The sequence below is a fragment of the Pelodiscus sinensis genome, chromosome 32 (assembly GCF_052426305.1).
Source record: "Pelodiscus sinensis isolate ZL-2025 chromosome 32, ASM5242630v1, whole genome shotgun sequence".
Classification (NCBI taxonomy): Eukaryota; Metazoa; Chordata; order Testudines; family Trionychidae; genus Pelodiscus; species Pelodiscus sinensis.
The window spans coordinates 10,373,675-10,427,924 of NC_143083.1; the positions used below are offsets into that span (position 1 = coordinate 10,373,675).

Below are 54,250 nucleotides of genomic sequence, written 5' to 3' on the forward strand. Positions count from 1 at the left end.
GCAGTTCAGTGGCTGCCCAAGGCATTTGCCTACAGCTGCAATAGCTGCTGCACCGGCTGTTCTCAGGCCTGCTCCAACCCTGTTCCTGCCTTGCCTCACTCCAAGCAACCTGTCCTGACCCTTGGTTCTAGTTCCTAATGTGTCACTTCAGCTCTGATCCGTGCTCTGGCATCTGGCTTCTGCCTCCGGCTCTGACCCTGGACTGTAAGTGCTGACTACTGATTCCTGTCCTAACCACTAGACTTGAATCCTGCTCCATCCACTAGGCACGACTGCCACATCCCAGTTGCTCACACCCACCAGGGCTAATGCCCACCAGGCTAGTTGCAGAAGCATCCACTGTGCTTGCCTCAAAGTTGCAATTCTCCTGACATGTCATTGGCTCCCTAGGGGCTTGGTGAACTGGACAGTTGATAGAATTATCGTAGCTACAAATGCAGTGGCTGGAAAACTTTAGGACAAATAACCGGTCATCCTTCTTTCAAACAAACAAACCTATTTTTCAAGTTCAGGACAAAGATCCCCTTTCCCCCACAACTGAAAAACTATTTTTTTAAATATGTGACTTTAAGATGTGTAAAAGCCCAGACTGACATTCCCAACGCATGTAATCACGTAGACTCCTCTTAATCCGATTTAGTCCCCGCTGAACCAGGGGCTAACTCCAGGTCAGCTTCCCCCTCCCCTCACAGACACTTGAGGCAAGGGCTCCCCAGTGTCTGTATGGGGGGGAACATGCCCTTGGGTGGGGGTGCTCTACACCCAGGGCTGCAAGCTGGACAAGTTTTCTGCTGTCACTTTGTTCTCCTGTAATAACCAGCATTCTTCGGGGAAAACCATCATAGATTGCCTCTGTAATTCATTTTTGCTGAGTCAATACCCCAACTTCCCTCCCACCACCAATTTCCTGAGCTCCTGCGTTTTACCTTTGTCAGTCTGTTCTTCAGTAATAATCCACTGAAAAGTTCAAAGAAATCTTGGATGATCTTTAATTCTAACCCTCCAGGGCCAGGATGCTACTGGGCAAAATGGCTGCTTCTACGGATGGTCAAATCTCAATGGGTTACAAAGTTTCCTTCACTTCCGATAAAGCATCCAGCAGTTTAGCACCTGAGCCCTTCTGAACCCTTTCAGTCTGCAACCAATGAAAATCTAAGAAGAACAAGCTCTCTCAGAACTGCAAAACAACTCCCAGATTTTTGATGCGTCGGGACTGCGGCTGGAATAGCTTCTCTCTCGCTTCTCCCATTTCAAGTTTCAACTAGTGAAGACGGGCATGAAAAATTCCTCAATATTTGGCAAAGCTCAGTGAAGGGGAAAGCGTGTGGAGGGCGGGGGGAGTCTGAAACGAAGGCTCCAATCAGTTCTTTGTCTGTGCTCGTGCGCCCCCCTCTAGCAGCTTCTCACATGAATAGAAGTCATTGGATCCCTTTCCAGGTTCTGCCCATATTTGCAGTGCCATGTGATGCTATTTTTGTTCCCAACTAAAGAATAAAAGAGAAGCCAGGCTGTCCATATTCTCCCCAGTCTCCCAGCCCCTGTAATCCCAAGAACCGCCTGTTACAGCGAGACAGACCCTCAGGAACCAGGGGCTGTGATGATGTCACAGTGGCTATTAGAATATAAACATAATTGCCACTTGAGAACTCAGGGAGTTCTTCTGGGGGCTCCCCGCTGATTCCTTATGTGCCCCTTGCGAACATAAACCAGCTCCCCAGTAGTGATCCTCTGACCTGTAAAGCCTGGACCACGTTTGGCTCTGCATCTCTGCAGGAGGACAGGCCATTACAAGTATTGTTACAAGGTTTCTATGTAGCCACAGTGAGAATCAAATCACTGATCTAGCCCCAGTTATTGGTTTCGCATTAGCTAAGAATCAGGGGAGTTTCTAGGCCCTCTCTGCCTTTCAATGGAACATACTCAGGCCTGATTCCTGGATCCCAATAAACACTGGAAAGCCAGCCCTTCACAAGAAACAGGGACATATCACGGAAACAACCAGCACCTGCAAAATACCAATTCTAGGAAGCTGCCTATCGTCTCAGTCCTTAACCCTTCACATGCCAAGCATACAACAAAGGCAGATACAAATCTGAAGACAGATGCTAATGAAACACACAGTGTCTCGGGCAATGTTTAGAAACGTGAGACAGGTGCGGCGCCAGCTTTCTGCCTCAAAGTGTGGAGGAGGAACAGTTACTAATCTAAACGTGATCCTCTGCCCGCTCCTATGCTAGTCCAGGGTGGGGCAGTGGGCCACAAAGCCAGGATCTCTCAGTCTTGTTTCTCTAATGGGGGTGAAAGGGGGTCACAAAGAATATCCAACTCTCTAGGCAAGGAAAGGGTTAAGTCATTTTCTCTTTAGCTTGGGTTTAAAGGGACAGGGCAGGAAGGCTGCATGGGGAGGGAGGGAAGGAGAGTTTGCTTCTGTGTTGCTCTTCCTCCATCCCCCACTTCTGAGAGGTTTGATTTCCAGCCTTGACCTTTTCAGAGGCTCAGTCTGAACCCTGCTCCTTGGCGTCACATGATTGTCTCGCTGCGGTGCTTGTGAGCCTCGTTTGCCTGGTAGATAAGGTGGTAGGGCTTCTCGTTCTCCTCAATCACCGAATTCCCAAGCTCGCAGTCTTGTGCCTCCAGCTCATGCCGGGACAGGTGCTCCACTATCCCAGCTCCCAGGGAGTCCCCCAGCACGTTGGTGGTGGTTCTCAGACGATCCCTGGAAAAAGGCAGAGGAGAGTGACCATGAAACTTGGAGGGAAATGCCTTTTGGGGACCAAGGCAGGCTGAAAAACATCAGGGGGCAGGCCTAGTGCTTTGCACCAAGGACAAACATGTCTCTGACTTGGGACACCTGAAGTTCAGTTTGGCTCAGAGACGTGATTTTTAAATAGTTTCTTCAGAGGCGTAGCGAGAGTGTTATGCACCTGGGGACAAAGGCCCAATTTGTGCCCCCCCTCCGCCACTGCTGCACAGCTGAGCCCGACCTTGGGAGGAGGGCGGGGGAGCTTGTACCGCATCTTCCCCCACCCCCTCCAGTTTGGGGCCGGGCCCCCACACGCACTAACCTGCCGGCGGAGATGGTTGAAGGTCGGGCTGGGGGCATAGAGGTGGGGAGGAGGATCCAGCCAGCGGCAGCAGGCAGAGGAGCAGGCAAGCCGAGGGATGACAGGGGGAATGGAGAGGGCTAAATTGGCGCCCCCCTAGCGTAGCGCCCAGGAGCAACTCCCCCCTCTTCCCCGCTACGCCACTGGGTTTCTTTTCACTCAATTACCCTGCTCCTTCCTTTGACTTACATCGGTAGAACTCCCCTCACTTCAAAAGAGGCACTCTCAGTTTACGACTGGCGTGAGAGGGAAATCAGGCTCTCTGTTGTAACCAGTCGGACACGACCCCCCCCCCCCCCTCTACTGGCGTCCAGCTGACTGGACATACTCCTCTGCTTTCCCCTTTCCCCTTGACCCTACCTCTCTTAGGGTATGTCTACACTACCCTCCTAATTCGAAATAGGAGGGTAATGTAGTCATACCGCAATTGCAAATGAAGCCCGGGATTTGAATTTCCCGGGCTTCATTTGCATAAAGCCGGCCGGCACCATTTTTAAATGCCGGCAGTTCGAACCCCGTGCCGCGCGGCTACACGCGGCACGGAGTAGCTAGTTCGGATTAGGCTTCTAATCCGAACTAGCTGTACTCCTCGTGGAAGTACAATCCGAACTAGCTACTCCGTGCCGCGTGTAGCCGCGCGGCACGGGGTTCGAACTGCCGGCATTTAAAAATGGCGCCGGCCGGCTTTATGCAAATGAAGCCCGGGAAATTCAAATCCCGGGCTTCATTTTCAATTGCGGTATGACTACATTATCCTCCTATTTCGAATTAGGAGGGTAGTGTAGACATATCCTTAGTTACAATTTATGTTAAGCTCTGTATCATGCCTTTGATATGTTAACCCATATTATTTACATTAGGTCCTTTTAGTATGTCATGTAATCCAATTTATGGTAGGTTTCTGGTTACTTAAGGCCTCTGTCGACAAAGAGCGTCTAGACTACATCCAGTTCTGTCGACAAAGCAAGCCGCTTTGTCGACATGACAGTGTAGATGCAATAACGCCTTCTGTTGACAGAACTCTGTCCACAAAAGGCGTTATTCCTCGTAGAATGAGGTTTACTGCCGTCGACAAAACTGCCGAGTTCTGTCGACATTACGTCGACAGAACTTGGCGGTAGTGTAGATGCAGGTATAGTTTTGTCGACAAAAGTCCACTTTTGTCGACAAAACCCTGTAGTCTAGACACACCCTAGGAAGGGGTGCAGGGTCTGGGAGGGAGCTGTGACCTGGGGTGGGAGGGTGCAAAGGGTTTGGGTGATGACCTGGGGCAGGAGGGGGTGGTGAACTGAGGAAGGGAGCTGGGGGGTGGGAGGGGCCAGAGGCAGGCTATGGCCAGAAGGCTCTTACCTAGGCGGCTTCCAGCCAACAGTCTTGCAGGAACCTGAAGCAGGCTCCCTACTTGCTGCAGCCCCACGCTGCTCAAAATTCCTGGCTTCTTTCTGCGGCTCTCTGCTCTGGGGGGAAGGCGAGGCTCCACATGCTGCCCCTGCCTCCCATCTAGCCAATGGGAACTGAGAGATTTTTCTGGAGGGCGGGTACAGCCCATGAAGCCTCCTCCTTTCCTAGGAGCCTGGAGCAGAGAGCCACAGGGAGCAGCCAGCTGCTTAAAGCAGCATGGGGCTGCTCTGTGTCTAACGGTCACAGTAGGGAGGCCCGCGGGCTGGATCAGGTGGCCTGCAGGCTGGATCCAATGGCTTGGTGGCCAACCTGTGAGCCTTATCTTGCCCACTCCTGCTCTAGAGCCTTCACTGAGCTTCCTAGAATGGAAGCTGAGTACAGAAGACACTGGCACACCCTTGAATGGGGAACTTACAGAAACCAGTCCACCGCGATGATGAGCGTGATATCCTCGGTCGGCAGCCCCACTGACGTCAGCACGATCATCATGGTCACCAGGCCCGCCTGGGGGATGCCCGCCGCGCCAATGCTGGCTGCAGTGGCAGTGATGCTGGGAAGGAAGGGGGGCAGGAAAGCAGAGTTAGCAGTAGGAAAAAGAAAGGCGTGGGCCATGCCCTGACTCAGTGGCAGGTCTGCATTGAATCAGTACCCCTGCCTGCCGCCCTCAGCCCAGCAAGCTCACAGCCTTTGGTGTCAACGGAGCAGGCTCAAGCCCCAAACTTGGTTCCACGGTTACTTTTATTTTCTGTTTGAATTGCATAAAAAAAACCCCTACATTCAGACATTAAGGTTGGAAAGGGATACGCTGAAAAGGCAGGAAATGCCAGATCTTGGGCGGCCCATTCAACCTTAGCTCTGCCCCTTTGTGTCTAGGCATCATGAGGCATTCTTCAATTACATAGCCCAGGGATGTTAAATATCGGTTAACTGAATAGTCAAGTAACCTCATGAATTCTTATCGGTTGCTCAACTATTCTATAGTCCCCGGGGGTGGGGCCGGCAGCCAGTGCACTCCGACCCCACTCCCAAAGAGCCCCTTGCCACTCTGCACTGCTGCCTCCGATACAAAGGCAGCAGTGCAGGGGGCCAGGTGGGAGCTGGTCTGCGAGGGGAGATGATTTAAAAGCCAGCTCCCTTCATAGACTAGCTGCCTGTTGCCCCGCACTGCTGCCTCTAATACAGAGGCAGCAGTGCGGGGTGGCAGCAGCACGTATCCAGGCGTGGTCTGAGTTCCCAGACTCGGCACGAGCCAGGACTGAGCCAGGCTGCCTGCCTGTCTAGCTCCTAATACATTTTAAATGCAGAGCCGCAGCAGGACTGAGCCAAGCCTGCTAAAAAAAAATGTACTGGGAGGGGGAATATGTGTAGTCTATAGCATTAACCAATAAGCTTTTGCTTTTTTTTTTTTTTTTTTTAAGGAAAAAAAAAAAAGAGTGCGACCCCTTTAAATGTTGCTCCCCACCCCCGGAAGACAGCCTTGGGGGATTGTGCACCGCTGGACTACACTATTACATCCCTAACAGCCATATGCGAGGTCTTCCCCAGGACCGCACCTCATCCAGTGCCAGAGATGGATGATGCCTCAGGGACGGAGGCACCTGGGTCACTATTCCTCACACAGCATGTAGCCTCTGCCTCATTTACTGCCGCCATCCAAGCCCTGCACTGTCTGTCTGCTGAGGACAGAATGGGGAAAAGGGCAAGGTGGGTGTGATCTCTGTGGTGGAGATTCTCTGTCACTTGAGTTAGCAGGTGTCCAGCTTAACTGGAGTATCATGTCCAGTTCTGGGTATCACCTTTCAGGAAAGATGTGGACAAATTGGAGAGGGTCCAGAGAAGAATAACAAAAATGATGAAAGGTCTAGGAAACATGAGCTATGAGGGAAGACTGGAGGAACTGGGCTTGTTTAGTTTAGAAAACAGAAGACCGAGGGGGGACATGACAGCAGCTTTCAAGTACCTAAAAGGGTGTTTGTTACAAGGAGGAGGGAGAAAAACTGTTCTCCTTGACCTCTGGTGATAGAACAAGAAGCAAGGGGCTTAAATTGCAGCAAGGGAGGTTTAGGCTGAACATTAGGAAAAGCTTTCTGCCTGTCAGGGTGCTTAAACATTGAAATAAATTGCCTGGGGAGGTTGTGGAATCTCCATCACTGGAGACATTTAAGAGCAGGTTAGATAGACATCTCTCAGGGATGATCTAGATGGTGCCTGGTCCTGCTGTGAGGACAGGGGACTGGACTTGACCTCTTGAGGTCCCTTCCAGTTCTATGATTCTCCAACAGTAGTTGGTTCAGGGAAAGATCTTCCCACCCTACTTTGTCCATCAACTAGCCAGGGACCAGTATGGCTCCACCACCGCTCAAACATTCTTTCTGCAGGTCACTGTCAGGGAGCCCTGGAAATCAGTCCCACCCCCCCAGCCGCTGCCACTTGGCTCTCAGAAGGACTCATTCTGCTCACCCCAAGGAGAACCTTCCTGTACCCCAGTCTGAGAAGCCCAGCCTGACCTCCGGCCTGGAGCAGAACTCCCCGCCAGCACATGGCTGGCACAAATGGGGCCCCCTCTGGACTGAATTTGTCATTTCCCCGCTTTTCTCAATCCCTTTCCCAAGCAAAACAGGCACCAGATCCCTTTGGAGCCAGGCCTTCAAGCCCTCCCAGTCCCCTCAAGGCCGGACTCCCTCTCCATAGCACAGGTTTTCGGGCCCACCTACCTGATTGTGATGATTTGCCCGAAATCGAGCTCATAGTTGTTGACTTGTGCGATGAAGATGGCCGCCAGGGCCTCGTACAGAGCCGTGCCGTCCATGTTAATGGTTGCACCCACGGGCAGAACGAACCGGGTGATGCGCCGGTCCACCCCGATGTTCCCTTCCAAGCACCGGAATGTAATGGGGAGCGTGGCTGAGCTGGAAGGAAACCCCAAACACTATGAAAGAGGCCAGCCTCTGTACAAGAGCATTTCTCCTCAGCACAAGGCCCAGAGGGCTCTGAGACTAGACAGGTGAGTGGGGCAGAGATGAGCGCCATGAGCATCGGGGTGAGCACAACAGAGTGTGTATGAGTGTGAGCTCGCGCCAGTGGGTGTGTCTAGACTACAGGGTTTTGTCGACAAAAGTGGACTTTTGTCAACAAAACTATACCTGCGTCTACACTGCTGCTGAGTTCTGTTGACATAACATGGACAGAACTCAGCAGTTTTGTCGACGGCTGTAAACCTCATCCTAGGAGGAATAACGCCTTTTGTGGACAGAGTTCTGTCGACAGAAGGTGTTATTGCATCTACACTGTCCTTTATGTCTACACTGCCATGTCGACAAAGCGGCTTGCTTTGTCGACAGAACTGGATGTAGTTTGGACGCTCTTTGTCGACAGCTTTGTCCACAGTATCTGTCGACAAAACTTCTGTTGACAAAAGCCTGTAGTCTAGACCTACCCAGGGTGTTCATACGTGACTGTGTGAGGAGGTATGAAAGAGTGCATGAGCACAGCGTGGGAAGGCATAGAATCATAGAATCATAGAATAATAGGACTGGAAGGGACCTCGAGAGGTCATCGAGTCCAGCCCCCCGCCCTCAAGGCAGGATCAAGCTCCGTCTACACCATCCCTGACAGATGTCTATCTAACCTGTTCTTAAATATCTCCAGAGAGGGAGATTCCACCACCTCCCTTGGCAATTTATTCCAATATTTGACCACCCTGACAGTTAGGAATTTTTTCCTAATGTCCAATCTAAACCTCCCCTGCTGCACTTTAAGCCTATTACTCCTTGTCCTGTCCTCAGAAACCAAGAGGAACAAATTTTCTCCTTCCTCCTTGTGACACCCTTTTAGATATTTGAAAACCGCTATCATGTCCCCCCTTAATCTTCTTTTTTCCAAACTAAACAAGCCCAGTTCATGAAGCCTGGCTTCATAGGTCATGTTCTCTAAACCTTTAATCATTCTTGTCGCTCTTCTCTGTACCCTTTCCAATTTCTCCACATCTTTCTTGAAATGTGGCACCCAGAACTGGACACAGTACTCCAGCTGAGGCCTAACTAGTGCAGAGTAGAGTGGCAGAATGACTTCACGAGTTTTGCTTACAACACACCTGTTGATACAACCTAGAATCATATTTGCTTTTTTTGCAACAGCATCACACTGTTGGCTCATATTCAACTTGTGGTCCACTATGACCCCTAGATCCCTTTCCGCCATGCTCCTTCCTAGACAGTCGCTTCCCATCTTGTATGTATGGAACTGATTGTTCCTTCCTAAGTGGAGCACTTTGCATTTCTCTTTATTAAACCTCATCCTGTTTACCTCTGACCATTTCTCTAACTTGCTAAGGTCATTTTGAATTATGTCCCTATCCTCCAAAGAAGTTGCAACCCCACCCAGTTTGGTATCATCTGCAAACTTAATAAGCGTACTCTCTATCCCAATATCTACATCATTGATGAAGATATTGAACAGTACGGGTCCCAAAACAGACCCTTGAGGAACTCCACTTGTTATCCCTTTCCAGCAGGATTTAGAACCATTAACAACAACTCTCTGACTACGGTTATCCAGCCAATTATGCACCCACCTTATCGTGGCCCTATCTAAGTTATATTTGCCTAGTTTATCAATAAGAATATCATGCGAGACCGTATCAAATGCCTTACTAAAGTCTAGGTATATGACATCCACCGCTTCTCCCTTATCCACAAGGCTCGTTATCTTATCAAAGAAAGCTATCAGATTAGTTTGGCATGACTTGTTCTTCACAAACCCATGCTGGCTATTCCCTATCACTTTCTTACCTTCCAAGTGTTTGCATATGATTTCCTTAATTACCTGCTCCATTATCTTCCCTGGGACAGACGTTAAACTGACCGGTCTGTAGTTTCCTGGGTTGTTCTTATTCCCCTTTTTATAGATGGGCACAATATTTGCCCTTTTCCAGTCTTCTGGAATCTCCCCTGTCTGCCATGATTTTTCAAAGATCATAGCTAAAGGCTCAGATACCTCCTCTATCAGCTCCTTGAGTATCCTGGGATGCATTTCATCAGGACCTGGTGACTTGCTGACATCTAACTTTCCTACGTGATTTTTAACTTGTTCTTTGTGTATCCTATCTTCTAAACTTACCCTCTCTCTGCTTGTATTCACTACGTTAGGCACACCTCCAGACTTCTCGGTGAAGACCGAAACAAAGAAGTCATTGAGCATCTCCGCCATTTCCAAGTTCCCTGTTACTGCTTCTCCCTCCTCACTAAGCAGTGGGCCTACCCTGTCCTTGGTCTTCCTCTTGCTTTTAATGTATTTATAAAAGGTCTTCTTGTTTCCCTTTATGCCTGTAGCTAGTTTGATCTCATTTTGTGCCTTTGCCTTTCTAATCTTGCCCCTGCATTCCCGTGTTGCTTGCCTATATTCCTCCTTTGTTAGTTGTCCTAGTTTCCATTTTTTATATGACTCCTTTTTTATTTTGAGATCGTGCAAGATCTCCTTGTTAAGCCAAGCTGGTCTTTTGCCATATTTTCTATCTTTCCTACACAGCGGAATTGTTTGCTTTTGGGCCCTTAACAACGTCCCTTTGAAATACTTCCAACTCTCCTCAGTTGTTTTTCCCTTCAGTCTTGCTTCCCATGGGACCTTACCTACAAGTTCTCTGAGCTTATCAAAATCTGCCTTCCTGAAATCCATAACCTCAATTGTGCTGGTCTCCCTTCTACCTTTCCTTAAGATCATGAACTCTATTATTTCGTGATCACTGTCCCCTATACTGTCTTCCACTTTCAAGTTCTCAACTAGTTCCTCCCTATTTGTTAAAACCAAATCCAGAACAGCTTCTCCTCTGGTAGCTTTTTCAACCTTCTGAAACAGAAAGTTGTCTCCAATACAGTCCAGAAACTTATTGGATAGCCTGTGCCTCGCTGTGTTAGTTTCCCAACATATGTCTGGATAGTTGAAGTCCCCCATCACCACCAAATCTTGGGCTTTGGATAGTTTTGTTAATTGTTTAAAAAAGGCCTCATCCACCTCTTCCACCTGGCTAGGTGGCCTGTAGTAGACTCCTAGCATGATATCACCCTCGTTTTTTACCCCTTTTAGCTTAACCCAGAGACTCTCTACACAGCTATCTCCTACATTCATCTCCACTTCAGTCCAAGTGTGTACATTTTTAATATACAAGGCAACCTCTCCTCCCTTTTTTCCCTGTCTGTCCTTCCTGAGCAAGCCGTACCCTTCCATACCAACACTCCAATCATGAGTCCCATCCCACCAGGTTTCTGTAATACCAATGATTTCATAGTTGTATTTATTGGTTAGCAATTCCAGTTCTTCCTGCTTATTACCCATACTTCTCGCATTTGTATATAGGCATCTAAGATACTGATTTGATCTTGCCTCCCTGTTGTGCCCTGACCCTCCTTTCTCCTTCCCATTATAGGCCGTAGTCCCCCCCATTTCCAACCCATCTCCCAGTCCCGCACATGCAGCACTTACCTGTGGGCTTTGTTCACCTGCCCCCAACAAACCTAGTTTAAAGCCCATGTGACAGCATGCTTGAGGGCCCATGTGTGAGTGTGTGTACATGCCTGTGGGACAGCACGTGTGAAAACATGTCAGGGTGCGACTGTGTGGGTTCGTGTGTGAGCGAGGGTATGCATGTGAGCGCACGTGGTGCTTCTGTGAATTCATGTGTGAGCAAGGGAAAGAGAACACAGGGGCGTGGGTGTGTGAGAGCATGTGTGTTCACGTGAGTGTGTAAATGCACGAGAGCTTGTGTTGGAGAGTATGCGTATGACAGCAGGGGTGTGTGAGGGCAGAGACGTAGGAGCAGAGGGTGTGTGTGTGTGTGTGTGTGTGTGTGTGTGTGTGTGTGTGTGTGTGTGTGTGTGTGTGTGAGAGAGAGAGAGAGAGAGTGAGAGAGTGAGTACATTTGTGGGGGGTGGCAGGCTCCCCCAGGCCAGGCCAGTGGTATGAGTTTGGGCCCTGAGCTCAGGTGCGCCATCCAGGGCTGGTGGCGGAGTCCCCACCACTCTCCTTCCCAGCCAGGTATGTAAGGCCCCTTGGATGGCTGGTACAACTAACCCTCGCAGATGGAAGCATCCTGCCCTCATGATCGCAGCCCCAGGTCTAGGGCTGCCGATGGGGGTGTGGGGCGGAATTGAACAGGGGCCCAGCATTTCAAAGGGGCCCAGAGCTCTTGGCCTCCGATGCGGCTACCGCAGCAGCTATGGTGGCCAGAGCACCAGGCCCCTTTGAATTACCAGGGGACCATCGCTCCGCATGGCTCCGATAGCTATGAGGGGAGGGCCCAGCACCACGCTCCAAGAGATGCTAAGGACTGACTGTCCTTGGCCCCGCCCCTTCCACCCGAGGCTCCACCCCTTCTTCAAATCATAGCATTAGAAGAGACCCCAGGAGGTCATTGAGTTCAACCACCCGGCCCAAAGCAGGACCAACCCCCCCCCCCACACACACACACCTTGCCCCTGGGCTTGTGTGGCTGTTGGCCGTGGTGCCCAAGCCACAGCCCAAGGAAGGCCATGGGACTTTGCTGGGCTCAGGGCTGGATTGCAGGGCAAGGAGCCGGGACTCCCACACCGAGGCCTAGTGGTGGTAAGAGACCAGCACCCCACTGAGACTCAAGGGAACTGGAGCATGAGGCCCATGATGTCTCATTAGCTCCCCAGCCCGCTCCCACGGCTGCCATGCCCCGCCCAGGGCAGCCGGGCGTACCTGGAGGAGGTGCCCAGCGCAGTGATGAGGGCCTGCAGAAGGCCTCCGATGAACACCCACGGGTTCTTGTGGGTGACGATGAAGTACAGCAGTGGCAGGACACACAGCGAGTGGATGAGCAGCCCCACAATGACGGTGAGCGTGTACATCCCCAGCTGGCCTCCCATCACGGCGAGGTCGTCCATCTCCAGGATCTTGCCGGCGATTAAGAACAGGATCCCGACGGGCGCGTACCTGGCACAGGACACAGGGACAGGGGCTTAGAACTGGCTTCGGAATGCCCCCGGCGCTCCCCTTCGCTGGACAAAGTCACACGAGCCCGGGACATCCGACGACACCGGCCACTCGTGGGGTCACCTGATGCGACTACGGCTGCGCCTTCCTGGAAGGGGCTTCAAATGATCCAGCAAGGTCTGTTTGTCGGCCAGTGGCCTCAGTTCCCATGTGACTACACAGGGAGGAGCCCGGAGTGAGGTTCTCCCTCAACTGAAATCCACCCTCTGTGTGGGCACTAATTTCAGCAGCGTGGGCTCCCCCTCTTTGTCCCCAGCCAGGCCTACTAGGGCCTGGGCCCGCCCCCCTGAGGGCAGCAGGAGCTCAGGTGAGGCCCTGGCAAAAGAACTGAGCAAGCACTGGCTGCACAGACATTTGTATGTAAACGCTGCTTGAAAGATCCATGGGACCCAGCGGTGCCAGTGGGGCTATAGACGCTGCACACGGGGCCGAGCAGAGGCAAGAGGAGGCGCTGGTCAGGAAACATTTTGTCTGAACTCTCTTTGCCTCAGCCCTTACATCCTCTTCCTGCTTTGAGGCCTGCTGCTCCATAAAATAACAACAGAGCACATGTTCAACAGATTAAAAAATGGCTAAAGAGCAATCTCAAAGAGTAGCTGTCAGCGGGGATTCATGACATGGGGATGTTTCTAGAGGGGTTCCACAGGTACTTGGCCCAACACCATTCAACACTAACTGAAGCGCCTGGAAGAGTGGTGCGGGGAAAGCTGTGTGTGTTCCACACCTGCAGCGGCTAAGTGACCCCACCTTCCCCCCACTCCAGCTCTCTGGTCCTCCAAGGATACTTCAAGCAGCATCAAGACAAGCATGTCCTGACCTCCCTGACAGAGCCAATACACACTTGGGAGTAACAATCTCATCCAGGCTTCTCCCCCCCAGCACTAAGGAGCAAACCGAGGCCCATACCCATTCGTCTCCCCTGTGCGTGTCACCTTTCAAACGCCCCCCATCTCTCCTGAGAACCTTACCCCACCCACCCTGCTCCTCACCAGATGATAATGGCCACCAGCCTCATGATGGCTTCGTTGAGGCTGTTGAAGAACTCCTGCAAGGCCCGGCCCTTCTGCTTCATGCTGCCAACTACCAGGCCAAAGCACACAGAGAAAACCACCAGGCCCAGTGCGTTCACCCCATTGGCCGAGCCGGGGATGGGAATGGTTTCCTCAAAGCTCAGCACTTCCTGAAGGCTTCCAAGACTGCCTGTGACGTTCTCCGGGGTATCAGTGACGTTCTCGGGACCGGAAGCCTGCCAGTTGGCCAGGGTCCCTGCTGTGACGTTGCTGCTGCGGAGGATGGTTCTGGTGAAGACCCGGGTGCCGTACTGGGTCTTGTACTGAAACGATATACAATTATCTGCTGTCTCCAGGTCCCTTCCAGTTCTACTGTTCTATGATTCACAGCTGCTGAGAAGCATCAAAAGCCAGAGCTAGAAAGAGGCAAAGACACCTGAACCCCCAGGCTGACAATTGTTTGGGCCTGTCTAATTCCCTGGCTCAGTGCACGGATTCAGATGTCTAGAATCTAGACCGTAAAGCTAGAAGGGACCCTGAGATCATTGTCTAGCACAGGCCCTTACATTCACCCAGTTTCCCCTGTGTTAAGCCCAAAAACTTGGATTTACCCAACATAGACTTTCCAGAAAGCATCTTCTCTGGATATGAAAACCTCAAAAAGGAGAATCCACCCCCTCCAGATAGTTGCTCAAACTTTAAGTCTCTCACGGTCAGGCATTTTCTCTGGACCTGAAATGATTGGTGTGGGGGGGTTTTCTGCACCCTCTTAATTTTTAAAACATCCTTTTTTAAAATGCGGGGACCTGGAAGGCTGCGTCCTGTTCTGGGGCTGTCTCCCCACTTCTGGGAACACAGGTAGAAACATCCCCCTGCTTCTATCGACTGCACCCCTCTTTATCCATCCAAGAGTTGCATTAGTCTTCCCTGTCACAGCATCGCACCAGGTTGCGTTCTGTTGCTTGCCCACTTAGATTCCTAAGTGCTTGTCTGAGTCACTGAGAAAAAATACCCAACAACAAAAAAACACCACCACCATCTTGCCTCCCTGCACCAGGCCAGACAGCTCCCCTGTGGAACCCCGTAAGCACGAGGGTTTCCAGGCTGCCTCCGTATTGATCTGGACAGCCTGGGATTTTCGCCTCCTGACCGGGGGGGGGGAGATCAGACATTTTAGGTGTCAGTATTTTCTGATTTTTTTTTTTTTTTTTTTTTTAACCAGACAGGAGGAGAAAATACCGGATACCTGGCAACCCTACCCCTACCTCACAGGCAGCACAGGGCTGGCATACAAGGCCCCACACTGCCCCCAGCAGGCCAAGTGCAGGAGGGATAGTAGCCAGAGAAGTCTGTACTCTAGCAAGTCCGGGCTGCCGACCAATCCATAGATACGGCTGCCTGAGAGCTGCTCTAATTTATATTGGTGGCTGCAGTGGTCACTGGAGCAGTGCATTCTGGGAGGTGCAAAGATGGCTTCACGCCATCCCCTGGGCTGCATCTCCAAGGGGGGAAGGGAGCAGTTCAGAGAGCAGCCTCTTCTGCAGAGGCCTAAAATACAACACAGAGCATTGGGCAGAAAGGAGCAGGCCAAGGGAACTGGTGTCCCTACCTGTTTGAAGCAGGCTTCCACGAGGTTCGGCGGGAACATGTTCCTGCAGCAGATAAAACAGGAGAAGGTTACGCTGCCCTCTGGCTGAGAGCCAGGCCAGCAGGCCCACAGCCTGATGCTTGTGGTTAAGCGCTGGCTCGAGTCAAGTTTCGTGAAAGCTCAATGCCAAGAGCACTGAGTCTCCTTTCAGGTTATTCAGCAGCTTTCCAGACACCTCCCAGTGAAAGATTGCCCTCCCCTCTTGGCTTGATACAGGTAAACGTGGCCATGCTCCCAGGGGGCAGCATGTGGCCTTGGGAGACTGGTCTATGAGAGTGAGGTTTTATGCATCCCAGTAAGAGAAAGAAAAGACCTATTAGACCATCCCCTTCATCTCCCTGCAGCCAGAGCAGGATTGTTCCTCAAGGCCTGTTCTCTGGCACAGTCCAATTTTAAGTGCTCCGAGCCAAGCAGCTTCCTGCAAGAGGCATTCCCCTGCCTGTTACATCTCACTGTCCTGCTCCAGTGTTCAGTCCAAATGGTGCCTCTCTCCCATATCCATCACTCCTCCAGGGCTATGAGTGCTTGCAAGCTCCAGGCTTCTCGCCCTCTTCCCCAGCAGGCAGCCAGAGCTCCGGGCAATTTAAAAAGTCCCATTCATTTTGAATAGGGGCGGGAGGGGGGAGAAAAAAAGAAAGTTGGCACAGAACGTCATTTCAACTTTTTTAAAAGCAAAAATTCTGGGTTCCTCCTGCTCCATGGAAAAGGTCCGAATTGTGAGTTTTTGTACCAATGGGGAATACGCTTTTCAAAAATGTTGGAATTTCCTGCAGAATGGGAATTTGGAGTTCTGACCATCTCACTCGAACTCCTGTCCATTTCATCCCTGCCCATCTGGGAGCAGGGTGTACAGAGCTAACGGCAAAATTCCAGGTGCACCACCACAAAGCTATCGAGAAAGGCACTAGGATTTCCCAGCAGAGACACCATGCCCCTAGATGTAATAGCATCAAAATGCCCTGGGCTTTCCACAGCCATGTCTTAGTGCAAATTCATGTCTAATTCACTGTCTGCCTTGAGCCCTCTTACCTGGTTTCTTGAGAGGCCTGCACCTTGGATAGCCATTCAGCTCTCACTAGGGCAGAGTGAGTGTGAAGTGGGTGTAAATTACTACCACATCTGAATAGCAGGACTTTAGACCTACTAAAAATTGTTCTGCTGAACTTCTGAGGCTAGGGTAAGAAGCAAGGGGCTTTAATTGAAGCAAGGAAAGTTTAGGTTGGCCATTAAGAAAAACTTCCTAACTCTCAGGGGCTGTGTCTACACTGCACCCCTTTTCCGGAAAAGGGATGCAGATTAGACACTTTGGAATAGCAAAATCCGTGGGGGATTTAAATATCCCCCGCGGTATTTGCATTAACATGGCTGCCGCTTTTTTCCGGCTTGGGGATAAGCCGGAGAAAAGTGGCAGTCTAAATGTGATTCTCCGGAAAATAAACCCTTTTCCGGAGGATCTTTTATTCCTACTTTCAAGTAGGGTTCAAGTAGGAAAAGGGTTTATTTTCCAGAGAATCACGTCTAGACTGCTGGTATATTTAAATCCCCCGCGGATTTTGCTATTCCAAAGTGTCTAATCTGCATCCCTTTTCCGGAAAAGGGGTGCAGTGTAGACACAGCCAGGGTGTTTAAGCACTGGAATAAATTGCCTAGGGAAGTTGTAGAATCCCCATCATTGGAGATAGTTAAGAGCAGGTTAGACCTGTCAGGGATGGTCTAGATCAGGGGTGTCCAAACTTTTTTCAAAGAGGGCCAGATTTGATGAAGTGAACATGCGTGAGGGCCGACCGTTTTGCCTGACATTCTTTGAACCATTAAAATTAAATGCAAATTAACTATTTTATGCAAAGTTTATTGCAAACGGCATACTTTTCATTTCGTCACATGGATGACAAATCTAAACAGGTGTTAAATCACTCTGCCTTTCATATCTGAAGGCCAGATGGAAAAAAAAATCCAGGAAGCTGAAATATATGTCAGGAACATTGTAAAGTACATTACATATTATTGGTAATAAAGGTTGTCTGTCAACTTTTAAGTTCAAAAAATATGAACAGGAACATAACACCAAGTATACATGTTGTGTCCAAATATATTTATAACTGATTTAGACCAACTGACTAACTGAGATTTTACAATGTATTCATCTCAATACATATGGATTCATTGGGGGCCATAAAAGATAGATATTGCCAAATTACCTCTGGGGCCGTATTAAACCGGAACACGGGCCGCAATTGGCCCGCGGGCCGGACTTTGGACATGCCTGGTCTAGATGATACAGTAATTATTCATTTAACATGTTTTTGCAATAGCACGATTTTTGGGGGGGGAACGTTTTTTGAATAACACAACCATCCCCGAAATAACACAAACACAATCAAGTGGCGCATTACTTTGTGCGGCGGCGATATAAGTTGGTGAAAACAGTGGTAATACGCATGAGCGGATGAATACATGTGGTCACAATGCTCCTCCACTCACTCACGTGTTTATCTTCGTGTTTTAACAAACTGCGGCAACTTGTGTTGCTAGATATCTTGTGCTGATGTTGACGACCCAGCCCTAACAAAAAAATTGACTTCGCTACCACCACCTGAAATGCAACCCCCACCTTTTCCATCATTTTTAATGGGAAAATTGACCCCACATAGCACATTTTTGCTGAGCATGAACATTTTCAGAAATGCATCTATCATGTGAAATGAGGAATTACTGTACTTAGTGTTACTGAGAGTGCAGGGGACTGGAATAAATGACTTGCAGATCCCTTTGAATCCTATGATTCCACCTTGCACAAGGTGCTGGGCGGGGGAGAGTAAGAACTAGTTCTTCTCAGCAGCTTATGCTTCCCAGGTGTCCCTGTGTCTCTGGGAGGGAAAAGGACTGTCTCAGACTGATGAACTGAAGAAAAACCCTGGTCATCAGAAGAAGTAGGCTGTGCCCATGAAAGCTTGTGATACCATCTACATGTTTTGTTAGTCTATAAAGTGCTACCAGACCATTTATTGTTTTTTAAGTTTATCCTGTGCAGACTAACTTGGCTGCCCCCTGAAGCTTCCATTAAAATTACTGGGAAGTTGGGAACCCTGCCATGGTTCCAACGCTGACATTCAGGAAAGGCATTTTGAATTTGCCATACAGGTTGAACCTCTGGTCGGGCCACCTCCATGGTCCAGCATGATTTCAGTGGTCAAGTTTCCTGTGGTCCCATAAAGTTTGTTTCATAGACTCTAGAACACTAGAGTGTGTTCTAGAAGGCTGAGTGTGTTCTAGAAGGCTAAACGTGTAAATCACGAATTCTTAAATAACCAGTGTAATTAATGCACACAAGGGTCGCCTGATTACAGGGGCACGTTCTTACTGCACACGAACCAAGTTCGCTCACCTGACCAGGTCCATGAAGGCATCCGTTGTCTGCACCTGCTCTATCTTGCCCTCCCGGTGCAGTTTGTCCTTGGACCCTTTGCCCGGATGGATGATGATCACCATGAGGATGCCGATGAAGACCGCGATGATGGTGGTCACCATGTAGTAGACTACGGCCCGCATCCCCATCTTCCCAGAGGCTTTGCCATCCAGCGAGGCCATGCCTGGGCAGGCGCATACAGCACAAGGTTAGAGCTCTTAAACTGGGGAGGGGGGAGCTGAAGGAAGGTGCAAAGGAATGTGGGATGCAGGAAGCAGACTTTGGGGGCTCTACGGGGATGGGGGATGAGGACGAAGGCTGTGGGAGCACAGAGGAATACTGCCGGAAGCCGGAAGTAGTTGACTGTGGAGATGTGCGGGGGGAGAGGGGAAGGCAGATTCTGAGAAGCAGGGAGATATGGGGATACGACACAGAGTTTGGGGTGTAGAGAATATGGGGATACGACAGAGTTTGGGGTGTAGGGAGATGTTGGGATGGGAGGCAGGCTTTGGGAGTGAAGGGAGACATGGGGGAGACGGGTATTGGGGTACAGGGAAATGTGGGGGATAGAAGGCAGGGTTTGGGGTACAGGAAGATGGGGAGCCTGGAAGGGGCTGGAAAGGCTGCTGGGTTAGTAACAGGAAAGTGAGCCCCCCTAAGCAGCCCCTCAACAACCCATAGTTTGCCCAGTTATCTCAGATGCACTGTGGCCCTGCACTGCTCTCACACATTTTGGGGGTGGGCACTTCTTCCACAAAGCACCTGAAGGCAAATTAATACCCCCAGCCTTGCCTCCCCCCCCCCCCCCCCCCCCGTGTATCTTTAAGGCCTGGATCATGGTACAAGAGTACCAGGGCCATCATGCTTCCTCTTCACCCTTCCCAGCAAGGCATGAGACCTCCTGCTTCCCTGACCTCCACCCCAAGGCAGCCAGGGAATAGGCGAGCCAGTCCCGCTGGCCACAGCCCCAGCCTGGACATGGTCAGTGGGGGCCTACAGCAAGAGCTGGGTCAGTGGCTAGCAGCACCTTGGCAGGGTGCTGCCATGGCTGGGGGCGGAGGGGGGGAGGGGATGCAGACAGCTGCATGTGCTAGGAAGGTTCCTCACCCGTGACCAAGCTGGAGACAATGAGGGGAAGAACCAGCATCTGCAGCATCCGCATCAGCAGCTCTCCCGGGAAGGAGAAATACTTGATCTGGCGATAGGTCATCTTGTAGGGACGGAGGGCAAAGCCCAAAATGACCCCTGAGAAACAAGGGACAAGGAGGGTTTGCTCCAGCCATACCTCCAAATCCTACCTAGAGCAACGGCGCCTATAGTGTGGGGCCTGGATCCTACCCCACTGTCTTGCCCGTGCATGCCGACCCACCCAACCCTGCTGCTCACCCACACACTGCACCGAAGCCCCGTGGCAGGCACAGGGCCCTTCCTTGCTGCCCCAGGGCTGCCAACTTTGGTTGGACCTATTCCGGGACTAAGGTGACACCACATGACCTAGTTTTTAATGGTAGATTGAGCTCTGATTCCTGGAGACCCCGGATCATAGGGCAGGGCGGGCGTCCCTGTGCTGCCCCTGCCCTCGCAGACACGCAACGTGCACGGACCTACGACAGGCCCTCCCCTGCTCACGGCTGCCCCCTCCCCTGTGTAGGAGGCCAGGAGCAGGCTACTCATCCTCCCTCCTGCGCCCACCCCCCATCGTGCACACAGAGCTTAGGATCTTCCCCCACCCGGCTACACCCCCCCCACCCAGTGCAATGCACAAAAAGGTCATTTGGTCCTTAGTGTCACGAGCGCTGAGCGCCCTCTGGAGACGTGGCAACGCAACCGTGTCCCTCAGCACGATGGGCCCTGCATCCTGGTTGTGCTGGGGTGCCCAACCCAAGGAGCCTTCCCCAGGAGAGTTCAGAATAAATAACAGGCTCCCCCTTCAGCCCAATTTCCTCCATTATTCCCTCCCCCCTCATCCCCGGTGGCAGCCTGTTTCCTCAGCGGTGCTGCCTGTCAGCATGGGGGTGCACCTTCTGACAGCAGGCCCCGGGGCCGTGCTATGGCAACAGGAGGCACCTCCCTCTCCCCGTCCTCTAGCTTGTGGGCAGGCACAGCTCATCCTCTGGGGCCGGTGCTGGGAGCGCCGAGCCACCGGGACGGGGGTCAGATTCTGGGGAGCCACCCCATCTAAATTGAAGGCTGAGGTGAGACGCTGACTGAGGAGAGGGTGAACCTGTGCACACAGGGTTAAACACAGCCTCTCGAGAGGCCTCAGGAAGAAGGCCTGGGCCAGGCCTGGACAATGGCTCTTTCCCAGCAATAAGGATTCCTGGGACCCTCCCTGGGCAACAGTACCCACATCACGAGGGAGCAGGAGCCAGCCCTCAGCAAGGGGGAAACAGCCCTGCTCCAAACTCCCCCACTGCACGCCTGGATTGTGTGTCCAGCCATGCAGCTCACCCATCCAAGCACTTCAAAGGCTAGACAGGGCCGTCTAACCGCCAGCATTACAGTGGCTGAGCTGGAGCCAAGTCTTTTAGAAAAAGATGTTCAGTCTTGAGTCAAGGAATGCAAGTGGCTGGCCTACGGTGAGTTACCAGACCTCTCCCTGCCTCAGTTTCCTCTTTGGACAATGGGGATACATAGAAGAGAAGGGTTCGGGTTCCCGTCTGAGCTGGCTGTTACAAGCTGAAACCTGGCTGCTTGGCCTTGCACCTGCGATGCGAACTTCACCCTCACCTTCCGAGGGACAGCAAAGCCCACTTAGCAGAGAGGAGGCATAGAGCAGCACAGCTGGTAAAGCTGCACATTTCCCCAGCAAAATGATCAGTGCCCACAAAAGGCCTTCTTTGCAGGAACAGCTGGATCGAACAGAGCATTTTTGGCCTCTACATAACAACATCGAGCGGGAGGGGTGTGTGTGTGGGGGGGATCTTTTTGGGATCGGGAGTGGCGGACTCAGAAAAATCAGCCAGGGGCTGCACACAAGTGAGAAGTGTGTGGGGGGGGGGAAGAGCCCACAAATACTCACTGACATGGCCCCCGCCTGAGGAGACAGACCCCTCCCACACACCGTGTGGCCCAGATTGGTAGATTTTGGGTGCTCCAGTCCTACTTGGGGAAGCATCGGGTGGGGGGGGGGGAGGCTGAAGCGTCATTGTGGGAAGGATGGAATGCTGGGAGGGGGATCCCTGAGCTTCAAGGGCTGGATCCAGGCAAGCTGGGGGCTGCATCTAGCTCCCAAGCCCTAGGCTCCCCACCCCGGGGCAGAGAATCACGCCTGCCCAACGTGCGCACCCCTGCAAACATGCCTAGTGCAGAGCTGGCGGAGAACACCAGCTCTGGGAGGCAAAGCCTGGCTTTCCCTTCCAGGTGGGCCCTGATTCCTCACGGGTCTGTAGAGGCTTTCGCAATGTAACTGGTAATGGAGGCATTGAGAGATGAAGGGACATGCCCAAGGGCACAGAGTGTGCTTGTGGCAGAACCCTGATTTCCCCACCCCTCCTCCCAGCACGCTTCCTTAATCCTCCTTTGTGCACAGCCCCGCCCTGCAAGCCCCAGGCTCCCTACCCAGCAGCACAGCCGTGATGGTGAAGAGCACAAAGGCATTTCTCCGGAGGAACCCCTTGACGCTGTCTTTGGTGATGCTGTACATCTGCTTCTTGGCCCGGGCCGCCCGCACCTGCAGGGCCAGTCGGAAGCGCTGCAGGCGGCTGTTGGAGCTGAACCGCTTGGTTGACCCCTGCTTCAGGAAGAGGCTGTTCACGTGGCCCTGCTGCTCACTCATCATCAGATCGAGCCCCCGGTCCTGGAGACACGGCCCGTGGGAACCTAGCAGGGGAGACGCAGAGCGGAGAAAGAGAAGGCAGCCTGTCCTCGCCCGAGCCCACTGGTTTGCAAGCTTTTTTTCTCACAACCCACTTAAAGAAAATTGTTGAGCCGCGACCCAACATAACGTGACTAGTGTGTGGGCTCCGGGGTGGGGCTGAGGATGGAAGCTTTGGGGCATAGGGAGGGGCGTTGGCTTTGTGGGGGGACCGGGCTGGGGCAGGAGGGGCTTACCATGAGCAGATCCCAGTCAGCGGTGCAGCAGCTTCTGCCTCTCCTAGCACCGCAGACCAGGCTGCCCCAGAAGCAGCCGGCAGCCGGTCCCCAGCCAATGGGAGTGCAAAGCTAGCGCTCACGGTAGAGGCAGTGCGCGGCGACCTGCGCGCTCCCCCTCCTAACCTAGGAGCCAGGCCTGTTGTCAGCTGCTTCTGGGGTGCAGCGCAGCCCGCGGTGCCAAGACAGGCAGGGAGCTGCCTTAGCCCCTCCCACTGATCCCCCTGCAGCAACGAGAGCCAGCACCTGACGTTCTACCCCCCCCAGTCCTGGGTCGCAACCCGTAGTTTGAAAGCCACCGCCCTAACCTCGACAGCGGCCCTCCAGAGAGACTTGCTCAGGCTGCTCGGGAAGCCGGCCTGGAAAGCCCCAGGCCTAATCAGAAACAGGCTGTTGCCCTTCGGGGGCTGCCAGGGGGTAGTTTCAAAGCGACAGTGCTATCATTTCTCCCAAGCAGCGGAAGGGCAGCCCCTCGGAGGGGAACGCAGGCCCGGGCATGGATGGGCCTGGAGTGCCATTCTCCCTGGTTTGCAAGAGAATTTGCAGGCTGAACAGCAAGGAGAGTTCTCCTTCTCCATCCAGATGACACTGTTCTTAAACGTACCATCCAATGGCTCCAGGGAAGCCCCAGCCAAACTTCCCAAGCACAGTTCCACAGAAAGAAAAACAGCCCCTGTTATTTTCATGGACACAGAGGAAAGCAGCAACAGAGCTGGTCTTAGGGTCTGGGAGGGAGTTGTGACAAGGGGCAGGAGTGCAGGAGATGGTAGAGGGTTTGGGTTGTGACCTGGGGAGGAATTTTCCCCAGGTTTGTTTTTTTTTCTGACAAAATTTTGTCTGGTATTTTTTTTGAAACCATGTGGCAACCCTACGGGCGAGCCAGGCGGTCACTCAGGGCCACCAATTGGTTAAGACCGGCACTGAGCAGCAAAACCCCTCGGTGGCTGTCACAGAGTGGGGAAGCTGTGGGGTTTTTTCCTCTGGGAGCTGTACATTTTCCTTCCATTGCACAGCTTTAAAGGAGCACGTCAGAACCATCTTCATTGCTTCTTCCTAGGGTGACAACGTTGCCCCAAAGGGACATGCCACAAGGCCGGCCCATGGCCCCCAGCCCCCCTACATATGGTGCTGGTCCGAGCCCTCCCTGCCTCCTGGGTGGAGCCGGCCTGAAGTCCCCTACTCCCAGCACACAGGGCCAACCCAACTCTGAGCCACCCTGAAGCTTACCAGGAGCAACTTGTGTGTGGTGGGGGATGGGAGGGGGGCGGGGGGATGAAGGGTCACATGGGGAAAAGGGCAAGGGGCCAGCAGCTGACATGCAGAGCTGGCCAGGAGGACTAGCGAGGGGCCTGGGACCCTCAGGCAGGTTCCCTGCCTGCTGCACCCCCCACACGGCTCAAAGCGGCCATCTGCTGGGGCCAGCGTGTCTCTCTGTGTGGCATGCCCCATGGGGAGGAGGGTCTCCACATGCTGCCCCCACTTCCCGCACAATCTCGCAGCTCCCGCTGGCTGGTTTTAAGCCAATGAGAGCTGCCTAGGCTGTGCTTGCGGGCATGTGCAGCACACAAAGTCCCTTCCCCCGTGGCACGTGCAGCGCAGAGACGCAGCTGGGCGCCCGCAGCTGGGCGCTTTGAGCAGTGTGTGTGGGGGGGGGGGGGGTGCCGCAGGCAAGGAGTCAGCCTGATGGTTCCCCTGGCTTGATGGTTGGGAGCTGCCTACAGTCAGTGCCTCCCAGCAGAGCCTGGCACCCCACTCTTTCCCTCCCCGCAAACTCTCTGCCCTAAGTCACAACCAAACTCTGGTCGCAATCCCCTGGTCATAACCCCCTCCCAGACCCTGCAGCCCCTCTTACACTCCTTCCCCAGGTCACAACTCTCTCCTCAACTCTGCACCCTCTGCTACACTTCTTCCCCAGGTCACAACTCCTCCCAGGTCCTGCACCCCCTCCCACACGCCTTCCACAGGTCACAACTCCCTCCTCTACCCTGCACCCCCTGCTACATTCCTTCCCAGGTCACAACTCCTCCCAGGCCCTACACGCCTTCCCCAGGTCACAAACTCCCCCCATACCCCACACCCTTTCCTGCACCCCAATCCCCTGCCCCGAGCTCCCTTCTGCAGCCCACCTCCATCTCAGATCCCACACTTCCTCCTTTAACATAGAAGAGTGCAACCCCTTGACCAGTTCTGACCCCACAAACATTATTGCCCAGCCCTGCTCTAGACTGAGGCTGACCTGGACTTTTCCTGCAATTGCAGCTCTTGGCAGCTGTGGGCTGGGGCTGGGTTCAGGCCTATGCGCAGGAACGGAGAGCAGGGGACTTATTTCTCCTGTGCGCTCTGTGACACCCTTGCTGGACCCAGGCCACATGGACGAGGAAGCGACCTGATTCAAATGCAGCAGGGATAAGAGCTGGACCTCTGAGGACAAGGGGTAGTGAATGGAGTGGACTGAGGCCAGGAGTTTGTGAGAAGGGTAGAGTGGACCTGGAGGCTGCTGGAGAGGGAGAGAAAACTTAGCCTGGGAGGTGAGGGGAGACTGGGATTGGCTGGAGAAGAGGACTGGGACTAGGATCCAGTGCATGGCTACTCAACACGCAGCCGATGGGCCACATGCGGCCCGGGGCCCGTTTGTTTGTGGTGCACAGTGGGGTTTGGGTTTACACAGGGCTCAACATGCGGCCTGCAGGTGGGATCCTTTGAATATGGCCTCCTCTGGGAACATGCTCCACAACGGCAAGTCAATAGAATGGTCTTCTGTTGATAATTCCTGGACTGTCAATGCTTATTAAAAGTACTGTCATATGGAAATCGGGTAAACATTGCATTTGATTAACATCAGCAGAAATGACTTAAATGGGGCCTGTGTGTTGTGTTGTCTTGCCTTAATCTTCGTATTCCTGCCCGTCAGTGTGAAATAAGCTCTTTGCTATATATTTGCATTTAAGTTGCGGCCCTCGGCATGGGCTGTGAGGATCAATGTAGCCCCCGGGACTGCCAAAGTGGGTGGTGGAAGCACCCTGCTGTAGTGGGTGGTGGAAGCAAACAGAGGGAAGGGAGACGGATCTGATGAGGAATCAGAACTGGGACCAGCTGAGCAAAGAGACAGGGGCACAGAATGGCGGGAGGGACGAAGCTGAGACTGGCTAGGGAGCGTGGGACTCGGAGTCAGTGGGGATGGGAAATATGGCAAGATGGGAAGTGACTTCAGGCCAGGAGACGGAAAGAGGCAGGTCAGAGGAGGCAGAAACTGGGACAGGAAGGACACTGGGACTGGGATGAGAAGCCTGAGGAGTGGAAAGTGGTGACTAGAATGGGACGGAGACAAGCAGCAAGGGTGGGGGGCAGCATTCGGACGTGGAAAGGGACCCTCAGGGGTTTTTATTCTAAAATGATGTTCTGATGAGAAATTTAGTGAGATTTAAAAATAAATAAATAAAACAAAACACCCAAAACAACAATAAATAGTTTCCTTGCACTGGGCCTGTATTGAAATTGTTTTGGTTTTGGCCACAAACCCTCCCCACAAAAAAATCACTCTTTTGCCCATCTCTACTGCTACCGATCTCCACTGATGTTTAAAAATGACACTTTTCTGTTTGTTTTGCATATTTCTTTTCCTCTGAGCTCCAGGCAGTGCCTGCAACTAGTACCAGAAATGACACAATAGTGGGAGACAAACTGTTCTTGCACTATTTCTGACTAGAGAGGAAGCATCACGAATCTCGTTACGAAATTTCTAGTAGGATTCTGCAGAACAGAGATTTGGATCAATTGCTGAACTGAGCTTCTGAAGTAGCTGCAGTTTGTCCCTGACCAGGTATTTACAGCAGTGGTTTTTCAAGCTCTTTTGTTAAGTGGACAACTTCATATTACCCCTTCCCACTGGCAAATGATCAAATGTGCTTTCTCACATGATCATTCTAACAGCCACCAAGGAAAGGGCCGTGGGTCAGATTTGAGACTGGTTGGCCTAGGGGGATGCTAGTGGACGACAGCCTTGTGACATGGAGCAAAGGGAAATTTGGGGTGAATGGAGAGGCCTATTTATACTACCAAATTGTATCCAGATAGGCAATGAGAAGACCCTCCCCACCTCACCTGAAATTGGATGCACTGGAACAAGGAACTTTGGGGGAGTCGTCATGTTCACAATCGTGACTTCAGGACAAGGATATTGCTCTCGATCTGGCTCTGAGCCCTCTCTACGGGGAGGGAGGGGGAGGAGAGAGCAAGCTAGAATTTGATATCTACCAATTTCAAAAAATGGTGGTTCCATTTTTGTAATGCCCCCTGCTGGAGAGGTTTTGAAGGTGCCAGGTGCAGAGAGAGACTGTGGTTCTGCCTTGCTCCTGGCTGAACTCCTATTTGCATTACAGGCAGGGCCGGACAGAGGCATGGGCGAGCCAGGCAGCTGCCCAGGGCACCAACCGATGGGGGGCGCCTGATGGCAGCTGTAAGGGGCTCAAGGCGTCCCTTACAGCTGCCATCAGGTACCGTGCGCCCAGCTCCCGCGGTGCCGGCCAGCAGTGCCCTTCCCCCCACGGCCGCGGGGCCCTGCACGACCCGGCACGTGCGCCATCAGCACTGGCCCTGCCGGGCTGGACAGCACATGCGCCGTGTGCCCCAGGGGCGGGCCCCGGGCTGCGTGCCAACGGCCGTGGCCAGCCCGCGCATGCACCCCATAGGTGGGCCCACGCATGAGCCATGCGCCCGGGGACGGCGCCGCGTGCCCGGGCCCAGGGCGCCAAAAGGGCTCGGGCAGGCCCTGATTATGGGTGGGGGGATGGACGGGCGCAATCTAAAGGCCTCTCCCCCAGACTTGCAGGAGGGACTAGACCCAGAATTCAACTGAATATGGGGGACAAATGATGAAAAACAGGGGACAGGGTGCAGGTCAAAGGTTTCAAACAAGGGAAGCGGAAGGGGACACCAAGCAGAGAACTCCTGGGTTAGACTGTACGGTCACAAGAGGGACTGCTGGCTATGCTGCGCTTCCCATCTACCCAAATGTAACAGTAGCACTCAGAGGGTATGTCTACACTACCCTCCTAGTTCGAACTAGCAGGGTAATGTAGGCATACCGCACTTGCAAATGAAGCCCGGGATTTGAATTTCCCGGGCTTCATTTGCACAAGCGGGGAGCCGCCATTTTTAAAACCCCGCTGGTTCGAACCCCGTGCAGCGCGGCTACACGGGGCACGAACTAGGTAGTTCGAACTAGGCTTCCTAGTTCGAACTACCGTTACTCCTCGTGAAAGGAGGGAGAAGGACCTAGCTGCCTTCTAGCAGAGGTGCCTTGGACAGAGCAATGCTGGGGCTAGGCAGGGTGGAGCCAGGGGAGCTGAGGCCTAAATATACTCCAGGCTGAGGCCCAGCAATAGGGGCCCAGGGAGGTACAAGGGCTGCAGAGCCGTCAGGTCAGGAATAGGCAGCTGGTCCGACCCTCCTTGCCAATGATAAAGGGGCCAGTTCAGACTGCAGTTTGTCCCTGAAGTAAGGGGCTAGAGAGCGAAGCAAGTGGTGGCTTAGGAGTAATGGGGTGCCCAAAAGGAGAGGACCCCAGACCATGGGCACTGCCATGGGGCAGTACCCAAGGGAAGGGGCACCATGTGCTGGAGGGATGTGGGGCCTGACAATGTGGTAGTGAAGAGGGAAAACACAGATAACAGTGGGCGAGACACTGACTGAGGTGCCATGGCAGCGAGTCCCAACCTGTTACAAGCACAAACCTCTACCCCATCAGTGAGATGGGTAACAGCTTCTCGGGCCTACAGCAGAGGCAGCAGCACAGGGGCCGGAAGGGGAAGTCAGCTGCACAGGAGCCAGTATGTGCAGGGTGCCACCTGCCCCACCCTCCGCGCTGCTGCCTCTGATCAGAGGCAGCAGTGTGGGAAGTGGGGTCCGAGTAACCATGCGGGTTAACCAATGAGCCTGGGCATGGGTACACATTAACATGGCTACCCAAAGACAGGACCAGTTGGAACAGCCATGGCAGGGGGGAGGTTTCCCCTGCCCACCTCTTTTTAATCAGTTAACCAGTTAAACATAAAATGTAACTGGTTAATCAATTAAATGAGATTTTACATCCCTACTCCCTAATTTCCAGCCACTGTACAATAAAAACTGTTATCTTAAGAACATAAGAACGGCCACACTGGGTCAGACCAAAGGTCCATCTAGCTCAGTATCCTGTCTTCTGACAGTGGCCAATGCCAAATGCCCCAGAGGAAGTGAACAGAAACAGGTAATCATCAAGTGATCCCTCTCCTGTCATCCATTTCTAGTCCCTGACAGAGGCTAGGGACACCATTCCTACCCATCCTGGCTAATAAATATTGATGGACCTTTTCCTCCATGAATTTAGCTTGTTCTTTTTTGAACACTGTTAAAGTCCTGGTCTTCACAACATCCACTGGCAAGGAGTTCCACAGGTTGACTGCATGAAGAAAAACTTCCTTTTGTTTGTTTTAAACCTGCAACCTATTCACTTCATTTGGTGACCCCTAGTTCTTTTGTTAGGGGAACAAGTAAATAACTTTTCCTTATTCAATTTCCTTCTTAAAGTTTTTCATTGTAACCATCTATCTTCATGGTCAAAATCAGAAGCAAACGGAACTCTGCGAAGCCCACGTAGTGCACCGGCCACATTACTTCTCCAGGTTCATTCCTAAGGTAGATCTATTCGGCCAAAAGAAAAAAATCCACACCAAAGCAAGAATGACTTTGGAGACACAATTTACAGTGGTCTATACCGTGAGGAAATCTCTAAAGCTTTGCCATCCCCACTGGCAAGGAGCCTGTTCCAGAAGTCACCCCACACAGACACAGCGTCTCCCTCAGAAATAAGTCCAGTTGCTAGCACTGAAATGCCTCTCATGTCTCCAACATACCTGTTGTAATGAAAGGGGCCAGCAATTCCTCTCAGAATACGGCAGCTGCAATGTACAGGCTGTGACGTGGCCTGGGTTCCCCGCAGACCAGGTTGGGAGCTGAAATGCAAGCCAAGCATAACACTATAAACACCCTGAGCAGCATGAACATGCTCCCAAACCTAGAAGGAGCTGAAGGGCCAAGTGCTATACAGATGATGCAAGGAGACAGGCCTGTTACGAAACCCATTTCACAAACGGGGGTTTCATTTCACTGAGCTGGCCTGTTTCCCATTGGTCTCAAAATGACTCCAGTTATAACGCGCGACTGACTGAGAACAGTTCTGAGTGACACCTACACTTCCAGTTCAGCGTCTCGGGCAGCCTTCGAGCTCTGTGGTAAAAGCTAAACAGATAACATCTCGCTGGGCAGCCTCTCGAACGCTCCTGTAGTTTCAGGAGCACAATCTCAGGAACCAAATCGTCAGAGGGGAGCTTACAGAGATCTGATTCTTTAAAAAAAAGGACTGAGCAAGTTTCTGTATTGGCTGGGGGCTGGCTCCTTGCCGAAGAGATCCAAATTCAGCAACACCCAGAGCAAGCCAGTTATATCTGACGCAGCAGCAAGGTGGGCGAGTCCCTGCTGGAGGAACAAGCATGCTTCTGAAGCCAGGTTAGTCTGTATCTACAAAAACGAGGAGTCGTCCTCTGGCACCTTAAAGACTAACACCCTTATTTGGGCATAAGCTTTCATGGGTGGGGCAGTGTATGCACTCCCTGTCCCAAGGAGGTGGGGATCACAGGGGTGTTTGGACACCGCTATTTCTGCTCCCCATCTGTCATTGACCCAAGGCAGTCTGTCACTGCAGGGAAGCACAGCCTAATGGCTAAAGTCTATGGAGCAGCCCTTGCTTGCAGGGCAGCATGGCCTAATGGCCAGAGTCCCTACAGCAATCCCTTGGATGAAGGACAGCACGGCCTAATGGCCAAAGTCTATGAAATAGCCCCTACGTAACAGGGCTGCACAATCTAATGGCCAAAGTGGCCCCTGGATTACTGGGCAGCACGGCCTAATGGTCGCAGTCTATGGAACAGGCTGTGGCACCTAATGGCTATAGTTTATAGAGTAGCCCCTGGATTACAGGACAGCGTGATCTAATAGCCAAAGTCTAGAAAGCAGTCCCTGGGGTGCAGGGCATTGCGGCTTAAAAACTAGTCCTGGTGGTGAAGGGGCAGCCAGAAAAGCAAATCCCTGTGGCCCAAGTTGCTTCGCCTTAAAAAAAGAGAGAGACTGCTCATGGGTGAGCATAATCCCAGACCGACCAACACAACAGGAAGTCTCACTGCCCTTTGGCAAAGAGTTCACGGACTGTAACTACAGCAGGCCTAACACACTCACTACATGTAACATGTTGCTGTTCTAATATTCATCCAAATAGTTCTTATAGGCTACCCTGCAAGATACTAACACGCAGGCCATGAATATCATCGCATGATGTATGTACAATTGTGCATAAAGAACTATGTACGAAGGAGGAAAATAAGTTACTAAAATGTGTTTGGATCAGGGGTGGGCAACAGCAGCTGTTTGCCAGGGTGAGCCCCTGGAGGGCCACCACCACATCATTTGCCTAGGCCTTCACAGGTACAGGCCCTTGCAACTCCCATCGGCAAGGGGACTGCCATTCCCAGCTAATAGGAGCTGCGGGAAATGGTGTCCCAGTGCACACCACTTCCTGCAGCTGCTGGGAATGACGATCCATGGCCAATGGGAGCTAGAGTGCCCATACCTGCAGAGAAGCAGGTAAATACGGCAGCAGTGACCTGCCAGGGGCTAACCCAGGCAAACAGTGTCCAGCCATTGGCCAGTTACTGCCCACCGCTGGTTCAGACCAAGCACAATCCAAGAAGAGCTGATAAACAAGTCTGTCCTAGACAGAGGAATATTGTTTTGTCCATTTGCCTCCATCTCTGTTGTAAACTGAGCAAGGGGATGCCACGGAGAATGAAAATACATTGACACCCAAGGTAAACACAGCGATTAAACCAACTGACAAAGCAGATTGTCCAAAGGACAAGGAAGACAGCACTGCGTCAGCTTCCTTGAGCACAAGCAGCATGGGCAGAAACCCCGATCTGGGAACACCCTTAAAAAGAATCCCTATCAGAGGTTTACTGGACTATAAAAAGAAGGGGTGAGAACCCGTTGGTTATCCCTCCCTTAAGGGACAAAAGGAACCAGCGCTTTTGGAATCTGTGAAAGGCAGATCCTTCAGCCATGTGGGTTGAAGACAGTGAGAACTAACTATAGGATTGTCATCTGTTACATTTTAGACTCTACGGGGCTTGCTTCTACTTCTGTTTTATCTGCAACCATTTCTATCTCTATGACGCTAGCTTTGTGTCACTGAAATCCACGCTCTTTATTAATAAACTGATGCTTAGGTTGACTATTATCTGTCTCAGTGCTATCTAGCAAAGTGCCAAGCTAACAGGCGGGAGTGTGCACTGCCTCTTTGGACGCAGTGCACTTAAGAGGCAGTGCACTTGGTCATTTCTGTGCGTCCAACAGGAGGGAGCAGATGTGGCCCCGAGACTCCCTGGATGTTGCTTGCAAGGGAAGGTTTAGACTGGCAGATTCTCAAGGAGTTTGCTGGTGACACAGACAACTGTGCACTCCAGCAAAGCTTTCTCTTGCTGAGGCAGAGAGGTAATCCAGTAATTTACAGTTCTCGGTGCCCTGGGAGAGCACCGCAATCCCGGAGGGGGGGGGCATTTCCCCTTTTAAGGGGCCATGAAATGCAAATATGAAGGATCTGTTTCTCTCCCTGCCCCCCCCCCCACAGTACGCTCATTGGGGTAACTCGCTGAATCACACTTCATTTGCTCGTAACTCACCCAGTGAGGCACTTACTGGAGAGGGCTTTGCGCTGCACAATCACCAACACCCATCTCAGCAGCAAGGCTGCATGCCAAGCCCAAAGCAAGGCTGTGGCACAGGTACAAACACAGACCCACTCCCCTGCACCTCCGAGAAGGGACCTGCTGCCAAACAACTTGAGCAAACGGCAGTAATTCAATCAATCAATCAGAATGGGATTCAGCCCAGAAAGCCGCTCTGGGATCAACTATCTGAAACAAACAGGGCCCTAAAGGAAGCCAGCAACAGACTGCCGCAAGAAATCCCTGTCCGTGGCCTCATCCAAATGGAAGCCAAGGACGGGGGCCCAACTGGCCCACCTCATCATTTTGACCAGGGCGAGGGGATTGCTGAGAGCTTCGGACTCCGTATGACGCACTGAACTAAGTGCTGGACTGGCTCCTAGGGCAGAGACTTTCCCTTCACCAACATGGCAGAATTAGTGAGACGGGCTTGTACGGATCAATGCCACGTTGCATTTACATCTCCAAGCGCTGTACAAGGGCAGGCATGCACCATTTCCATTTCACAGAGGGGGGAGGAGAGGCGGAGGCACCAAGGGAGGAAGTTGTCTTGAGCATGGTCTCCACGGAGTCTGTAGTAATGCCAAAATTAGAACCCAGGAATCCAGGGTGGGCACCCTGTGTGTTCTGGACCTTTTCACTGGTGAGCTTTAGCACCAGGGTGGGAATGCTAGTGCAAAGCAGCCCCTGCTCCTGGCTCTACGATGGCGAAAATCCCGGTGGCTGATATATCCTTGCCCTCCTATTCCTACTAGCACCTGTATTCCCTGTAACCTGAGCGCTTAGGCGGCTGCCCAGGAGAGTTTCGGGTGCCGCCCAGCTGATTGGCAGAGTGCCCACAGTTGCCCACAAGGGCAGCGTGTGTTTCTACTCACGGTGCACATCTACACCTGCCTCAGCGCACGTAACAAAATGTATTCCGCACACCAATGGAAACAAATGAGAGGGAACACTGACTAGCACCAAGGGGAGAATCCTGAGTGTTGGGCATCACTCATATTAGCAGACCACTCAGGCTCTTCCCAAGACTTACCAGAGCCAGCCCAGTTAGCAATGCCCATTGCAAAGGCTCATTCATAATAATCAGAGCAGGTGGATTCAATGAAAGGAAATGGCTCAGCATCCTTTAATCGAATCCGTGTAAGTCTTGCAGGGAAACCAGTGCTCTCTACTGAAAGGAATCCCCTCTCCTGCTCTCTGCCTGGTCTGCCCCTGGGAAGAGATTCCAGCACCCAGTGGGGCCACCAATCCCACCCTGGGCTGTTCCTACCCACACACAAAACATGCAGCCACATGGAGCAGCACAAACACGGGGCACCAAATTTCCCCAAATTCCATGGTGCCCTAGGCAGCCGTGTGCTGTGCATGGGGCCCCGGTACCCCCCAGCCTCTCTGTGAACCAGTGAACCCAAGTGTAAATCCTGTATAGAATGGAAACCACTTCAAAACAGGGGGGCACCCCTAGTTCCAGCATCTATGCGTCCAGCCCCAGCTGGCCAGGTGGCAGCGAGCAGTGCAAGTGTGGATCGGAGAACTCTGGAGGAGCAGGGGGAGGCTGCACATTTGGCGGCTGGAGCAAGGCAGCTGTTCCCCCTTGAAAGTGCCGCTTCCCTCTGGCCGGCTGCACAGCCGCCCTCTGCTCCTCCCGAGTCCTCGAACCCGCACTCACGCCTCCCACCTGCTCTCCTGGCCCGGCAGGTGAGCCTCCTTCCCTGCTCTGCTCCAGGGTTGCCATCTCTCCCAGACTGGTCCAGCTGGCTAGGGAGAGTTGGCAGACTTCTACCTCCATCCCTCAGCTTCTTCCTCCTATGGAGCAACCGCTCCCCCGACAGGGGAAGGTGCCGGTGCTGGGCTGTACAGAGCCCAGCATTGCAAGGGTGGCCCTGACCCCACCTCACCTCACCAACAGACAGCGCCTCCCAGTCTCCTCCCCACTCCTCAGGCTTTCCTCGCAGCTCAGAAGAAGCCAGAGGCCTTGGGACCAATCAACACATTTGAGCCCCCTTCTCCCATCTCCTGGGAATGCTGTTATTGTGCAAGAACAGTGTATTCCGTGGGGGCAGCCAGGAAACCCCTCGCAGGTCGCACCAATGAGGCACCCTGCAGGAGTGGAAGAGGGGCAACACAGGACCCAGGAGGCTAGTGGAGGTGGCAGATGTTAGGCAGATAATGACCGGTAAGGGGAACGAGAGAGATACTCCCCAGCATGGAGCAGGCGGTTACAGAGAGGTGGTGTGTTGGCTGCTCCCTGGGGAGGGGAGTCAGCTCCTTTGGGGAGATGGGAGTTCTCCAGCGCCCTGGACAGAGCAGAGGGGAGTTCTCCGGGGCTAGGTTCAGAGGAGAGGGGGGTTCTCCAGCACCATGGGCAGAGGGCACAGGGGAGTTCTCCAAGGCTGGGGTCAGAGAGTAAAAGGGGGAAGTTCTCCAGTACCATGGGCAGAGGGGAGTTCTCCAGAGCTGGGGGCAGAGGGTAGAAGGGGAATTCTCCAGGGCCAGGACAGAAGGTGGGGAGTTCTCCAGAGCTGCTGGGAAGGGAGAGGGAAGGCAGAAGGGAAGGAGTGTTGAGGTCCCTCCAGGGAGACGCTGGTTGGACCGGGCTCCAGCCCTGGCTAGATAGCTAGCCTTGGAGCTCTCCTCAGTTGCCTGGAAACTGGTGTGAGCAACAAGCAATTCCTACCCTGTGGCACTAACTGCCCTTCATGGGAGTGCCAGGAAAGAGGCAGAAAGGCATGGCTGGGCCATGCCGGAGCCAGTGCCTGCCCACTCTTGTCCTGAGGGCTCCCCGGGGTCAGGTTCAAGGGTCACTGGGAAGAGCAGTGTCCTTTGTGTGGGATGAATGGAGCAGCCCCTTTGCATGCACAATGGTGAGGGAGCTGAGCTGGCTCTGGACTGGGTATGCTGGGCTGCCTGCAAAGCTCTAGGAAAAAACCTCCTTTCCCCTGTTTATTCTTTCTTCTCTTCATCAAAAATCACCCCTTCTGTTTGCCAATACTGTGCAGTCACTCTCCCCAGGCCTTCCCCAGCACACACGGCCTGAGTAGCTCTGGTCCCCTGCAAGCAGGGAAGCTGGGGCAGAGAGAGGCTAAGGGACCTGCCCAAGGCCATGCAAGGCAGTGGCAGAGCCAGGAACAAATTCCCCAGGGGACTGGATGGATTAGGGAGTTAGGTTCCACTCCAGATGACTGTGTAGGGCACTGCACCGCTCTGATCCAGAGTCTGTCCAGTTCCCAGAAGGCAAGAAATAATCTCCCCGCCGCAGACTGGTACCCCAATGCAATCTGCTTCACACCAGTCTCTGGCCCCACAAAATATAGCCCCATAACACAATCGCTCCACAGCTGGGGCAGAGTGCTTTTCCCAGTCACCCCCTCTGGGTAGCCCCCTTTAGAAAGCACAAGACAGCAGAGTTCCCTCACCCACATGCCTGGGGAAGCCCTCACCCTCCCTTATTGCGTCCACATATCCCCACAGACATCTGCCTGGTCCCCCCAAGCACGTGGGGGAAATCACAGCTTCCCTGGCAAGCCAACTCACCTGAAGCAGGAATCAGCAGGACTATGGTCTGAAAACGTGTCTGTGCTCTTGGGGGATTATTCTGAGTCCGTTTGTTCTTTTCTTCTTTGCTCCTCCCGCCCCACGGAAGGCGGCGAAATGGTCTTGGGAAGGTCCAGAGCGAGCACGGAGCTCTCAGCAGCCTACTCTGAAAGGAGAAAGGATGGCTGTATTATTCCGCCGGCCGTGGGGGTGGAGGTAGCAGGGAGGAGGAGACTGCGAAGATCTGAACGGATTGTGGGGGAGCTGGGGACTCCAGGCACCTGTCACCAAGATGCTCCGTCGATGCCACCCTGCAATTAACACTGACAAGGCTTGGCCGAGCTCCTCTGCCTCCCCGCACACGCCACAGAACGGAGTTAGTGACAGTGACGAGAGCTGGGCAAGAACAATGCAAGGCATCCCCAGGAGACTCCAGCTTCCCTCCCAGCCCATTTCTTCATGCTGCTGCTTTCCTGAAGGCTGCCTTGCAATTCAGAAAGCCACTTGGATCCCACAGCTGGGGAGTAACCGGGTCAGAATCCCCCGATTTTCTTCTCCCATCAGCCTGATCTATGCAAACAGTACCTCCAAGGGCTGCCTGCACAGCTTAGCTCAGGGAACTGAAAATGTGACTGCTCTCCCCGCGTCCACACATGTGGGATCTGCAATAGCGTGCATCCGCTATGTCTAGCCAGATGCCATACAAATACATGTCAGCAGTGGGCCAAAACCACCTGCAGGGAAACAGGCATAGCTCCCACTGGCTTTCATCAGGGCTTTATTCAATACCGATTCCTAGAACTCCCTTTCCCATGGCAGCTGGGCACTCCAAACCAGTGTTTCTCAACCAGTGATACGCGTACATTTCAACACAACTGAAACTTAGAGAAAACTGAATTTTTGTTTTAAGTTTTACAGCGCTGTATTATTTTTGTATTTTTTACGCCCAAAAATTTCATCGCCCGGCCGGCTACGATTAAGTTGTTTAAACAAATGTGATGTAATGGTGGGAAAAAATGGTGTGTGTCTGAAAACTGTAGGTATTGGGGGTGCTTTTTTTTGTTTGTTTTTTTGAAAAAGGGGTACTTTATAAAAAAGGTTCAGAAACACTGCTCTAAACACTACCTCAAGTATACAGTTTAGGGGACAAGAGGAAGCACGATCTAGCCACTCTCAGCTCCTGCAAAGGGGCACAGGGTGAACCATATCTCCCAGGGGTTGGAAGGTCGTTGCCAGCAGCAGAGTGGATTGATTTAAATAACTGATTTAAATCAAGATACAAAAGCTAAGCCTGGCTCTGCTGAGAGTGCACTCTGGCTCTGCTGAGAGTGCACTTAATTGTGGAGTAAGCCCCACTGAACTTACAGGCACTTCTGTTTTTTGAGAATGGGGTTCCCTTGGAAAAGCTGAGTTATGCTGAAGTAAAATAGGGTCTAGACTTGTGTCATCACCATTACGGTCTGTGGCCAAGATGTTACAAAATAAGGGACGTTTATTACGCAATACAGCCTCTCTCCGACTTATGAACCAGTTACGGACCAAGCAATTGGTCGTAACTCAGTTTGTTTGTAAGTCGGACCCCATAGACTTACACGCAACCGTGCTTTTCGTAAGCGCGGATCGCGTTCATAACTCAGGATCCGCCATTTACGACAGTTTTGGTCCTAACTGCGAACGGTTGTAAGTCGACCGTTCACAACTCGGGGACTGGCTGTATACAGTAAGAAAATGATACTCAGTGGCAATTGGCACCTCTAGATTTCTTGTACTGCAGCTTTCTGTATTGTATACTTGAGTGACACATTCTAAAGCTAGTTAACCAATTAAACAAGCCATAAGGATTAGCTCAGCTTAACTTTTTTTTTTTTTTAGCCACATCCAACACAGTGATAGAGTTTCCAGGTGTCCAGTTTTGAACCGGACAGTCCAGTATTTGAGCTTTTTGTTCGGGAAACAAATTGAGAAGATATAAATGAGAAAATATAAATGTCCAGTATTTTCTAAATAAGATGTAATGTCAATTGTGATGTAATGTCAAGCGTGTCCGGTATTTTTGTTGAAACCATCTAGCAACCCTACACAGTGAACAGCTTGAGAATTTACTTGTCAAATCACCCTTCTAGAAAAAGGCAGAGTCTTGAACAATGACACATTGCAAAGTGAATTATTTAAGTGGAGCCACTCAACCAGATCCATATCTTAATTCACATCATTTGCTCCTAACAAGCAGTTTTCTTTATGATGTTTCATTCTTGCAACAAGGCCCTGCATCATCTTCTTGCACTGCCTACACTTGACACATTTTCCTTTTGTACCCAGGGAACAAATTTCTTCAAAATATTTCCAGATTGGGTCTCTTTTATACCCAGAAGCCAGGAGTTTTTCTGTGGCAAAAGTGTGGGAGAATATAGAAATCCATGTGTGCACTGAATAATGTCTCCCCTTTTTTTTCCCAGTCTGTTCCATTGTTCCTTTCTATGCTGCCTCCACCTTTTCCTCTAGATTGTGTCTCTGTCTTCAAGACAATGTCTTAACTAACTCCTCCGCCATGCTTGGCCCAGGTACACCACCACAGAAGCACCTAACACAAACAATCCTCTCCAACCTGTGTCTGTATTTGCACAAATTACGTTTTAGTCTGCTGAGAAACAGAAATAGTAAACTAGAGCCATTAATTCGTTTTTATGAGCTGGTGAGTGTACGTTTAGCATGTTTGTGATGAAATGTCATTGTCGCTATTATTTTTAAATGAGAAATATAATACTTTATTGGTAATTTTTTTAAATTAAAAAAATCCAATTTAAATTTAAAAAAAATCCAATTTTTAAAAAAAAAAACTTATATTTTTATCCACCCTGGCCAGCAGTTTGCAGTGTTTCACATCTGCAGTGTGCTGCAGGAGAATTTGCTGAAACTTTTCCTGAGAATGCATTGGTTTTGGCAAAACAGGTATCAAGGAAGTTTCTCATAGATCTAGGATAGACTTTCTGGAGGAGGGTGGTGAAGAAAGAGACAGATAAACCATCAGCCAGACAATATTTTAGGTCCATGAATACACATTACAAAAATACGTGGTGTCCCATTCTGCATAGTAGAGTTAGGCCTGTTTCCATGGAAACCATACATGTGAAGGTAGGCAACGCGTTAAACCATACTTTGACTAAACATCTTCACCCAATTTTAGATGATTACTTTCTCATAAAAATAATGATTTTTAGTCAAATTAAACAGTGTCATTTGCATAACTGTTGCCATGGCAACCAACAACAGAGGGTCATGCCTCCCATGAAAAAATATTTTGATTCTGCAGGGATTAAAATAGCTATTTTTCAATTTAAAAATCAGCTTTCAGGTTGTTGTTGTATACAATAAGGTTCTTACGAATTTTTTCCCCCTCAGCTGGCTTCTGATTTCACTGGGATGAGATTGTGATTCCTCAATGAACAATAGAAACCAATTCAAAAAAGGCATCCACGAACAACACAAAGGTCTAAAAACACATGTATGTTATGTGATGTGGAGGATCCTTACACAGAACTGACATGGAATCACAGAAGATTCTTTTAAGAGCCACAGAGATTAAAAAAGGTGTTGCCATTATGCAATATAAAAACACCAAGGATTTATCTAACATATTTTATCATCTAAACTGTAGGAAGATCTTCACCCACAGAAAACCTGGCAACACCTTACAAAACAAGCAAAAGCTTGTAGCTATAACGAAGAAATTGGCCAGGAATCATTCAAACCAATAGAAAGAACCAAGTCCTGAGAGCCACAGCAACAAACAGTAGTTCTCATGTCAGATAAGAATGTACAGGAAAAAGCAGAATATGAGCAGAAAGACAGTAACTGTCAGACTAAGGAAGCTAATAGCAGCAGACACACAAATATAGCTAAAGAAGCCTACACAAGACCAAGAGAAAAGCACAGGCGTCATCAAGATGATGACAATAGCATATAATATGCCATTCAGCTATATCTGCACTGATTTGTTTTCAAAGCTTTGTGTAGTACCCAGGGCCAGTCCTAACCAATTGGCGGCCCTGGGCAACCGCCAGGCTCGCCCGTAGGGTTGCCAGATGGTTTAAAAAAAAATACCAGTAACCAGAGGGGAGGATTCGGGAGGTCAGAATCTGCTAACCATTCACAAACTACAAAAGCAATTTCCCCTCTCTTGGTGTTCACACCTCTACATCAACTGCTAAAAGTGGGCCACATCCTCCCTGACTGAATTGACCTCATTATCTCTGGCCTTCCTCTTGATTGGTACTCCTTTCTTTTCATGTGCCTGTTTATTTATACCTGCCTCTGGAATTTCTACTACATGCATCTGACGAAGTGGGTCTTTTCCCATGAAAGCTAATCCCCCAATAAATCTGTTAGTCTATAAGGTGCCACAGGACTTCTCGTTGTTTATGCAGATTCAGACTAACACGGCTACCCCTCTGATTCTTGATTCTAAGGAAATGGAATTTACAGTGACATTAGTTCACGTTAGAACCACAACACGAGACATTGATATCTACCAGACACCAATGGACCGAGGGACACCACTTTACCACCACTGACTCTGCCTCTGTACACTTTATAGGTGGTGCCCCCCAGAATTTATTCTCTGCTCCTTTGAAAACTCTCATACCCTCAATCTGGGTCAATGCTGGTTATGTACTCAATGGGTCTTGTGAACGTTGTAACCGACACCTGTAATTTCTCATGACACAAGCTCGACCACAGACATACAATGCCTTCCTTTTTAACGTGTGTAGTGTGAAACTGATTACAAACATTAGCTTTAATAAAATCTTTAAATGGGTTACTGTATGAATATTGGATATGAATTGATCAGAAAGGTACCGATTACTGCATAGTTATATTTGGCTATTAGCAGGGCTCGACAAATAACACAATCTACTCTCCCGTGGCGAGTAGATTGCAATCCGGAAGAGCTGGGTTCGGGCATTCTGCGCATGCTGGTAGCGGGGCTGGTAGCGGGGCTCGCCGCGGTTCGGCGAGCCCTGGCTATTAGATTCATTCAGGGAAGCGTGTCTGGCCTGTAGGGAAAAACCAAGCAGAAAAGCAATGCAATTGACCCTAGATAAGCAACTTATCAACACACACTTTGGGGCAATTCCAAGACAATGGCTGAGCTATTAGCCATGAAGATGGTACTTCCATGCTCCAGCCATTCAACTGTTTGCCAAAGCTGGGAACCTAGAGATGAAAGGGACACTGACCAGTTAAAAAGACTCTTGTGGTGGAGTGTGAGTGAGCTGCTCCCTGTAGAAGAGACAGAGGCTACGTTTACACCGGGAAAGGTTGGTGACAAAAGTGCTGTAGACATGCAAAAGTCGCCAAAAGTGAAAACCGGTCAAAGCCGTTTTTCTGCCTCCCACTGTTAACATTTCATGGCCACATGGCTAACATCCTGTTGGCAGATAGAGCAAAGCAATGTGAGTGAACATCCCACAAGGAGGTGTTGTGGGAAGGCAGAACTGCTCTATGAACTCTCCATGCTGATGAGTTTAAAGCAGCACAGCTGTCTCTCCCGGCTCTCCCTTGCAGCAGCAGCCTGCCTGCCGCTGTGTTCCTAGCTCAGGGCAGAAAAGGAAGGAGCAATCCAATGATTTGTTCTTTGTTCCCCAAAGGGAGCAGCTCACTCAGCTGTCAGATACTTCCTGAGCTTTGAAGGGGGCGGGCACATGCCTGCAGGGTAGCATAGATTGCAAAACACTGAGGCAGGCATTGTAGGATACTGGAGGAAGCCAATTCTCTTGACAAAACAAACAGCAGAGTACACACTAGCTCTTTATTGACAATAAAGGGAAAAGACAAAAATCTCTTGCAGGGGTGGAAGTTTTTTGTTGCCAAAACTGTGCATTTTTCCCGACAAAAGTCACATTGCAGTGTAAATAGTAGCATAGTTTTGTCACCAAAAGGCAGGGTTTTTTGGTGACAAAACGTGCCAGTGTAGAGAAGAGACAAGACAGCTTGAAGGACTTTGCTGGCCTTCCAGCAACCAGGGAATGGTATCCCTTAGAAACAAAAAGACACATAGACAGGCTGGGTTAAGATCGGTCTTCTCCAAAATACTTTGGTTCTGAGTAAAGCAATATTTTCCTTTCAGGTGGCTGTCTTGTCACTGCCTATCACTGTCATTGCTCCAGAGGAGCTGAACTACGGTAGGCCAGCTATGGAACTCATAGCTAACAGAGGGGAGAACACATGATCCCAGCTCCAGACAGATGCTGGCTCGAGGCCAGAGACCTGAAAGGTGGGCGAACTCACAGAGGCAAGGTGGCGTCAGCAGTGACACTTCATCCATTTGGCTAGGTTTTTTACACTCAAAGGCTCATTAGCCACATGGTCTCAGCACATTTGGGATTTCCATGGCTCATGCACCAAATCACAGATCAGCAGTGGAACCCCCTTTCCTCATGCACCCCCAGGAGTCAGCACCTGCATCCTCTTCCATTAGCTCCTCCACCTTGGCAGGGGGTCAGTGGGTTGAAGATGGGACATGAGGAGTCTCAGACCCTGCCCTGAACATCAGTGCAGGGGGAACCTGCATGTCTGAAACCTGGAATTCGAGACATCATCCTTGTGCTTAGCCATTGAAACGTGTGTGTACCCTGCACGCTCCAGGACTCACCCCATAACCATCCAAGGGTTGGGTAGGGGATGGGACAGGTTGGGGGAGCTTTAACTCTTCATGTACTTTGTAACTTGGCAGCCTTCCCCACCCTGGGGCTGCGCAGCTCCAGCTGACGCAGCTGCTCCTCTCCTCGCTAGGGTGACTGCTCCCCCCTTAACACCTTCTCCACTGTCACGTGGCTGCTGTGTTCTCGGAGATGAGGTGTGAGAACTCGTGGGTCTGGAATGAAGACACAGAATCCAGCTCCGTGTTCTTAAGCACTGCTTTTTGGGGACCAATTTAAAATGAATCTATGGGTCTGAGCCCAGCTCCTAGTGGGACGGAGGTCACCTCACAAACGGCTCAACTGAGAGGGCAAAGTCACCATCGTGCCTGAACACACCTGAGTCACTAGAGCAGGGATGAAGAACCTAAGGCCCAGGGGCTGCATGCGGCCCCCCACCATGCCTGGATCCAGCCCCTAAGGTTAGGGGCTCCCCTTCTAGTCTGTTCCTGCACTCTTCTCCCGCTCAGACCTCACACTTCAGGCTGCTTCCCAGCAACCTCCTTCTACACAGTGAACCCCTCATTTTTGGTCCCACCCCAGAGTCTAAAGGGCCCCCAAAAGTCTACGAGCTTGGGCCTTTGTAGGCTCTGGTGTGGACTGTGAGGAGTCTTTCTCCTTCTCAGTTAAGGGCCACTTCAGTGAGTTTTGGGGTTTTGGTTTTTTTCCCCTTCTGACCTTTGTGCAGCCCTCAACTGATTTTTCTGTGGGTCAGCATCCCCTTCCTCCCCCCCACCCCACCCAAAAAAGGTTCCTCACCCTTACGCTAGACTGGCATTGAGAGGAACTGTTAGCAGAGGACTCCTTCCTCCGGGTCAGCCAAAACCAAAGGGAGACAGGAGACACCAAAGGGAGACAAGAGGCACCAAAGGGAGCAGCTTGCTTGGGAGGAAGGGTCAGGTGGCAAATGTGACAGTTTACAGAGCTGGGGCAGCTTTCAAGGTCCCCTTCTCAAGAGCTCCCGGCCCAATGCAAACTCACTCTTGAGAAGAGCAGTGGAATTTTCCAGCTGCCTGGGCAGATTCTGAGTCTGACACACACCTGGATCCCTAGCGCGGCTGCTTACTGGGCTCCAAGAGCTCCGGGCCATGAGCTGTGAGATTCCTTAGGGGCCGCTTCTAACTGCTTCTAGGTCAGGAGCAATCACTGAAAGTAGATCAGAGAGCTCACAGCGGAGGTGGCCTGATAGCACTAATGCTGGCAACAGACCTCCCCTCTGGCTCACTTTCTCTAATGAGCTAGGAGCCAGGGTGAGCTGCCCCTCTTGACAGCCCACAGCCACTGCCATTGTGAGTTGCTCTACGGCCATGTGCCTGTTTGGGGCCTTGTTGGCAAGGCTGGGCTCAACATGCACTCCTCGATACCAACAGGGCCAGGGGGACCAGAATCTGCCTGGGAGTTCATGGTACAACAGATCAGAAGGCAGCTTTGTCATCTTCCATAAGAGGCACTGGACAGGGAAACCTAATTGGGAACCTGTCCCTGAAGCCCCAGATTTTCCAAGAAAGATCCAGGCTCCGTCATGTCCATATCAGGATTTCATTTCAGCCAATGGTTCTGGGTTTGGCTATGTCCTGAGCTCGGATCTATGCTACCAGGAAAGCCAGCTCCTAATACGCTCCTCTTGCCAGTAACAGCAAATACAATTGAGGTGTGTCTATGTAGAAACTTTTTTCACCACCCGGCCATATGTGAACCACAAAGCAACATTTATGCAGCTACTAGGGTGCTTGAATGTGTCAGTGTCAACTGGGCAAAGCCAAACAGCTGTCCCACAGTGCCTTGGTGGGGAAGAGAATACCCCAGGGACTTGTCCATAGAGCAGCTCCACTGATGTGAGAGAGGGGACAGGCCAAATCAGTTACACAGACAAAGCTAGGGGGAAGCTGAATTGTACAGAAGGGACCACGAAAAAGGGTACAAACAAACAGCAGTGCAAAAAAGGCCAGAAACTAGACTTTTTCACATGAAAATGATTATTTGTAAAGCTGCAAAAACCAACAAGCCCATAAAAATCACTGGAACCGAGACGGCTTGCTTGTTCCTTTTTGAGCTGGCAATTGTTTGCTGGCCTTGGGCATGGGGACCATTAATCCACCACCCTTCTCTTCTTGTGGGAGATGCTGGTTTTCAATCTGGGCAGCGCAGCAGGGCCAGCATGTATTGTGCTGGTGAGCCACCTGATCTCAGCAATTTCAACTTTGATCCTGACCTGGCACAGCACGAAACACTGGACCATTTACCAATGGATACAGACACAGTCCGAGCGGCTTGCTGGCAAAATCCAGCCACGGTTAATTGGCTTTTGGGTATTGAGCGGTGACAGCTGCGGCAGGCAGTGGGCATTGCTCGGCAGGAGAGTTGCAGAAAGGATTGCTATGGTGGCTGGCTAGGGGTGACGACATCAAACTGTGGATAATGCCAAAGGGGAAGCAAAGCAACAGTAGCTGACATTCCTACAGCTAGAGAGTAATCACATAAGCCTTACAGAGCAATGCACAGTGTGGAAGTGCCATACAAGTGACTCAGATACAAATATATAAGGACTCAACTTATTTACGCTTTAAGGAGGCTTCTACATAGCACCCTAAACTCGAAATAAGATACGCAATTTGTGCTATGCAAATTGCGTAACTTATTTTGAATCTATTTCAAAATAGCTTATTTTGAAGTTTGGCGCGTCTACACAGCACCAGATTTCGAAATAACGTGCTATTTCAAGCCATACCTTAACCCTCATGCAACAAGGTTTACCGGGATAGCAAAATAGCGCGCCTGTTATTTTGAAAAATATTTCAAAATATCAGGTGGCTTGTGGAAATGTGGGGTAGCTATGTCAGGATACTTCCGGTGTCCCGAAATAGCTGTGCAGTGTAGATGTACCCTAAGGCTGTGTCTACACTGGCAAGTTATTCCGGAAAATCAGCCGCTTTTCCGGAAAAACTTGCCAGCTGTCTACACTGGCCGCATGAATTTCCAGAAAAGCACTGACAATCTAATGTAAAATCATCAGTGCTTTTCCAGAAAAACTATGCTGCTCCCGTTCGGGCAAAAGTCTTTTTCTGGAAAACTGTTCCGGAAAAGGGCCAGTGTAGACAGCACAGTAGTGTTTTCCGCAAAAAAGCCCCGATCGGGAAAATGACGATCAGGGCTTTTTTGTGGAAAAGTGCGTCTAGATTGGCCACGGATGCTTTTCTGGAAAAAGTGCTTTTCCGGAAAAGCGTTCTGCCAATCTAGACGCGCTTTTCCGAAAATGCTTTTAACGGAAAACTTTTCCGTTAAAAGCATTTCCGGAAAATCATGCCAGTGTAGACGTAGCCTAAGAGATTTGCCATTTGCCTTTTGCTGTGGACTACAGGATACAGTAGGCACATCTGTGACAGGAGGAAAATGGCGAAGGCACAAATGGATCACAAACCATTGTACAAAACACTGCCTAGACTTCAGAAATAATCATGAGACTGAGAAAACTCTCACCGAGTGTGAAACAAAGCCCCAGTAGGGAGCCTTTATAGCAAAGCTCCTACCCCTAGTGAAACGAAGGATGAGTCTGAAGTGACACTGGACCAGGATTAGCGCAGATCAATTGGACACTAAGGCTATGTCTACACTGACAGCTTCTTGCGCAAGGACTCTTTTGCGGAAGAGTTCTTGTGCAAAATCTCTTCCAGAAGAGAGCGTTTACACTGGCATGTGCATGTGCTTTTGCGCAAGAGATGTGCTTTTGCGCAAGAGCATCCATGCCAGTGTAGACGCTCTCTTGTGCAAGAAAGCTCTGATGGCCATTTTAACCATAGGGCTTTCTTGCACAAGAAATTCATGTTGCCTGTCTACACTGGCCTCTTGCACAAGAACAGATGCACAAAAGGGCTTATTCCTGAGTGGGAGCACCAGAGTTGTAGTGCAAGAAGCCCTGATTTCATACATTAGAACGTCAGTTTACTTGCACAAGAACACGCTGCCAGTGTAGACAGGCAGCAAGTTTTTGTGCAAAAGCAGCCGCTTTTGCGCAAGATCGCAAGCCTAACTGAATTCTCTGTTCAGGTCTAGTATATGCAAATCAAACAGGACAATGAAAAATTGGTGAAGGTTCAGAAAAAAGCTACAACAGATAATCAATGATGGGAAAAAAATGCCGTACGGAGAAGCCCAGTCTATTCAATTTATTGAAGAAAAGACTAGAGGTAACAATCATAATAGAGAAGTAACTATATGGGGAGAAGATTTCTGATAGTGGAGGGATCCCTACTCTTGTAAAGGCAAAACATGATTTGGTGGGTATCAGCTGAAGCTAGATAAAGTCAACCCATAAATAAGGGGCAAAATTTTAACAGTGAAGATACCTGACTTACCTAAGGATGAGATGGATTCTCTCTAACTTTGAAATCTTTAAATCAAGTTTGGATGTTTCTTTCTAAAAGGGACAGTCTGATATTCCTACAGCTAGGCTGTGTCCAGACTCAGGGGTTTTTTCGAAAAAAGTAGCCTTTTTTCGAAAAAACCTCACCTGCGTCCAGACTCAAGCCGCGTTCTTTTGAAATTAAATCGAAAGAACGCGGCTTTTCTTTCGATGGCGGTAAACCTCATTTCACGAGGAAGAACGCCTTCTTTCGAAAGTTCCTCTTTCGAAAGAAGGCGTTCTTCAATGTAAATAGGGCTTCTTCGAAAGAGAGCATCCAGACTCACTGGATGCTTTCTTTCGAAAAAGCAAGCCGCTTTTTCGAAAGTTCAACGTGCAGTCTAGACGCTCTCTTTCGAAAGAGGCTTGCAGTCTAGACATAGCCCTAGAGAGCAATCACATAAGCCTTGAAGAGCAATGTAGAGAATGAAAGTGCCATAGAAGTGACTTATACCTTTGTATCCAAGGACTCAACTTATTGACTCTTTAAGAGACTTGCCATTTGCGATGTTTCTAAAAGATATTCTCCACGTCAACAGAAGCTTGAGCTGCACAGATGAGGGACAGGGGCTGGTCTTCCCCTGCTCTGTTTTGGGTGTTGCTCCCCCAGATCTCTCTCTTAAGAGCCCTGAGGCCAGGGCTGGCCCACAACATTTTGGCACCTGAGGCGGGGAGCTCAAATGACGCCCCCTTGCCACCTTTTCTCCTGCCTGCCATGTCTCTTGTGCCCTCCTTCCTCCAGCACAGCACTCCTCCATCTCTGTGCATCTAGAGTAGAGAGAATACATCTGCATCAGCAGCAGACTGTGAGGACACTCTGGGTCCTAGTGGTGCCCCTTACAGTCTGGCACCTGAGGCAGCCGCCTCAGTTCACCTCATGGTAAGGCCAGTCCTGCCTGAGGATGTGCAGCTATTCTTGGTTGGACTGGGCAGATTTCCACTGGTGCATCCCTGGGAAAGTTAATGCTGCAAGAAGCAATGCTTGGTCCTTCTGCACACCAAGCTGAAGGAAATGCTGCACAGCCTCAGGGCTCCTAAGAAATGGATCTGAGGGAGCAACACCCAAGGCAGAGCAGAGGAAGACCAGCCCCGCAGGGAGCTCTGCCTGGCTGAGCACCTTGGAGGAAAGGCTGCAGTGCAAGCTCACAGAGAGGAACCAATGGAGGTTTTCCCCTGTCGTTGGGCTTTGGCACCAAAAGAACATCAGGGGCCTAAGCATGATGAGACATTAGGGCTGGAGCCAGCCTGGACTCGGTGACCCTGGATTTCAGAACGCTGGCTGCGGTGCACCGACGCAGTCACTCCGTGCAAAGGAAACATTTACACACAGCAAGGAACGGCTCAGAATCGGGTCTTGCCTTCCCCCAACTTCTGTCCCTTACAGCGGGGGCTGCAGAAGCGCACAGCCAGGGAGCGGGGCTGACTTCACACCAGCATGTGCTGTGGGCGACCCCTGGTGCCAGCAGCTGAGCTGGGCAGCGGCACATCAGGCTGGTGGGGGCAGGGAAGCCCCAGGGGGCAGGGAAGCCCCAGGGGGCACTTCATCTATTGCCATCACTGGTAGTCAAGGCAGGCTTTGTGGCCAGGCGCGCTGACTCTGGGACACCAGCTGGGCCAAGCATTTGCCCACTGTGCTAGACTGTGGCCCCAGGCCAAGCCGAGGGGCCCCCACGCAGCGCAGCAGCAAAGGCAAGCACAAGGGGCACGGCTCGCTCTGTCCAGCTAAGGGGCTGAACCCCACAGAGTCCAGCACTGATGCGAGGACTGGTGGGGCCTGGTGCCCAGCTCCCCTCCTGCTGCAGCTGCACTTGGGGACCAGAGTGGCACCTGGCACACAGTGAACTCTGGTTCTCCAATACTCCAGGATGCGTGCACACGGGTTACCACGGGGGCCAAGCAAGCCCGAGCCCCACGCCCCAGACCTAGCAGTGCCAGGCATGGACAGAGGAAGCTCTGGCAGGCCACTCGTCAGGGTAGGGACAACGCCTACCCAGGGAGGGGTCAATGTCCTCTGTTCCCTGCTCTGGCCCAAGTCAGCTCCCACCTTCTATCCTGCTCACTCCATGGGATCCCTGCTGCGTACCCAGCACAGAGCAGAGAGAAAGAGGTGGGCCACGGGTGGGGGGCTGCTCCCCAGGTACAGGTTAACTGGTTACCCATTAACACTCCTAAGAGAGACAGAACCCTGAGCACAAGTCTTATCAGGTATGTAAAGGAGGGAGCGAATTTCAGAGAATATTACAACATCCTGCAGCTCTTCCAACTCTAGAAACATTCCAGCCCACAGCTTCAGCAGGGCGTGGAAAGCTAAGCTGGGCTCACCTCATTCAGCTCAGCAATGAAGCTCTGGGAAAGCCACCCTCCTGGCCCCTGATCTAATCCTCGTTCATAGCCTCCCTCTCTACATTCCGGCACACAGCGGGCCCAGTAACCCTCATTGCATGGGATTTGGCCAGCACTTAGGCTGTCTCCAGTACTGCTTATATGGGCGTAACTTACATCACTCAGGGATGTGAATGAACCGCTGTCCAAGCGACCTAAGTTACACTGACCTAAGCGCTGGTGTGGACAAGGGATGTAAAAAGTTTATTAAAAAGGTTGCCATGTACCCACTAAATATCTTAGTGGATTCACGGTCACACGCTCTGTGGGTTCTGCAGTATAAAGCTCAGCCGGCAGCGAAGCCTCCCCCGGAAGCAGGGCCTCCAACCTCTGCCGGCCTCACTCCCAGGTAGACTCTTCTTTGGGCTCTGCCTGTGGTGGGCCTTTCAGGACTGGAACAGTCACCTCCCCAGGGTGGGCAGCTCCAGCCCCTACCGGTTAACTGGAACCGGTAAGCCTCACCCCTTAAGATGGAAGCTTACCGGTTATCCTTTTGCACTCCGGCTACGTCTACACTGGCCCCTTTTCCGAAAGGGGCATGCTAATTTTCAACTTCAGAATAGGGAAATCCGCGGGGGATTTAAATATCCCCCGCGGGATTTAAATAAAGATGTCCGCCGCTTTTTTCCGGCTTGGGGAGAAGCCGGAAAAAAGCGTCTAGACTGGCCCGATCCTCCGGAATAAAGCCCTATTCCGGAGGATCTCTTATTCCTACTTCAAAGGAATAAGAGATCCTCCGGAATAGGGCTTTATTCCGGAGGATCGGGCCAGTCTAGACGCTTTTTTCCGGCTTCTCCCCAAGCCGGAAAAAAGCGGCGGACATCTTTATTTAAATCCCGCGGGGGATATTTAAATCCCCCGCGGATTTCCCTATTCTGAAGTTGAAAATTAGCATGCCCCTTTCGGAAAAGGGGCCAGTGTAGGCGTAGCCTCCTAGTGTGAACAGTGTTATGTTGGTGGGAGACACTCTTTAGTGGAGGTGGTTTTATTGTGCCTATAGGAGAGCTCTTTCCTGTCAGCCTTGAGCATCTTCATCAGAAGCACTGCAGTACTGACCCAATAACACTTCCAGCCCTTTATGGTACATCTACCCACAAGATGAAAGTGTAATTTGCAGCTTGAGTTGATGGACACGTGTCTGATCAAGCTAGTGCACTAAAAATAGCAGTGTAGCCATGGCAGTGAGGGCAGCTGAATAGGCTAGCTGCCCAGCCTAGCTGCCCAAGCACATACATAGCATCTTGGATGGGCTTGTGTGTAAACAACGAGTTGGCAATTACACCTCCCACTGCAGGGTAGATGCACCTGTAGTTACTGATGACTCAAGAACAGGCACGAACCGAGCTTGACTGTCCGAGCCCAAACTCAGCTTGCAGCTCGAGAAAGCATCTTTTTATTTATAAATCAAATGGCCATGGCTACTGAGACAAAACCCACAAAACCATTTTGCTCAGCAGAACTGCACATAATCCAAATGCTACGTGAAACGTGATAGGTCCATATTAGCTGTTACCACTCAAGAGCATGATCTTGGAGTCACTGTGGATAGTTTTCTGAAAACATCCACCCAGTGTTCAGCAGCAGTCAAAATAATTAAAAGTTGGCAAATCATTAGGAAAGGAATACATAATAAAACAGAAAATATCATATTGCCTCTATATAAATCCATAGCATGCCCACATCTTGAATGCTGCATACAGTCACCCTCTCTCAAAAAAAGATAGATTACAATTGGAAAAAGTTAAGAAAAGGGCAACAAAAATGATTAGGGGTATGGAACAGCTTTTGTATGAGGAGAGATTAAGAAGACTGGGACTTCTCAGCTTGGAAAAGAGATGACTAAGGGGGAATATGATGGAAGTCTATGAAATCATGACCGATTTGGAGAAAGCAAATAAGGAAGAGTTATTTAATCCTTCTAATAACACAAGATCTAGGAATCACCAAATGAAATTAATAGGCAGTAGGTTTAAAACAAACAAAAGGATTTCGCAATGCACAATCAACCTGTGGAACTCCTTGCCACAGGATGTTGTAAAAGCCAAGATTATAACAAGGTTCAAAAAAATAACGAGATAAATTCATGGAGCATATTAATTCAACTAAGCAGGGATGGTGTGCCTTACCCTTTGTTAGCCAGATGCTGGAAATGAGCAACTGGAGTGGATCACTTCATGTTTACCTGTTCTGTTCATTCCCTCTGAAGCATCCAGCATTGACCACCATTTGCAGACAAGTTTCAGAGGAGTTGCTGTATTATTGTGTTTCAACAAAAACAGTTAATAGTCTTCTGGCACCTTAAAGATTAAACCATTCATTTGGGCATAAGCTTGTGTGGGCTGGAAACCACTTCATCAGATGCAATTTTGTGAGATGCTGGGCTAGATGGACCTTTAGTTTACATGAAGAATCCAGGTCTTCTCCACCATGTAATTCTGCCTGAGCATTGGAGAATGGGGGGCTTCGCAACACACAACTTGCAACTGAAATAACTACATCAGCACAATTCACACTGTTAGCAATTGGGGTGCAAATCTGTGTGACTGCCCTTCAGTGCTGGATTAAGCACATCCTATGTTGATTTACCTTGAACATCTGACAAAAGTGATATTGCAACTGGATCCAAAATAAGACTGTTCACACAGAAACATCCACCAAAATAACTAATGGTCTGATGGACCCTTGACTGAGTTGTTTCAGCTCCACATTGTGCACTGACATGCCCCCAATGAACGCTGAGTAATTAAGAACAGAGGGAGTTTTTGTCACATTATTTATAGGGATTGCTTTTGGCTGGGTTTGTTAATGCCTATTTAACTCCAGTGCCTACTGAACCCTTGGGAAAAAGAAAACCTTGGTTAAAGATTCAGCCTCTTTCCTTACAATGTGAGAGTTCAGGAGAAAAATGCTGGAGGCCCCTAAAGGCACTCTTTTCCCTAAAGAACACATGGAAAGCTTGGGATGCAGTCCTCATATTTTTGGTTCTATGCACACAGAGCTGCCTTGTGACCAAGCCTGGGTCTCCACACACTCCCCCTACAGCGTATTTCCTGCTCTGTACACACTGAAGCCAGTTTTGCAGCTGTTCGGAATTTATGATTTTAGGCTGACGCCTGCAGCCACCCCTTATCTGACTCTATGGTAACTCAGTCACGTTGGTGCCGATGGGCAGAGGAATGGGGAGCGCGGTGTCCTCAGGGCATCCTGCCCTCTGCACTCCAAATCCTGCTTCCACCCCCAGAGCCCTAGACAGGTGTGCGGGCAGAGAGGGTGGGGGCAGGCCTTGCACCCGTTCTGGGCACCACCAAAAAGGATCCAATCCCGCGCCCCTGCACCCACCTTGCTGGTGCATTTCATGGGGCGAGCACGGATTGGCCGGTACCCGGGACAGTCCGAGCCCGGGGCTGGCCCGAAGCGCAGCGGTGCCGTGCTGGGCTCCAGCCCGCGAGCTGCAGCGCCCCATACCCCGGCTCTGCCGCTGGAGCAGCGAGCCTGCAGAGTCCCAGCCCGGATCCCGACGCGCCTGCCGCGAGCCGGGCCTGGGCTGGCCACGCTCAGCGCCCCGGACTGCCGGGCCCTCCACGTGCGAACCCCGCACGCCGAGCTCCCCGCGGTACTTACTGAGCGGCGAGGGCTCCAGTGGCCCCGGGCATTCAGCGATCGCGGTACCAGCTGCCCGCCCCGCGCTTCCATTGGCTGGGCCCCGCTGCTCGTAACCCTTGCGCGGCGGGACCTGGCTGGCTGCAGGCAGCAACCTGGCGGGAGCTGCTCCCCGCTGTGTGGACCCGCCTGGTGCGAATAAACTGCTGAAATGGGCAGCCTCGGTGTCCCCCACTAAGTAGAGCTGCCTCCCCCCGGCCTTTGTCCGGGCATGTCAGTAGCCCTGGTGCCCAAGCCCCTTCCTTGGACGCTGGGGGCCATTCGTGTTGTTCCTTGCATCTTCTGGCTGTGTCTGGAAGCCCCAGGGGAGCTCCCTCTCCTACAGCAGGAGTGGGAAGAGCAATATCCCACAACACAAAAAGGAGGGGTCACCAAATGAAATTAGTGGGTAGCAGCTTTAAAAACAAACCAAAGGAAGATTTTCTTCACACAACACACCTGTGGAACTCCTTGCCACAGGAGGTTGTGAAGACCAGGACTTTAACAGGGTTCAAAAAAGAACTAGATACATTCATGGAGGTCAGGTCCATCAATGGCTATTCGCCAGGATGGGTTGGAATGGTGTCCCTAGCCTCTGGGAATTGGTGACAGGGGAGGGATTACTTGATGATTCCCTGTTCTGTTCATTCCCTCCGGGCCATCTGGCATCGGCCACTGTTGGCAGACAGGATACTGGGCTAGATGGACCTCTGGTCTGACCCAGTATGACCGTTCTTAAGAGAAATTACCATGTTTCTTCTCGGTGTATCTGTCCCTTCCCACTGGGGCCCTTCGCTTTCCATCCATGGGAAGGGTTATTGCAAGTTCTCAGAGCCCTTCTGGGTTCAGCGAGACCAGGCCCTTGAGCAGGGGTGGGAATCTTTTTTGGGTCAGGGACCGCTGACCCCAGGCAAGTACATTTTGTGTGCTCCAGCCCCACAGTGGAGTAGCAGGGGGACTGGAGTGCCAGCAGAGGCTCCCCAGTGCTGGGAAGGGAGGAGCCCCAAGCCTCAGGCAAACTGAAGGCCACAGGTCCCCACTCCTGCCCTAGAGTCAGGTTTAGTTCAACTTGGTATTCAGGGCACCACCTGGCATTTTCCAGAGAGTTAGAT

At 51.2% G+C, this 54,250-nt stretch overlaps 1 protein-coding gene across 2 annotated transcripts; it reads right to left on the reverse strand.

Annotated features, from left to right (window-relative positions):
• Positions 1-926: 926 nt before the first annotated feature.
• LOC102456648 (excitatory amino acid transporter 1-like) lies at positions 927-53,364 on the reverse strand. Of its 2 annotated transcripts, none has more exons than XM_075902979.2 (12): positions 53,121-53,364; positions 36,021-36,186; positions 29,565-29,663; positions 22,141-22,401; positions 19,687-19,824; positions 18,559-18,763; positions 15,135-15,177; positions 13,505-13,848; positions 12,222-12,455; positions 7,220-7,414; positions 4,921-5,055; positions 927-2,716 (listed from the first exon to the last, which is right to left on the reverse strand). In XM_075902979.2, exons 4-12 carry the CDS (start codon positions 22,358-22,360, stop codon positions 2,521-2,523), a joined length of 1,710 nt encoding a protein of 569 aa, XP_075759094.1. In that variant the 5' UTR covers positions 22,361-22,401; positions 29,565-29,663; positions 36,021-36,186; positions 53,121-53,364; the 3' UTR covers positions 927-2,520. The 2 variants fall into 2 exon arrangements, with proteins under 2 accessions (XP_075759094.1, XP_075759095.1); XM_075902980.2 differs by lacking the exon at positions 53,121-53,364 and adding an exon at positions 52,839-53,077.
• Between the last annotated feature and the right edge of the window lie 886 nt (positions 53,365-54,250).

Excerpts from the sequence above, each read along its gene's own strand:
- LOC102456648 (XM_075902979.2), bottom strand. The coding sequence starts at position 22,360 with ATGATGAGTGAGCAGCAGGGCCACGTGAACAGCCTCTTCCTGAAGCAG. Across the intron at positions 18,764-19,686 it reads TGTCTCCAGCTTGGTCACGG|GCATGGCCTCGCTGGATGGC; the intron begins GTGAGGAACCTT and ends GCGCCTGCCCAG. Across the intron at positions 15,178-18,558 it reads GCCTTCATGGACCTGGTCAG|GAACATGTTCCCGCCGAACC; the intron begins GTGAGCGAACTT and ends TATCTGCTGCAG.